General features: G+C 41.6%; 4 protein-coding genes across 5 annotated transcripts in view; 1 reads left to right on the forward strand and 3 right to left on the reverse strand.

Moving 5' to 3' along the window:
• The first annotated feature begins 8,892 nt into the window (after positions 1–8,892).
• On the forward strand, positions 8,893–18,065 carry znf276 (zinc finger protein 276). Its single transcript, XM_085360144.1, has 12 exons — positions 8,893–8,991; positions 10,959–11,255; positions 11,543–11,858; positions 11,954–12,000; positions 12,089–12,511; positions 13,930–14,011; positions 14,097–14,177; positions 14,733–14,852; positions 14,970–15,045; positions 15,498–15,615; positions 15,926–16,025; positions 16,727–18,065. Exons 2-12 carry the CDS (start codon positions 11,000–11,002, stop codon positions 16,995–16,997), a joined length of 1,890 nt encoding a protein of 629 aa, XP_085216270.1. The 5' UTR covers positions 8,893–8,991; positions 10,959–10,999; the 3' UTR covers positions 16,998–18,065.
• fanca (FA complementation group A) lies at positions 17,669–47,268 on the reverse strand. 2 transcript variants are annotated; one of them, XM_085360143.1, is made up of 42 exons: positions 47,085–47,268; positions 46,744–46,856; positions 46,378–46,474; positions 45,303–45,457; positions 44,718–44,813; positions 41,898–41,971; positions 41,625–41,734; positions 41,233–41,343; positions 40,970–41,033; positions 40,468–40,580; positions 39,646–39,722; positions 38,848–38,989; positions 38,502–38,635; positions 38,244–38,354; positions 36,486–36,581; positions 36,279–36,338; positions 35,933–36,021; positions 35,462–35,522; positions 35,310–35,359; positions 35,097–35,167; positions 33,330–33,428; positions 32,431–32,564; positions 32,272–32,342; positions 25,990–26,089; positions 25,684–25,871; positions 25,349–25,439; positions 23,875–24,072; positions 23,648–23,721; positions 23,081–23,209; positions 22,778–22,856; positions 21,760–21,929; positions 21,497–21,602; positions 21,324–21,383; positions 21,131–21,235; positions 20,829–20,944; positions 20,310–20,466; positions 19,665–19,727; positions 19,078–19,171; positions 18,898–18,973; positions 18,516–18,672; positions 18,330–18,428; positions 17,669–18,216 (listed from the first exon to the last, which is right to left on the reverse strand). In XM_085360143.1, the coding sequence occupies exons 1-42, from the start codon at positions 47,143–47,145 to the stop codon at positions 18,124–18,126; spliced, it is 4,344 nt and encodes a 1,447-aa protein (XP_085216269.1). In that variant the 5' UTR covers positions 47,146–47,268; the 3' UTR covers positions 17,669–18,123. The 2 variants fall into 2 exon arrangements, with proteins under 2 accessions (XP_085216269.1, XP_085216267.1); XM_085360141.1 differs by having other exon boundaries at positions 22,778–22,859.
• Positions 47,269–56,062: 8,794 nt separating this feature from the next.
• On the reverse strand, positions 56,063–58,205 carry slc10a3 (solute carrier family 10 member 3). Its single transcript, XM_085358726.1, has one exon. It carries the CDS (start codon positions 57,794–57,796, stop codon positions 56,381–56,383), a length of 1,416 nt encoding a protein of 471 aa, XP_085214852.1. The 5' UTR covers positions 57,797–58,205; the 3' UTR covers positions 56,063–56,380.
• Positions 58,206–65,930: 7,725 nt separating this feature from the next.
• chmp1a (charged multivesicular body protein 1A) overlaps positions 65,931–71,680 on the reverse strand; it is an 8,648-nt gene continuing 2,898 nt past the window's right edge. Inside the window, exons 4-7 of the mRNA XM_085358727.1 lie at positions 70,175–70,321; positions 69,900–70,028; positions 69,552–69,745; positions 65,931–67,408 (exon numbers count right to left, since the gene is read on the reverse strand). Of these exons, the coding sequence (XP_085214853.1) occupies positions 67,387–67,408; positions 69,552–69,745; positions 69,900–70,028; positions 70,175–70,321 (492 nt within the window). The 3' untranslated portion in view covers positions 65,931–67,386. The remainder of the gene's footprint in view (positions 67,409–69,551; positions 69,746–69,899; positions 70,029–70,174; positions 70,322–71,680) is intronic.

A 71,680-nucleotide genomic window follows, 5' to 3' on the forward strand; every position in this document is an offset into this window, starting at 1 on the left:
CTTTGCCCCCTCAGTGCAGCTCTGACTTGCTCAGTGTCTCTAAACCAATTAGTCCAATTATTTCGGGCTCATGTGCAGTCCTGTGCCCTGATCGTACAGTGTCGATATAAACTGCATGAACTATGTGCCCTTTGCAAGCTGACTCAGAGCTGCATGTTCTCACATGAGAATCTGTTTTTAGAGACAATGTGCTGTAGTTCTGTGAAATTAGCAGTGATTCTGTGGTTTCAGCTGACATTTATCAGTCAACAGTTGCACAGTCTATGCATGGTGATAACGTTTAATGTCATGTTTGCCAGATTCAGGAACTTTTTGGTTCCAGCATCAAGTCCACCGAGCGTCTCAACAGGAAGCGCTGCACTTTCTCACCTCACAAAATTTGCCTGACAACATTTCTTCATTTTGTTTATAAATAGTTTTGCACTCCAAACATGGTGACGAAGCTGACCCCGAGGCCGACCCCGATGCGCCCATCAGAGTGTGTAAATGTGTGTTTGAAAAAGAGCCTGAGTGACTGAAGCCTATAGTAAGAAATCACTATTAATGCTTAAATACAGCTAATACCAAGCACTTAATGAACATGAAACAAGACTGCAATGATTCATTTTAGGTTTTTTAGTAGTTGCAATATGACACATGAAAAAAAATCACTATTTTTTAAATTTTCTATGAATTATTTTTAACACATTCTTAATGGTTGTAAAGACATGTCACAAAGAAAAGCAGCTTTTGTTTCTGGATAACTATGAGAGCATTTTTTCTGATTTGTAAATGTTTAGTAATGTTTAGCAAATTAATCTGTAAAAAAATATTAGTAAAATATTAGTAGCAGCTTTTTGTTCTATTTTGTCTCATCATTTGATTCATGTTTCCATGTGAACCCCAAATGAATCAGAAATATTGAATTACAAGATGTTTTTACGTGCCAACTGTTTCTCACTCAGCGGTGGAACTCCAGCAGATTTGATGCACTGATCATGTTTAAAATTGGTCATGTGACACTTGGTTCAATTCAGGTTTACAGAAAATAGCATCGGTTCACCTCAAGGTGCTTTTTATTGATTTGAATAAAGATTTTCTAGTATTAGTCAGAGAACCTCAACAATCAGATAACATGCTTGAATCTGTTCCAGTGAAAGTTTCCAGCAGAACATTGATGATACAGTAACACTGTGCTGTGATGGTTGGGAACATGCCATTAGATGGAAATGTCTGCAACATAGACTGTAAGTAAAAGTTAGTCTCTAGGTTTTTTTCTAATGATCAGCAGGAGGCAAGTTGGTGTCTGGAAGCTGATGAGGAAATGACTCAGAAAAAACTTTCCTGATGAGCTGATGTCATCAGTCAACAAATTTCAGTCTTTAATAAAGTGTGTTTGTAAATTATGGCTCTTTTTTAATGTAAAAAAAAAGAAATAACAAGCTTTAGGGTGTAACTACCCTTTGATTGATAAGTGGCTAGCCTGGGTCATGATTGACTCAAGCTGAAATATGATGCCAGCATGGAAGTGGCAAAAGTTACAGTTACTTTCAGCAACACATGAGGCGGCTTCCAAAAAGGGAGCTAATCCCCACAGACTCATTACTTTACAGCATTAAAAAGCTTATTTATAGCTTGGTATATAACACAGTTTGGGCCTCTGTGGGTAGTTTCCCCCTCATAACAAGCCTGAATGGCTTGTTCTGACAGGCAGCTGGAGCCAATCGGTGGTCTCATCTCTGCACAATACTGGACCTCTTCACTGTATGTCATTAACATATTCATAAAATACAGTCCAGAATCAGAGGATGATGTACAGTTCATCCTCTGATTGTTCCCTGTTGTGTGAAGTCTCGTTTTGAAGCCTTGAAGTCTGTGTTTCCAAAGTCGTCATCTTGGTTTTCTGAAACCAAACGACTTAAGAAAAGGTGGAGCTGACTGCATGCTCACTGAGCATACCCTGGGTAATTCTTCTTTGGACTTAGAAAGAAAAAAAGAAATAGAAAATACTTTTAATGTTTTATTCAGCATGTCCCAAAAAAGAGATTGAGCCCATAAACTCATCAGGAAAGTGATTATTTAGGTCAGGTTGGGGGACTGGTGGAGTTTCAAACATCCAGATGTTTGACAATGATGGATATGTAAAAAAATAGAAATCACTGTGCATGATGACTGCCTTAAAGTCTTTTATTTAAACAGATGGAATACAGATATGTTTACTAGTTACCTCAGACTTTTGTACTTTCTGACCATTAGGAAGAACTCGGCTGTGTTTAAATGTGTGTTATAAGAAAATAAAAACATATTAGGCAGGAGAAAAAGTCACATCATACACAAAAGAACTAGACATAAACCCCTCAGTGTAAGGAGTCTCCTTTAGTGAAAATAGGTCCAATGAAACGTAAATGTCCCGTGCTCATAACCAATAACTGACAACAAACAAATCTTCACACCTTTGAGATTCTAAAACCAGACAGCAGCTTATCAAATTATTATGTAGTAAAAGAGCTTTAAAACAAAGACTGATATAAACGTTATTAACCTCCTAGGACCTGGCGTCCACATATGTGGACATCACATTTTGGGTTATTTAGATCAAAATACTCAATTTTGCTCTACAAGGGCCTGATATCCACCTACGAGGACATTATACTGCTACTGTTCTATCAAATTTTTAAACGAATATCCTCATATGTAGCTCTTATTTTTCTTAAAGACAAAAATAAGGTAAAAAAAAAAAGATCTGGTAATTCTTTGTATTTACGTTCATCGGGCCCCAATATGCCCAACTATCAAAGAGAAATTAAAAATGCATGCCGTGGAAGAGTTTGGGTCTTAGGAGGTTAATACCACATTGGGGAAATTTGCTTGTTACAGCAGCACAAGGGTCAGGAAGAAAAGGCAAGTTAGATGTACACAATAATATATTTTATAACAATTATGTACTAATAGTATATTAAGTTGTTATGGGTTAAAAGACATGTATCTTCATGGTGGCTAGCAGCTGCCTTCAGTTTTGTAGCGCTGATAGAGCTCCTGAGCCCACGGGAAAGTTTGTTTGCAGCAGATCTTTTCCTGTGTGGACTCTGATAAACATGCAGATGGAAAAAATAAAAAGTACAAATCTGTTTACTCCCTTCTTTCTTTAGTTTTCTGTGGGTCATAAATTATTCATCTTTCATTTTGTCATCGGTTTCATTTAAAAAGTATCTAAAGAATGACGTACAAACTTACATGGTGCTGTGCATCTTGATGACTCTTGCAACCTTTTCTTTTAATTAGGAGCTTAATTCCTCAGAAAAGAGCTCATTCAGGTCGCAGAGGTAGTCCACTGGAATGTTTACTATGTCTCCCACCACTGTCAAAGAAGGAGAGCCAGACACGGCTGTAGAAGGGCATCAACCCAAGAGGCGTGAGCCTCCTTGTGAGAGGAAGAAACAACAGGAATGCTGCTACAGCAGGTTACTTGTGTGTATGTTTCTGACCAGTGTGACCATGTGTTAGTGATGATCTGGGGAAGCAGATACTTGGAGGTTCACACAGATAAAAATAATGCAACACTGCAACAACAAATTACACGCAGCCCGAGGACCTTAACCATGTTCTTTGCTCATTTTAACACTGGCACTAGACACACGGCTCAGTTGGAGCCGGATCACCTGGAGCTGAGACCGAACAGAAGGAAAGCAAGGAGTGCACTGCGTGGAGTCAGAAACTGGAAAGCATCAGGGCCTGACGGTGTCCCAGAACGTGTACTTGAGGCATGTGCAGACCAGCTAGCTGAGGTATTCAGGGAAATCTTCAACCTCAGCCTGACCGAAGCAATCATGCCTTCCTGCCTCAAATCCAAAACCACTGAGCCCATACCTGAGCAGAAACATGTGAGTACCGGTAGTCTAAATGACCACAGGCCAGTTTCACTCACTTTGGCCATAGTGAAAGGATGACTCTGGTCCACATGAAATGTCCCCTGAGTGTCATGTTTGCACCCTGTCACCCTGAACCTTGGCATTCCCCATGGATGTATGCTGTTCCCTCGCCTGTATGCTGTCTTCAACCACGAAACCGTCCATGTGAAAAACTCCATTAGATGGAGATGACACAACAGTCGTGGACTGATTACTAACAATGATGAGGAACACAGTCTACAGGAACACAGCATCTTACAAAAAGCACGTCTATCTTTCTACATACAGTTTACACTGTTTATAGAACTCTATATAGTCGTTCATACATTTTTGCTGATTTCCACAACTGAATATTTTCTTTTCATTTCAGCCTCATGTGTAGTTTTCAGTAGTGTTCCTCACATTTGGATGTTCACATTCTAGTCAGTTTGACTGTTCGCTAAAGGAATAGTTTTGACTGTATGTGTTGTTTATTCTTTATATTATTGTAAAAACTTGTATTCAAAGCTAAAGATAAGATAAAGAGGTGCTTTAGACTGCATAATGACTATTGCATTATAAATGCACAAACAAAACCACTAAAACATGTTTGTCATGAGTCATTCCCCCATTTTAATGAAAATGTATGTGTGGTGAAGTGAAGTAATCGTAACTTCATGCACACAAGATCTTATCTGTGTTCAGTGGTGTAAAGGAGCAAGTGTGCATCTAAATCACTTCCGTGCTTGCATCTGCAACCTTTTCTTCACGATCATTCTGTCACCTTGATTTAGTTTTTATTTAGTTTTGTGTGTGTGTGTGTGTGTGTGTGTGTGTGTGTGTGTGTGATAATAGATAAAAACACATGAAAAAAACATGTTCTATGTTAAAAAAAACAAAAGAAAAATTATTTCCTCAAGTTCTTTTTTCACACTTGCTAAGGCCTATTTATTTTCTCAGAAGCTACCCACTTCTTATAATGTGACCAAATCACTCAAAAAAATGAAATTGGGTGGTTGCTACATGCACAAGATCCAAACTTGTAATTTGAGCTAAATAATTCAATGTTTCTATGGTGAACGGAATTAAATCATGTAGCATCTGCATGAAATTCAGCAACTTAATTTGTTCTTGTTGAGATGACATGATACAATCTAGTAAGAGTGGCTGGATCCAGGCAACTAACCGCTCTTACTAGATTGTATCATGTCATCTCAACAAGATGACATGATACAGGCTGACAGATGCTACATGATAGAAACATGGAATTATTTAGCTCAAATTACAAGTTTGGATCTTGTGCATGTAGCAACCACTCAATTTCATTTTTTTGAGTTGACTCACGAAATTCTAAAGAATGACGTACAAACTTACATGGTGCTGTGCATCTTGATGACTCTTGCAACCTTTTCTTTTAATTCCCCAGAAAAGAGCTCATTCAGGTCACAGAGGTAGTCCACTGGAATGTTTACTATGTGTCCCACCACTGTCAAAGAAGGAGAGCCAGACACGGCTGTAGAAGGGCATCAAGCCAAGAGGCGTGAGCCTCCTTGTGAGATATTATGTTATTAATATTAATATGTATTAATATTATGTTAAACCTACAAACATATATCGTGTTGAAACAACACAATCAAGATAGATTAACATAACATGATTTGTTTAGATGGAATATACGTGGCTAGATAAAATGAATTATTTCTTTGAGTGCAAGACTAAACTAAACATTAATTCTTTTACACTTTGAACACGAACTACATTCACCTCTGAGTCTCATGGCTACACCGCACAATCACATCAAAACAATTTTATCAGTGCTGAGAACCGCATGTTATCAGATTGCACTCATAAAACGTCAGGATAATACCAGAGCTCAGCACTGGTTACAAAAACAGAGTCGGGACATGTAAATCAAGCCTTTCCAGCTTCACGTGGCGTGTTGTCATCTCCAAAAATGTGCAGGAAAATCAGAAATCAATGTATAAAAACATCAATGTACACTACCTTCAGAGATATATTTACATATACACAAAGTCTATGTCTCATACTGCAGTTTGCTTATGAAAAAGGGCAGCTTCACACGTTTTCTCGTCCTGTGTGTTCAGCATTTTTTTTTTTTTTTTTGTATTGCTAAAACACAAACTCTGGTTCTCCAAAACTAACTCCCTGAATCAATCACTCTTTTGGCAAAACCTTAAATTGTTGTCATCTAGTTAGACACAATTTTCAATTCTTATTTAAATTCTTTTCAAAAAGCTCGAAACAAATTCTCACTCAATGGTAACAACAGGAAACACAACACGACTACAGCTCTGTTGTCATTCCGTGAACGCGACAACTCAAAATCGTTCACACTGATTGCTAATAAAGCGACCGGCGAGTTCCAGTGAGCTGAAGGTTTGATACCAAGAACGGGAGGAAACAATCAGAGAGGAGGCAGATGAGGAGGAGTGAGATCTACCACAATAAATCACTTCTAATAATCATGATGAAATTTGATTCTCTGTGATAAAACTGTAACAACCCAAATGAAAGAAAGTAGAACACCATAATTTTACTTATAAAAGTAATCTACATAATTCATTGTTTACTATAATGTTTCCTTGACTTATGCGTCTCAAAACCAAGCAGGATGAGAGAATGTGAAACTGTCCACATTCATTAGTCTAAGACTGGAGCCATATACAGCACGTATCACCTGTAAATGAGGGAAGTACAATGCTACCATAATCTTGAATCTTTACACTATACTCGTGTTTTGGTACATCACTTGCTGCGGTGTGAAATGGATGCTCAGTAGAGTTATTATCTTGACTGGTTGTGTATGTGATCTGAAGACACTGTGTGGTTTTTATTGCTGATAAAACTGTTCCCATGCAATCATGAGGTTTTGTCTGACGAGTCAGAGGTTTTGAGAAAGTAGTTTGAAAAGAGAAAGTCAGAGATAAGTATTAACAAATAATTAAATGCAGAGTGGTGTATAAACACACAGTGCATCATGGGAATCCCCCAGCAGCCTACACCTATTGCAGCACAACTAAGGAAGGATTCAGGGTCACCTGATGCAGCCCTAACTATATGTGTTGTCAAAAAGGAAACTTTTAAGCTTAATCTTAAAGGTAGAGATAGTGTGTGTCTCCTGAATCCAAACTGGGAGCTGCTTCCACAGAAGAGGGGCCTGAAAGCTGGAAAAAAAAAGCTAAAAAAAAAGTTAAAAACCCTAGGGACCACAACTAACCCCGCAGTCTGTGACCAAAGTGTTCTGCTGGAGTGATAAGGTCCTCTGAGGTCTGTGACATAAGATGAGCTTATTATTCAAGCTTATATGTGAGAAAGACTTTAAATTTGATTCTGGATTTAACAGGGAGCAAATGAAGAGAAATAACCAGAGTTGGCAAAAGTGCAGACATCCTGTACTTAAGTAGAAGTACAAATGCTATTAGTAAAACGTACTTCAGTAAAAGCTGAAGTACTGATTCAACGTCTTTACTCAAGTAAAAGCAAAAACGTACAGGCTCTCAAATGTACTAAAAGTAAGAAAGTAAAAAGTTGCTCTTTGGAGGATTGGCTGAACTTTGTGCTTTATTAACATAATGATAAAATAAAATAGATTAGGATAGATAGATAAAATAGATGGGAATACAAACTTTAGGCTATTTTTAATTCTACTTATCCTCAGCTTGAACCAAAAGAAAAAAAATCTTTGTTTTCTGTTTCCTACAGAGCCAATGTCTGATTTAAAAACATAAAGACTTTAAATTACCAGTTTATTAAACCCCATTAAGCAGTCCTTACCTTGAAAGCTAAGCTTTCCTCTTTCTCTCTTATCCTGTCTTCCTTATCTTTCTCCATCTCTGAGTGAATTTAGCTCTTTTTTTCTCTCCCTGTTAAACAGAGCAGCTGGACCTTTAGCCAGCAACACACTGTGAGACAAACGCCACACAAACAGTTTGTATGTTGCTGTCACTGATAGAAAAGTTCATTTGAAAGACCTAATGCTTAAAAAATTCACTGTCTTTATTTATGCTCGCTCCTGTTCAGTAGGGCTAAGTGTTGTGGCAATAACAACAACAACAACAACAAAAAGCACCTTCACACTTTTAACCCCTGAGTTTGGTACACACGTCATCTGTTTTTATGCCACATCCTCTGGTGATTAATAAATGAACAGGACCGCCTTTTATGTGTTTCTGTTCAGGCTCAAATCGGTTTAAAGTTTGGATGTTCGCAGTGAGGAAATAGTGCCTCCCCCCAAATAATAATAATAATAATGGATTGGATTTAAATCAAACGTTTACGTGCCTGTTTTGAAAATGCAAGGAGCAGAAAGTACAGATATTTGTTTAAAAATGCAGGGAGTACAAGTAAAAAGTAGTAAAAAAAATACTCAAGTAAAGAACAGATATCTGAAAATTGTACTTAAGTACAGTACCAAAATATTTGTGCTTTGTTACTTACCACCTCTGGAAACAATGCAATTATATACAATAGACTATCAGGATGAGGCTCCTTGCCACTTTAAAATATGTGATTGCAGACAGCCTGGGCAGCTTTAAAGCGGACCTAATGTCTATTGCAGTCACTGACTGCAGTTCTTGTTTCCAAGGGTGACACAAGCAGTTATTAGGTTCAGGGGTCAGTTACAGTTTTACTCTGACGTGGAAGTCCTGTAAACGGTATAACAGCCGTGTGTACTGATGTGTGGAAGGAGTCAGTTTTGAAAAAGGAGAACATGTTTTGAGTGCTGTTTTTCATTTTGGCAGTGAGTCTGTGTGTGGAGGTTTGTGTGTGGAGTTTTGACAAAGCAGTTTTTGTTTTGAGAAACTGAGCCACACTTTCTGGAAAAATTTTTTTACTTTTGAGGCGAAAAAAGAAACAGACAAAATATTTTTTTTTCTTAAAAAAAAAGATGTAGAATTCTACCTCCGGACTCTTCTCTGTGGACGGCAGGTGGCGCTCTCGGGTATCGCCACTCTGTGTTTTGTTCCGGTAGCGCTTCCGGGTTCTAATGTTTACATCTGGGAGCAGCTACAAAGCACACAGTTTGTTTTCCAGGCTAATGAAAACCTTCTTGCACGTTAAGAACAGCATGTTTTCCAAGTGCTAGGACCTGTGCACAGTCACGGTAGGCCCTCCATGACGAGTGCTGTAATTATTATGTCACGTGTGTTGTGTTTTAACACGTCAGCTAACAAATGTAGCAGGCTCATTCATGCTAACCAGCTAACGCTAGTTGAATTAATCTGTAAACAAAATCATGTTGGAGTGTAAAAACTATCCGGGACCATTGTCACGGTTTTTGTTTTATCGGGGGCTTAAATCAAAGGTGCTACGGCTTGATTGGCATTAGTGTCCTGTTAACTTTATCCATGGATGGAGTTCCTGTGTCATCAATGTTAAAGATTTCTTAGAAAAAAAGATTAAACGTATCCCAGAAGATGTACAGATGGACTGATTATGTTCTTTAAAGTAAGACGAAGGTTTCAGAGAATATTAAATGAGGTTAAAAAAATGTTGTATTTATTATACAGCTGTTTTTTTATGAGGGAAAAAACCTCATTCTGCCCCATGGACTCACCGACCACTTCATTAGGTATAGCTGGTCGTTGACAGATATCTAATCAGCCAATCGCGTGGCAGCAACATAGTACATTTAGGCATGTAGACATAGCCAAGAGGACGTTCAAACTGAGCATCAGTGACATGGCTGTTGGCGGCAGATCTGCTGGTCTGAGTATTTCAGAAATTGTTGGATTTTTCCACAGAACCATTGCTAAAGTTTACAGAGAATAGTTCAAAAAAGTGAAAATATTAAGTGAACAGCAGTTCTCCAGGTGAAAACACCTTATTGATGTCAGATGTCAGAAGAATTTGGCCAGACTGCTTCAGGCAGATAGTAAGACGATGGCAACTCAAACACCCACTCGCTACAGCCAAGGTATGCAGAAAAGCATCTCTGAACGTTGAAGCAGATGGGCTATAGCAGCAGAAGACCGCACGGATTGTCACTCCTGTCAGCAAAGAACAGGAAAATGAGGCTACAATTTGCACAGGCTCACTAGAACTGGACAATAGAGGAGTGAAAAACATTTCCTGGTCTGAATTTGACATAAAAAAAAACCATGAAAATCATGGCTCTGTCCTACTTTGTATCAAAAGTTCCGGCTGCTGGTGATGGAGTAAAGGTGTAGGAGATATTTTCTTGGCACACTTTGTGCCCCTTAATAGCAGCTGAATATCACTGAAATACCACAGCCTACCTGAGTATTTCTGCTGACCATGTCCATTTCTTTATGACCATAGTGAATGCATCTTCTGATGCCTGCTTCTAATAGGATAATGCACCATGTCACAAAGCTCAAACGATCTCAAACTAGTTTCTTGAACTGGACTAAAATTACATCCACAGTCACAGAGTACTTTTGGGGTGTGGTGGAACAGTAGATTCACATGATGGGTATGTAGCCAACAGTCTGCAGCAACTGTGTGATGGTTTCATGTCAGTATGAACCAAAATCTCTGAGTAAAGTTTCCAGCACCTTGTTGAATCTATAGCAAGAAGAATTATGGCAACTAAAGGACAAAGAGGTCCAACCTGCTACTAACATGGTGTACTTAATAATAATAAAAAAATAAAGTGCTTGGTGAGTGTATGTACACGTTGATCCACGCTTCCTGCCTCCTTCCTCCTTGTTTGAATGATGACAACATTTCATAAGTTTTTACATTTTACAACTGGTTCTGGTTCTAAATGAAACTTTGGAGCAACATAATAAACAGGATTGATCAATTTGTAGTTAAAGTAAATAGTCTGCGGTACCTTGCTTGACAGAACATATAAATTTTTCTGTTGTTGGCCATAACAAAATGTAATTTAATCTTTAGTAAATGAAATCTCATTAAAAATAGGAAATGGGTTAAATATTTCTATATTTCCTGATGATTTAGCTTTTTTAGAAAGCCAAAACTCTTTGGTGAGCACAAAATATGCACAAAAAACCCTGATATGTACCTGTGGTTGTGTTTAAATGGAACTAAAACTCAGAAATGCTAAATATTTTAAATATTTTATTGTTTATTACACTGACACAGGCAGCCTTCACGAAATCAGCTGCTGACAAAAATAACAGTAAATGATGAAGAAGAAAAGTAGACATACAAGGTCTTCTGAGACGCCGCAAAAGCTCAGCAGGACGCCGATGCCAGTGGATGTCACCAGTGAGAAGAGGTCACCTGGAAACAGAGGGCGACCTCGGAAGACTGCCGCTGTAACCACAGACAGTTTCTACCTGAATGACTGTGCAACAGAAAAGACCACCGATGCAGACTTCAATGTGACGACAGTCGAAGACGCCCAGAAACATCCAGAGACTAAGTCCAGATCTTCAGGTTAGTGGCTCACTACGCCCGTTTTAAACACAGAAAGTTGATGTTAGTGTAAGCTATTGTGGGATATTTGTCATGTGATTCTCAAACTATTTAACTTGGCAAAGCCAGTGCTGACATCGAGTGCAGAAAAAACAATGTTACGGGCCTCTAGTCAGAGGTAGATCCTGTGTGTTTGGCACAAACCAAGTAAAATAGAGTATACTGTATATTTCTCTGTTAATGTGGACACTAGTAAATTGTATTATTGGAGCACTGTAAGATGAAATCAAGTTGTGATGCCCCCTCAGGTAGACTCTCTGCTGCTGTCTGCCGGCTTTGTCACGGGAAGTTTTCTCCGCGCAGCTTGCGGCACGCCTTCAACAAATGGCCTCGGGATTCCCTCAGTATTGTAGACGAGGAGTCAGACGCCGTGGCCCAGTCACCGCTTCTGTTCCACACAGACTTCCAAAGGCTGGTCGGGGTCCAGGTGGACCGTGACCCTCGGCTTTCGGAATTTATTTGCAAGAAATGCCATGCAAAGTTTTATAAGTGCCAAAGCATCCTGATCCGGTTTCTGCAGAGAGTCAATCTCCCGCCTGTGGGGAAGGAGAACCTGAAAAATCAGTGAGTCAATAAAAAAACAAATATATCTACCTGAGGGTGACTGTAAAGTGTTTTTACTGCAGAAAAACATGGGGAAGTGTTTGTGTCTGTTTCAGGAAGAATGCAAAGGGTCCAGAGTCCTCTGTAAACCATTGCTCATCAAGTAAGTAAAACATTACTTCCTTCCTCACTCCATCTTGCTGAAGTTCCATAAGTTGAACTGTTTTAACAGGCTCTTCTGTTTTCTTCAGCTCCCTCATCCTTTACCTCAGACACAAAGTGCCTCCACAGTCTGGTGTCCTGGGCTCATCACCATGGAGAGGCCTGCCGCTCCTGCCCCGACCTGAAGGAGGTGCTGGAGGGCCAGTGCCTGGGCGCCATTAAGGCTGTTTGGGGTTGCGTCAATGGTCACAGATACATCATGGACACTCACCGCAGCACTACCTCCAACCAGTGCTCCAGCAACAGAGCATTAGGGAGTGGGAGGGGTGATGGAGCAATGTCAGAGGAGGAGGAACAAGAACAAGACGGCGAGGAAGATGAAGAGGAGCAATCTGGCGGGAACGGAATGACCTCATCGAGAAGTACTAGTACTGTGGTTCAGCGCAGTCCACCTGCAGCAACGGCTCAGACGCAGAGCTCAGCGCCTGATGACTGGACGGGCGACAACGAAGGTGGGAATGCTTACAGTCGTTCAGACTAACACTGAGACTACCGGTGTATCAGCCCTCTTCAGTTCTTTCAAGATGTTTTATGTTGTACAATAAAAGACTCGCACAAGATCAGAGATAAAACCCCAACAATCAGATAATCACTGTGCTCAGTGATGGGCAGCCACCTCCTTTCGATGTGTAGGAGCAGCAGCTTTACTCTGAGCACCTCCCGGGTGGCTGAACTTCTCACCCTGTCTCTAAGGGAGAGGCCAGTCTCCCTTCAGGGGAAGCTCATTTCTGCTGCTTGTATCCGCGATCTCATTCTTTCGGTCACTACCCACAGCTCGTGACCATAGGTGAGGGTGGGAGGTAGATCGACCGATAATTGAGAGCTTCGTTTTTACATTCAGCTCTCTCTTCACCACAAGGCTGAAGAGGCTGAGGAGTATGATCCCCCTATAGTTGGAACACGACCTCCGGTCCCCCTTCTTAAAACTGGGACCAGGAGTCCCAGTTTTAAGAGGAGTTTTTTTTTTTTTAACTCCCTCAGTGACCTCGCCCCCGGAGATAGGTGAGTCGTCCCCCTTGTCCCAAGACTCTGCTTCCTCCATGGATTAAGGAGGTCCTAGAAGTATTCCTTCCAGCACTCGACAATCTTCTCAGTCAAAGTCAGCAGCGCTCCACCAGCACTATACACAGCGCAGGTAGAGCACCGCTTTCCCCTCCTGAGTCGCCTGACTGTTCACCACAATCTCTTCGAGGCAGTCCAGAAGTCTTTTTCCATGGCCTCGCTGAACTCCTTCCACACTCAGATTTTTCCTTTATCCACTGCTCGAGCTGTGTTCCGCTTGGCCTGTCGGTACATATCCCACAGGCTAACCAAGCCTGATAGGACTCCTTCTTCAGCCTCATGGCTCCCTTCACCTCTGGTGTCCACCATTTGGTTGGGGGATTACCACCACAACAGGCACCAACCACCTTGCAGCCGCAGCTGAGTGCAACGGCTTCGGCAATAGACGTGCTGAACATGGTTCATTCAATTCAATTTTATTTTATTCATATAGCACCAAATCATACCAACAGTTGCCTCGAGGCGCATTTGGACTCAGTGTCCCCAGTCTCCCTCGGGATGCTGTTGAAGATCTTGCAGACCATCTGCACTTAAATGTTCATATTTTTTATTTTCATCAAATAAAAATATATGATTGACTCACATCAGCGTGTCTGAATATCAGTTCATTTTGAAGAAATGAGAATGAGTGTTTCCAGGAAGATAAAATATTAAAGATGTGTATTCATTTTTGGAGACTCGAGACTGATGTGCACAGACATTCCAGCTGAAATATAGAAAATACTTTTTCTTCTTCTGCACATACTGAAACCCATGTTAAGACCTCATCATTGCTCATATTAACATTTTCTCCTCCTCTCTCCTTCAGATTACACAGGTCACGAGGAGGCCTTGTCTCCTGCTCCGGGTCAGCTGGAGGACAGAACTGCTGGCAGTGATCTTTCTGACAGGTTGGTCCCACAGTTCATATTTACTGGTGGTTTGGCAATTATTAGAAATTGAAATTTTTCTAATTTTGTGTTTGTGTGTGTCCAGGGTCATCTCTGAAGATGAGTTTGATGAGGGTAGAAAAGGAGGGCTGTCTGATGAGGAGTTTGAGCCATACTCGGAGAAGAGGTGGGTGCAAATAGAAAAGATGGGCCTGCTATGGTGAAGTAAAGGGAGTGGAAACACCGCCTTATCTCACTATCTGTTATCACCGGTCTACGGGGCCTTTAGTGTAGATCAGCCTGTGAATGTAACACGATAACGGCCGATGTAGATTTGATTAGTTTAGTGTTAAGTCTTGCCAGTCAGCAGCTGTGCAGGCTGTTATTATGAAGCCTCTAAGTTTGGGTCTCCATTGATATACAAGCAGCATGTAAAGAATCACAAGTCTTTAAAAGGTTTGCTGACTGGCCACAGTCACAGTTACACTCTGACAATAAAGGGTAAAAGAAAGAAAAAACCTTTACTACAGTAAAAATGAGAAGCCTGTGCCTGCTACCACACAGCTGCTCTATAATGAACCTCAGCTGTGCACATACATCAGGGCAACAGGCTCATGTTTCCTGGTTGAGCTGTTAATTTGCTCTTTGGATGGGACAGTGACCACCTTTGCAGTTACAGAATATGTTCCATGTCTTTCTCTCATAAGCTCTCACTGAATTTATTTTCCCCTTATCCTTCTAGAGCCCACAGGGTCAACGTCCCAAACAAGAGAAGAAAAAGCTCAAAGGCCCCAGAGGAGCCCAAAATCAGAAAGAAGCCTGGACCCAAGCCAGGCTGGAAGAATAAGTTCAAACCTAAGGGGTACGTGATGCAGCTTCCATTAAGGTCATTTTCAGCTTGGGTGTAGTTTATTCTTTGCTTCAGTTTTTTTTTTTAGAAGAAATGCAGATTAACAATCTGTGTGTTTCTTTTTCAAAGGGAGGAGCTCCCCAACATCTACAAGTGTCCATATCAGGGTTGTACGGCTGTCTACAGAGCTCCCGATGGTCTCAAGGTCAGAATTCACTGCTCACTGTTAAATGAAGCCACCTTCAGTTGTGCATGTCTCCGTGCACTAGTTTTGATCTCCTGTATGAATAATCTTGGCTTGCTTTTCTTTAAAAATTTGGGATAGCGGTCTCATGTGACTGGAGAAATGCTTCTTTATTAAATATTGTTTAACTGTTTTCAGCAAGGTGAAACAATTCCTGAGCATAGCGCTGTCAGAGGTCTGTTTACTGCTAACTATAAAGTGAAATGAATTAAATATGTATGAATGAAATAAAAACAGATGAGATTGATTGTTGCAGATTGGTAATAGTATCAGAGATTAAAGATTAATAATGAGTTATTTCCATTTAAAATGAATTGTCCTTGACTGAAGGCAGTTAAAATGAATGAGAGCAAACGTGCTCTGCCTTCATCTGTATATACGACTGATTGTGTTCCTGTTTGCTGACTTTTTAGAAACACATCAAGGAACATCACGAGGAGGTGAGGGAGCGACCGTGCCCTCACCCTGGCTGCAACAAGGTTTTCATGATCGACCGCTACCTGCAGCGGCATGTCAAGCTCATCCACACAGGTGAGATGTCAGGTTTGACTGACTTTCTGGCTTTCCAGCTTTAGTCATCCAGCTTTGAGTGAGAAATAATTCGTTATAGCTGTTTTTATGCATGCTTTTCACATTTAGGCTGTTTCTGAAGAATGATACACGAATCTAAAAGCTTCCTCAGACACGTGGAACGCAGTACTGATGTTACTAAATCAATCATTTCCATTTCTAAGCATTTATTGTTAGCATTGCATAAATTAATGTTTATAAAGATGTTTTTTTTACCTTACTTTAATGTCTGAATTTGTGGCTCATGCTCGTCGTGTCTGTGTGCTTCCAGAGGAGAGGAATTACATTTGTGACCAGTGCGGTCAAACCTTCAAACAAAGAAAACACCTATCAGTTCACCAGATGAGGCATTCGGGGGCCAAGCCACTACAGTAAGTCCTTTAACATTTTTGTAGCTCATGAGCCGTCAAGCTCTTTTGGTGGCTTCAGATTGATTTTACAAACCTTTAATTGCTTCCTGTTTTCATCACAGAACCACAGAATATGCTTTCAACTGAACAAGTCATATATACCATCAAATGTATGCACATAGATTTATGTATCTCCAAGTTGGGAGATCATCTTGCTCTGGTGCATCCTGCTGACAGACGGTCATACTGGGATCAAGAGTTTGATAGCCAAGTCAAAGTTTCAGCCTATTTATCTCTCCCCCTCAAATTCAGGGATTTGGAAAACATTGATAGAACAACGAGATCAGTAAATGCCCTTTTTGACTGATATCAGAAAACGGGCCTCATCATCGTTTTTCTGGAACTGTTTTTACAGTATTTCAAATGTTTAGTCACTACAATTTTATATGGAAAGTGATGAGCTCGGAGCCTAGAGACCAAAGTCGTCTTCTGTTATTGGAAATAAATCTTTGAAACGAGACTTTCAAAAGTCAAAATAAAATAGAGAAAAATAGTGGCACAAGAACTGAGCCCTGAGGAATTCCATAAGTGAACTGATAAGAGGACAAACAGAAATTCACTTTTTTGAGAGAGCGAGAGGAATGAAACCCATGTTTCCCAGTTTAAAAGCCAGAACCCCATCAGGAGAAATGATAAATGCTTTTGTTTTTTCCTCCTATCAGATGTGAGGTTTGTGGCTTCCAGTGTCGCCAGCGAGCATCACTGAAATACCACATGACCAAACACAAAGCCGAGGCCGACCTGGAGTTTGAGTGCTTGATGTGCAGCAAGCGTTTCGAGAAGGCCCACAACCTGAACGTGCACATGTCCATGGTGCACCCGCTGACACAGGCTGAGGCTCAGAGGGGCAGCGGGCAGCAGCAGCAGACATACCCGGACCTACACACCATCACGCTGACCGGGGAGGTGGTTCAGCAAGAGCAAGACAGATGACAGAAGGAAGTCTTGATTCAAGGCAGAGATACTTGAACTGTGGCACAGGACCCAGAAACAAAACAGCAATGTAGCACGGAGTTTCATTTTAGCATCAGCAGTTGAGTTTTCATCCAGTGTTCCTTCACACTGACGCTCATGACCTTCTTAAGACTTTTCAGCCGATTTGTTGACGACACAGCAGAAAAGACATTAGGTAAGAGTTCAGTGTCAAAGCAATGTTTCTTTACATTGTGCAATTAATATAACGATTCATGAGTTATATCAATTACCTGATATTCAAATCATCCATCTTCTGCAACAAACACATTGCTTCCTGTAACTGTTTCCAGAATAAAACGGATTGTTTATTTGCTTTTATTGTGAAAGAGCAGCAGTAGGAAATGTGAGGCTGGCAGTCAGGATGAGTATATGGAGTGGTTCACCATATATCATATTAAAAGCTAGTACAATTATGACTCTGTGAAATCTGAGGATAATAACTTGAAAAGAGAACAGTACGGTGGCCCTGAGACCTCAACGCACTCATCACGCTGACTCTTGAAAGATAAAACAACCAAAAATTCCAAATACTGAAAAAGATGCTGCCAAGTAGACCAGACAGAAATATTAGAATATGAACTAAAATAAAATTTTACAGTAAGTTAAATCAGATGTTTTACACTGCTGCTCACAGTCTGACAATAACTGATTTCGTAGGCTTTGTGAGTAATCAGCTGTTAAGACCACCGTGTTGTTAATCTTGAATACCTTCATTTAATATCTGACATTCACATTACTGACTGTGTAACCGGCTTAAATGCAGCTGTAATACTGAGACCTTCTCTTTGCCTGATCCAAGTAAAGCGTCTGTATGTGCTGCAATTCCAGGAAGTTTTCTTATCGGCTCACTGCTTTTATTAAGTTATTACAAATCAAAGTCTTCTTTTGAATTGTAGCATTGAAAGGGCTTCAGATGTACATGTGTGTAAGAAAGCGTGTAATGTGTAAAAAAAGAAGAAAAAAAACCCCCAGTGTGAATAAAACAGGTTTTCTTTTTACAAAGCTGAGTCTGAACAGTGCAGTGTTTCCACGTGTTTCTGTTGGAGGGAGGGTTGGAATATTAGCGTGGAGAGATCTCGGTCGATTAGAGGAAGTCCATCTCTGGGCTGGAAGGCTCGAGCTGCACAGACAGCGCCGCTGCCAGCTCCGGGTCCAGTTCTGCACTCAAGGATTCCAGCTGGACCGAGAAAACCACAAGCAGATAGGCGGGACAGGAAGGAGATATGAAGGTGTGAGACAGGTGTGAAAGGGGCAACGGGTAATATACATGCTGATGCACCTTCTGCTCACCTGTCGGAGCTGCCCCGAAGAGAGTAAAGTCAGAGGCGTTTGCGAGATGGCTCTCAGAAGAAACTGCTTGGTGCGGCCAAGGATGTGGGAAGGCTCCGCCTACCAAAACAGATGATGAACGTGAGTCCAGAGCAGTGTGCCAACTCCAATACTGCCATATGACCAGTTAGAAGTTAGAGTACAAACCACCAGCTGCTTCTTAGAGGATTCAGTGTCCAGTGATTGAGTGTTTCCTTCCAGGAAGAGCTGCAGCATGCTCAGGTAGCAGACGATGGCAGTATGGAGGAACCCTGGACAACGCACAGCTCTCTGTAGGAGCTCGGCGCTTTGCAGGAGCAGCAAACTGATCGGCCACGAACACAAGGAAATTTAGAAGGTACAACAGGTACAAATAAGAGGTGAGGTTGGAACTTCCATCTTGTCACGTTTGTGTGTTTTGGCCTGTTGTCGTTCCTAATGCGATGGTGTGTCAGCTTTAGTGCAGAGCAGCATTTAATTTATGTGGCATTCATGAATCAACCTAGCTGTTTGCAAGGCCCCACCTCCACTAAGCAGCTGCAACACTCACCTGCAGAAAGCCCACGGCATTAGTTTTGTAAAGTCATCTGACGTCACCATGGTAACCGACTGATAAATGCTTTGCTCTAGAATTGAGTGAAAAATAAAAACGCAGCACATCAGTTCAACCACATCAAATTCAAATCAGATTTAAAAGATGACCGGAGCACCGAGCTGCTGTTCACTTTACCGCTGGACTTAAAGATGAGCAGCCAATCAGGAGAGTCCATCAACACAGCCAGGAGCTCTGTGCATAAAGCCCGGCCTTCTTCATAGCTCCTCTCCTAGAGGAAAAAAAACCATGCACGTTATAAAACACAGACAGAAATAACAATACAGTCTTGTCTTTTCCTCTTCAATTTATTTTCCATTCATATCCGTTTCCCTCCTATCCCAGCTCTCATTGGTTGACGGGCAGGTGCTCACATGGACACAAATCCATAAAAAGGACTTTTATACACGCAGAATATCAAAAGCAGCACCAGGGTCCAGAGGTTGGGGTCAAGACCATACTGCTAATAAAATATTGTTATCCTACAAATTGAAATAAAATAAGCAATTATCATATTTAAATTGCTAATGTTATGTTCATATAAGTTGTGCATGTCTTCACAGTCAGTTCCTGTGTTCCTGGACTGTTTCTGTGTAGGATTCGTGGAACAAAAACAGACTAGACAAATGCATTGGAAAGACCTGTTTCCACTCTGAGAACTTGTTTATGAGTGTGAATGTTGCACAGTTCTAAATTCCAGCATTGTTGTTTAGGTGGTCAGTTACCTGAGGATATAGCAGTGTTGTCAGGTGGTCGTTAACGCACAGGAAAAGAAGGAAAACGAGCACCTGGAAGCAGAAACACAACAGCATTTTTGAAAAAGTGACTGAAAGCTTTGGAGACCAAATAAGCAGGATGGAGATGGGCTCAGTCAGACAGTGAACCTCTCAGTGTGATACTTTTGTTCTACTCTTCCCTTAATCAGAAGTTTAGATTTATATAACTTTCATCCACATTACCGTATTAGACTTTTTACCTTTACCCACTGTAAAACTGGTTCTATTATGTTGTAATCAAACTGCCTGTATGTGAATTGTATATAATAAATTTAAATATAGCAGCCGAATTAACAGCTGCTGAGAATGACTTCATAAAACCACCCAACGTCAGAAAAGGGCAGCAGCTGCAAGTCTTTTGTTGCTGTTGATTGGCTAACTTTGGATGCTCTGTTCAAAAGAGCACAGTGGATTTGTCTTATTAAACAAACCCTTTCAGCTCCTCTCACTTCTTTTAAGCCAGCTTTCGTCTGAGTGGCTGGTGGTGGGTGGGGCTTCTGAAGAATTCACAGTCTTTTGCCCATTAGATAGAATTAGATGGTGCACTAACTGTGAAAAAATGGACAGCATGCAGAATTCGTTTTATGCTCTTACCTGTCTGTATTTGGAGTCTCTGTCTGGTTGCAGGAAATTCAAAGCAGCTTTGAAGCTCGGCTTGTTTGCCTCACAGCCTCGCCAGACACGATGAAGGCTGGCCGCCAGCAGCAGAGCTGCAGCTGGAGGCATCTGCAGCAGCTGGCCTTTCTCCAAACTGCAGAGCAGATAGAAAGAAGAACTTTAACATGGGGTTTCTGTAGGGTTCACCAAGATAATTAGACACTTTTGAGAACTATTATAACCAAAGGAGGATTCATTTAATATGTTTCACCATAAGTGAAAAGCAACAAGCATTTATGTCTGCATCACATTTAAAGGACTACTCTGCACTAATGCAGCCACAACAAACCCCATGAAGCTCATGAAGGTGGCTGATACGAAGAAAAGTGTGCAAAGCTGTTACAGACATCAAGGCAGTCTAAGATGTGAACATATTTCATGTGACTTGTTCAGGTGTGAGCAGCTGTGAGGAGGTGTACATAATTTGCTGACAGTGGTTCATGAAGGAGGCGTTACCTGCAGGCCCAGTGCTGACATTCCGTGAGGAGCTGCAGCTGCTCCGGCAGCGTCTGTTCATCACACAGACGACGCCACAGTGACAACAGGACCGGACGGAGACGCTGCCACCAGTGCTGCACACGGACACACAACAAAGACGCTATATTCCTGTCATGTCTCTACACAACATCGCAGGCTTCACACAGGCTCTAATAGATCACTGATCTGTGATTCCAGTGATAAAAGATTTTAGGACTTTCTAAATATTGAAGGTGCCAAATGTGTTCAAAGGCATTTTAGTCAGAATGAACAGACAGTACCACTGTGGAGATCAACAAAACAGGACATTGCACGCTGATCTGAGACCAGGCTTTGTTGACTTCATATGTTGGTTGTCCACAACGTACACTGGCACCTAACAGACCCTGGAGAGGAAGCACACCTCTCAATAATCTCACAAGCTCACCTAAAGGTACAACCTGTATGAACTTTAGATTTCAGAAAGATTCTTACTCTCAGGAAGTGTGCAGTTATCTTGCAGGACAGCACGCCTGCTGGAGAACACGCTTTCCTCTAGTGCATGAACAGAGGGGAGTGCAGGTGAAGAAAGAGGTGAGCATAAAAAGTACTTTTTCCAGCCAAACATTTAAATCAGATTAATAAGAGACATTAAATGAGCTGCTCACCTGATGCTGGTTGATGTGTTCTATTAGCCTGTTGCAGCTCAGTGTTGTTCCCCCTCCATCAGTGTTTACTTTAATCAACAACACAGCTGGAAGAGCCAGGAGCACTCTGACACACACACAAACAGTAATTCAGTGGATTAACAATCGCAATGAGCCGACACGTATCGCAGAACGAGTGTGCCAACAATACCCCATCAGCCTTATACAGCCCCCCCTTTGGCCACGCCCCTGCAATGCCTCCCTTCTCATATTTAACAGCGTACCTGTTCCATGTATGCAGCAAGCGCTGCAGGCTGACGTCAGTGCTGATGCTCTGTGAGGTCACTGTAGAGGAGCATCTCTGAAACAACACCTCAAACAGGAAGTCACCCACACCAGCTCTGCTGCCATGGCTGCCAGACCGCTCCATCATGTCCATCTCATAGACAAGCTCCTGCACATACACAAGCACGTAAGTGTTATTCACTAGTTTAACTGAAGTCACACAGACTGTACACTAATGAGTAAAACACAACATGGAAGCTGATGACGCTCCAGAAGCTGCTGTGCAACTTCTGTGTACGAGGGCTTTTATTTTTTCTGTTTTTACGTCTAAAAAAAGACAAACTTTACTACTACTGATATTTCTGCTTGTTCTGCAGAGTGAAGTGTGACACTTAAGGAATTTTTACCCATTCTGTAGCCATTTTTCACAAATCCACGCTCTTTAATTTTCAGGGCTTTTATTTTTTATTCATTGAGCATTCAGAATTTTTGTTGCATGTTTTTTAAATCAAATAAAAGGCTAAGATTATATTATTTTATTATAAGAATATATATGTAAGAAGATCACTTCACTAAAATATTTTTCTTGATCACAAAATGTTTTGTGTGAAGTTGCTAGCTTTAATACAATATACCTCAATATAAACATTATTTTTACCACACTTTATTAACTATAATGTCTACACAGCCCATCCATATGCTATTGCTGCAGAAATGGGGGGGAAAGGAACTTTTCAAAGTTACGTATCATTTTTTATAGTCATGAATACTTTTTTAAAATTTTACTACCTGTTTCACCAATTGATAAAACTGCAGAAACAGTGATAAACATTAGCATATAAAAGTCCAGATGGTGTTACTGATACACAGCAGTTTGACTGTTATACAGAAACAAAGCAAAACCGCCTTCTTTTTTTCCATATGTAATAATTTCTTAAATATTACATTAGATTCTTTGTTTTTACCAGGTTTATAATAAACAAGCTTTTCCGAGTGGTGCAGTTAGTGTACACGCACCTGGAGTCGGGACAGGATGTCTGGTAAGCAGGTTCCTCTTCCTGGCACTCTGTGCTGTTGTGCTTCCAGGCTCTGCCAACTGCTGACATCAAACATGCACACATGGACACAAATCCATAAACACTGTTTGTCAGGTTAACTGAACTTTTCCAAGCTCTAAAAGAGGTTTTTAAGTTACCACAAGCACTTTGCCTCTCCCACCGTGCCCTTCCTGACTTGAAGAAACATTTTTATTTGGGTTCTTGTCAAATATCTGACAGGTTCATTTTAAGGACTTCGCACATTAATGTTAACTACTAGTACCTTAACTGCTGGTCCATGATGGCATTAAGCAAATGAGAACAGAGGTTTTTCATGTCTCCTCCGCAGCCTCCCTGCTTCTCTGGACGAGTCAGATAAAGCTCCATGCAGGCCCACTGCTGATACTCCTGACTGCAGAGAGGAACAAATAAATAAAAGCAGGAACCCAAACAACTTTTTTTTCCTTTAGAGGTGCAGGGGAAGAAATTTCATCACAGAAAGAAGTATTTCAGATTTTAAGTTGACCAATCTCTCCTTCAAAGTCCTCTTCTGCACCTCTAGACCACCACAGCTTCAGTATTTTTGCTTGAAAGTCCTCTGCACAAGTTTGAGGTCTGCGGTGAAACAGCTGATTTGCAACAGGATCATAAAATTAGCAGCACCGCTTCAACCGATCTGTACGTGCATAAGGATTCATCCTGGAAGTGGAGGCTGGGCCAGTAGGGCATGTTTTTTTGCCTTTTGTTTCATTTTAAGTGCAGAGTTTCTAAACTTTAGATTAAACTTCCTATTGCTTTTTATGGCATAGATTTTATTTTCTAAACTCACACGGTGTGTTTGCCGTCTTACCGTTCAGCATCAGGCAGGGCGTCCTCACTCCTCAGTACTCTCAGCTCATTAGCTAACCATTCTGAGAACAATAACTAGACAGACATAAGGAGACTTCATGATTATTACATCAATACAGCTACTCCATGAATCATTTTCTACATGCACTCAAACACCTGTGCTCATTAATGCAAACAATGTTTGCACAGGTGTGTGTTTAATGGAGAAACAGGGGACCCAGCACAGACCTGATACTGTGGTATCTGTCTGAGCTGCTGGAAGGCAGCGTTCCTCCACAGATGCCAGGCCGTCTTCCTCCAGGTGTTGTTGGAGTCAGTGATGCTGCTCCACAGCCCGGTCTGTTTCTCCTCCAGTTGTTCACTTAGCCCAGCATCAGCTACAGTTCCTCTGGCTTCAGGTAACAGTCGTGGGATGAGGTACAGAAGCTAAACACAAACACAGAATAGTATAAGTAGGTTTAAGTAATGAAAGGAGGGAAGGCCCAGAAAGCTGGTTAAGACTGACGATACACAGAATGATGTAATAAAGGCAGGAGGTGTTTTTAATGAGTTTTAAGACTTTATTCTATATCGCACTTTGTTTATTCGGGCTGTTTGTTTGGCTTTATTGATTAAATAAAAGGTACAAATGCAAGCACTGAGCAAAGAAGTGGTTTGCACTGTGACTGTGCAGCGTCTGTCATGATATTTGCATTTGTTCCGCTTCTTTTTACACAATAAAATCAAAACTTTGCACCGCCCTCATTTCATAGCCAAGGCCAAGCAAGTGTGGAGGAAACATAAGCTCATTATAAACTATTTGATCACATGCTTTTATTTCAGCTTCTCAAAGGCAGGGTGCGAGGTAGTTCTGCGTTTCTGTTTTATTTTATTGCAAGTCTCAGTTTTGGACACATCTGTTTTCTAGATTTAGCCCTCAAATTTAACCCTGTGCTTAAAGGTGACCCATTATGCTCATTACCAGCTCCATGTTTTTATTCCTGTGCTGCACTAGAATTGCTTTGTGTTGGTTACAGTTAAAAGAAAAATTCCTTATTTGTCTCTTTTCTGTGACTTTGTGCAGCCCCTTAGGTCACACTCTGCCAGAAACCAGCTGCTTTACATCCATTAAGGCCACCTTTGACTCTTTACCCAGTGACAGCCTATAATGAATTATCATCAAAGCTCTTTTTCTGAAAAGAGTGATTTCTGTCATATTTCATACCTGCTTATAGAACAAAATGTTCGGGTTTGCATCAGAAATTAGAGCGAGTACTTTATTCTAATAGCCCTCAAACCACATCTTTGTTGATATATACTGAGGTGTCAAAACTTGTCATTAAGGCTACTGGGCAAAGTCATCAAATGTCATCTTTATGGGGGAAAGAGTTAAGACAGCTTTCGTCTGATTGGCTCAGTGGGTGGGGCTTCTGTGCTCACAGTCAGAGCTGTGAGTCTAAAATGGGCAAATTAGGGATATCTAATATTTAACAGTAAAAGTTCACATAGATTACTTTACATACACAGAAATCTTTAATTAAAAGTTTCCAAGAATATGAGCATCCATATTTGTCGCAGTATGTATATGACAGGAAATAAGAAAAAGCATAAGACAAACAAACGGCCACCAAGAAATTATTCTGGAAAGGTTTGCATAAATTCTGGAAAGAAAAGCAATAAGCAAACCTCATTACTTAATCACATGTCAAATAAAAAAGGTTACCTTCTTATAGAGACTATGGGGGATACAGTCCTGCTGTTGAGGCAGTGAGTCCTCTCTGCAGATCCCATAACAGACAGCTGCTACACACAACCTGGACATCCACAATGAGCCAAATCACTATTACTGAACATATATTGTAGATGTAAAGATGTGGATTGTATGCATGGCCAATCCTTGTTAGTTACAGGTGCAGGACATTATCATTAACAAAGGAATTAAATATGATATCCACATACATTAACCAGTCAACTTTCTCTGCTGTAGGCACATAAAGAGAGCATGCAATCATTAAAACGCTCCATTAAAAGTCAACATCCATGCATGGAAAGCCTCACCTGGCACAGAACAGCATGTTGGCGTGTGTGCTGCAGGACAGCGCCAAGCTCAGAGCCTCTTCAGCCGGCACTGGCTCAAGCCGAATGGGCAGCACCAACTGAACCAGAGGACCACGAGACACCAAGGAATACAGGTGGACCAGGAATGCTGCCAGGCCGAGTATATGGGCAGCATTCAGCGACAGCCACTTCACATAGAAGAATAAAAAAACTTTTTTTTTCTTAAGCATGAGAATAAAATTAAAAGTCCACGACACAAAGTGAAAGTCAGATATAAATAGAGGGAATAAATGTGGGTTTATGCACCTGGTTGTGAAGCAGGTCCCAGAGTCTGTGTATGAGGCTGGAGAGGAGCTGTGTGTTACCAAGCAGAGCGCTCACAAACCTCGAGGCCCATGGGCTTTGTCTAAAGATGCAAACAATTAGAGCAGCAGCAATTAGTCGACTGAAAGGAAACTGGTTAGGATGTAATTTGACGACCAAATATAACTTTAATTTATTGTTTTCTATAGCTCTTTATTAGGGGTGCAACGATACTCGTATCGATATTGAACTGTTCGATACAGTGCTTTCGGTTCGGAACGCATATGTATCGAACAATACAAAAGTTGTAATTTATTTTATCAACTTTCCTTCTGACGATGCTGTCTGTGTTGAGCGCTCAGTGAATCTGCGTTCGACTACTCCGCCTAGGCTGCACTGTCGAGCGCAGATCCACTGAGCGTTCAACACAGACAGCATCATCAGAAGGAAGAGCACAGGGCAAGCTAGCGAGACAGAAGTTAAGCTCTCCTTGCAACATGGCAAATTGAACCTACCCCACCCTCATTCAGATCTGGCGTTTGGAATTATTTTGGTTTTCATGTGACATATGACCCTGAAGGTAAGCGCGTCATGGACTAAAGTAAAACAGTATGTTGGGTGTACCACGCAATGCTCAATTACATGGGTGGGAACTAGTGTGTTAGCGCAGTTAGCTCGTTAACGTGTTGGCCGTCTAGCCCCACGCAGGGGTAGCTCGTTAACGGAGATTTGCCGTGTTGTGGCGTTAACATCATTTCAACGAGATTAACGCTGACAGCACTAGTGGGAACACAACGAATATGACTGCACATTTACGCCGACATCATCCTAGTACAAAGACAAGTGGAAGCAGACAAAAACAACAAGCGTGCATGCTACAAACTTTACCCGAGTCATTTAGACAGCCGTTAGCACATGATTCTCCTTATGGGGACCTGCTATGTTTAATATTGTGGCGAGCTCAGACAAGGAGGAGACGGAGGTATCGTTTGGTCTTGCTTCCCGTGAGCCAGCCAGGAAGCACAGCCGTTTATTGACATCTGCAGAAGAACACTGCCGCTAGCTAACTGCTCAGCGCGGCAACCGCACAGCAGCAACAACAACAACACCACACAGGGCGCCCTCTGACCCCGGAAGGACACACCGTCGCAGCGAGAAGGCGTCACCCGTCACTATGGCAACATAAACAAAACATAACTGTACAAACAGAACCCCGAACAGCCCTGACCCGCTACATAGCCCCCACCTAAGGGGTCAGTCGTCCCCGACGACCCCATTACCCCACACAAAGTCCTGCAAATGTCCAGGTGCCTTCTTTTGGCGCACCGGCCGGACACGACTGGCGGGGGAAAAGTCACTCGGGTCAGAACATGGGGTGCCACCATCATCCCACTTCTGACACCAATGTGGCGAGCTCAGACAACGAGGAGACGGAGGTGTCGTTTGGTCTTGCTTCCCGTTAGCTAGCCAGGGAGCACAGCCGTTTATTGACATCTGCAGAAGAACACTGCCGCTAGCTAACTGCTCAGCGCGGCAACCGCACAGCAACAACAACAACAACACACAGGGCGCCCTCTGACCCCGGAAGGACACACCGTCGCAGCGAGAAGGCGTCACCCGTCACTATGGCAACATAAACAAAACATAACTGTACAAACAGAACCCCGAACAGCCCTGACCCGCTACAATATGCTGCTGAGAATATAGCCCAGAAGAAGCGGATAGTATAGCTTTTATTTCGGAAAGAGCCATTTCTCTGTAATAAACTCTCTTTTCCAAAGATGAGTGATTCCTCAATCAGATACAGGTGTTACCGCGCCAGATCCGCGGCCCCGAACCGTAGTAAGGAAACCTCTGGCAGTTACTTACAGGTCAACTCCGCTAGCAAAAAGATCGAAGGAGGCGTAGGAAACTGCTTCACCGAACTTTATTTCTTCTCTAAGGCACGAACACCGCGTACAGTGGGCTGAAACAGTTTACTCACAGCGAGCATCGCCGACACAACTCTGGCTGTCGAGGGAGTTATTATATTCCTTTTATTTATTTTCTTTTCGTCTCTTCTGTAGCTAACCGTTACTTTTTCCCCTTCTCCGCTCTCTCTCTTCACACACACACCAGGCAGTCCCGCTACACACATCCCGAATACATTTCCCATCAGGCTTCATCCTTAAAGGGCCATGCCTGTAACGGCAGGGCTTGCAAAATCGCTAGCCCGACGTCCCGGGGCTAGCGATTTTTCCAGTCGGGCTACCAAAATCTATCTCTGCCCTGCCCGTTGGGCTATTGTAGGAAGGAAAAATATATGTCAATGCTTTTGCATTCTTTCGGAAATGTAGCTGGGTAATTATGTCATTGGCATCGGTGAGCCACTGTCAATATGTGACATATTGAAATCGCGTTTGAATTTGCGCTTGTTCTTTGCTTTCACTTTGCAAATGTCCAGGTGCCTTCTTTTGGCGCACCGGCCAGTCACGACTGGCGGGGGAAAAGTCACTCGGGTCAGAACATGGGGTGCCACCATCATCCCACTTCTGACACCAATGTGGCGAGCTCAGACAACGAGGAGACGGAGGTGTCGTTTGGTCTTGTGTTCTTGTGCAGTTTGCCACAAACGAAATCATAGACCCCCTATACTTGCTTCCCGTTAGCTAGCCAGGGAGCACAGCCGTTTATTGACATCTGCAGAAGAACACTGCCGCTAGCTAACTGCTTAGCGCGGCAACCGCACAGCAACAACAACAACAACACACAGGGCGCCCTCTGACCCCGGAAGGACACACCGTCGCAGCGAGAAGGCGTCACCCGTCACTATGGCAACATAAACAAAACATAACTGTACAAACAGAACCCCGAACAGCCCTGACCCGCTACAATATGCTGCTGAGAATATAGCCCAGAAGAAGCTTATAGTATAGCTTTTATTTTGGAAAGAGCCATTTCTCTGTAATAAACTCTCTTTTCCAAAGATGAGTGATTCCTCAATCAGATACAGGGCTCACGAAATCGCTAGCCCGACGTCCCGGGGCTAGCGATTTTTCCAGTCGGGCTACAAAAATCTATCTCTGCCCTGCCCGTCGGGCTATTGTAGGAAGGAAAAATATATGTCAATGCTTTTGCATTCTTTCGGAAATGTAGCTGGGTAATTATGTCATTGGCATCGGTGAGCCACTGTCAATATGTGACATATTGAAATCGCGTTTGAATTTGCGCTTGTTTTTTGCTTTCACTTTGCAATCACGCGAACTGTGTATGTCACACAGTGGAAATTTGTATTTATCTTGTATATTGTTTTTATTCTGATTTTTAGTGTTTATTTATGAGTGTTTTATTTGCATGGTTTTATTCTGTTTCTATTGCATGGTTTTTAGTGTTTTATGTGACATGGTTTTTATCCACTGTGGACTGGCTGGCATGGGACAAATTAGCTGATAGGGACCACCTGCTGAGGCAGGGGTGTGTCCAGAGGTGGCCTATCAGCTGTGTAAAGACCTTTTAAAAACAGGCTAGCTGAGCACTGAAGAGAGAGGCTGGAAGGTTAATGCGAGATGGCCAGTGTGATGCGGCGACCAAGTCCTGACCTCATGGAATGGCAACAGTAAGAGACAACGCGTGTGATTGGCAGCAGGGCAGAGGTTTACCTCTGCCTGCATTTGTGAGTAGGGTCTCTACTGTTGTTTACTGGGTGCAGCTGGATTGGGAGAGGGTCACCATGGCCATGAGCCAGGGCCGCTTCTGGGACCATTGTTCTGGCCCCTATTTGTTATGTTGCAGGACACCGACGCAAGGGGAGCTGTGGCGGTGGTCACATTATGGATTCGGGTGCAGAACGCAAGCCGGGCTGGGAAGTGATGGGCCAGCGGAAGGACAAGAAGATGGGTGGCTCTTTCTTGTCTGCTGAAGACGGGGCTGGCGTGGACTCTGCTCTAAAGGAGGAATTCCTGGCCTGCTGATGGACCCATAATGAACATGTGGCCTAATTATAGCAAGGGGGGTTTTAGTGAATGTAGAAAATGGTAGTTTTACGGGTTTTAGAATTGTTTTTAGTAGAGAGCAAACATTTTATTACATACATTTTAAGGGTGTTTTTATTTGTGCTCCCTGGCCTAGTAATAAACTGTTTCTGATCAGACCTGCTTCCTCTCTGTGCCCGTGGTATCTGACTCGCTTGCTCCCCCTTGTATTTTAAAGAATCTTTCTTTTTAGCGTGACATTCTGGCGCGACCGCTTTAGTGTTCGCCACGCGCTACATGTATAGAGAGCGAAAGCACTGATTGGTGAGTGATGATAATTTGCGCACCAATTCCTCTGACATAGTCTTATCAATCGTTAGCTTACTATGCAAACATGACAAGTGAAATCTCCCGCAGCAAGCTTAAACATATGAGAGGTTGATCGCGCAGAGAATCGCTGACCGTTATGTGTGTGTGTAAAAGTATTTCAGTTCTGCTGAGCCAAATAAGACAGGTCAGGGTGAAGAAGTGACAGCCAAAGAAAAGCTTACCACAAAACGGAAAAGTTATGACAAATCAGACTATAAGGCAAAAAGAAAGTGCAGCTTTATGGTTTCATGGACAAAAGAATTTCTGTGGCTGCAATATGACGAGCTATATAACCGGGGCTGCACATAAGTGGTCCGCAGGTGCGCATTCGCTGTCCAAAAAAAAAAAAAAAAAAAAAACACTCACAAGATATGAAGTTGCAACGCGTGTTTGCATACATAAGATTTTCTGGAGGAGGACAGACATTTGTTTAGAACTCTTGAAGATGTCGAAGAAGCTCCTTTAAGCAATTACTTTGGTGTTCCTCCACCTCCAAACAAATGTCAGAAGGAGTCCGAACCACAAAAGAAGCGCGTATTCTCGGAAAAGTGGTTGCAGGAGGTGAGCTGGCTTCAAACAAATGATGAACGCACAGAGATGTGGTGCGGAATGTGCCGTGAAAATCCCACTCTAGCGGACAAAAACAGTGCTTTTTATATGGACGCAAACGTGCGTTGCAACTTCTTATCTGGTGCGCGTCTTTTATTTTGACAGCGAATGCGCACATGCGACCACTTATGTGCACCCGTGTAAATAACATAATGTTCTGCCAGGTGTGTTGTTGGTTTTCTCTCGATTTCTGAGTCGACAAGCGCCTTTGTTACTGGGACCAGTCATTTTAAGAAAGGCCCCCATTAGAACCCATGAGAAATGCAAGAAATGCATTATTGCTCAGTCTGCAATATCTTTCCCAGAACAAACACCAATTGCAAATAACATACTAAAAATAAACCTGAAAAATCTGTTTAGAACAGCGTACTATGTTGCAAAGAGTGAACTACCACTGGCAAAATTTAGCAGTCTTTGCAAACTTCAAAAAGCAAATGGCCTCGATCTTGGTTCCACTTGTCTCTTGACTTCAGCGGAAATTTCAAATTCAGGATCTGACACAGACTGATTCATGTCCTACACAGTTCTTACAAGTTCATAGAAGTTTCTGTTCAATTATAGCCAAGTATTTGAGTTGATGATTGTAATTTTTATACAATGTTGTAATTTGTTTTTCAACAATTTTTTGATTAATGTTTTGTTTCCTTTACAATATTATACATTAAAGTATAATATTGTAAAGGAAACAAAACAGGAAACAAAACATCAATCAAAAAATTGCTCTCTTTTTTATTCGGGCTACTTATATTTATTTTGGGCTACCAAAAACTGAAGAGTCCCTGCCCGAAGGGCTACCAGGGATTTTGAAATTTTGAGAGCCCTGAGATAGATTTATTTTTTTAATTACTTTTGTTTCAGCAACATTAAATTTAAAAACTGTACTTTTGAGTTAAAATATATATTTATAATTTTAATAAATGACAAATTAAAAAGGCATGAACATTTTTTTTGTATCGAAAAAATATCGAACCGTGACACCAAAGTATCGAACCGAACCGAACCGTGAATTTTGTGTATCGTTGCACCCCTACTCTTTATATAAGAAGACTCTGAAGGTACCCTGGACAAGGTTTTATTTACATCTTGCAGAGGTCAACTTTCATTTTACAGGCACTAGTTAATATTTTGGCCTTTTAATTGGACAACACAAAGGAGACACATGTTGGTTTTATCACACCTTCAAATCAGTCAGAATCAGGATTCCAGATTCGGTGTTAATGATTAGAACCTATTTAGAAACTTGCTATCTGTTATTGCAAAGCTCTATTAAAGGCTTTGAGTCTGGCAAGGCATTTAAAAAGAGCTCAGGATTATTTAAATATACGATTTGCAACTTTTCCTGAAAGTTCCTACTCACTTATTCGGAGGGTTTGATTTGGAAGAATTTAGCAAGCACTGGCAGAAGTTTCTTAGGATCATATTGACAACCTGAGAGAGAGTCAATAAAAATGCATACTAGTTAGCACACACATACAGCAAGAGGGCTGCTGATTTATAGACTTTCATCAGTGCGTACTTTGACATGGAGCTCGGAGGATGGAGGAGCGTCAGTGTGAAGACTGATGACCTTTTGTCCAATCGGATCGTCGGGACGACCAGGGAAGATGACACTGAGCGTGTGTGAGATCCTGGACAGCTGGGCCGACATGTCTGAGGACACGTGAGTGTTGAACAAACTGTGGAGGAACCTGAAGGCCTAACACAGGCTAAGCCTTCATCAAAACTATTTTGTATACTTTTTCAAACGTACACATCATTCAGTAGCTGAGCCTTTATAACAGACACTCACTTCCTGAGGGTCTTTGATTCACATACTGTAGCGCCATCTTGTGGTTCACAACACAACAAGCCAAAAGCAGCAAACAAAACAAAAAAACTCTTTATTAGAGTGAAAAAGGTGGAATAACGTGGGGTATGCTTTAGGACAGGCTTTAGGACAGGCCTGCCTTCTGACTGACAAGTCGGGGCCCTTTGCACGGTGAGGCATCTGGAGGCTTCACAGTGGGACATTATTAACCAGTGGGCAACATTATTTTGGCTATGCCCATTTCTTATGTACAGAATGTGTACTTGTTGTTTAGCCCTCTTCTTTTTGTAAATCCGAAGTATTATATATGAGGAACCCTATAATTAGGCTCAAATTAGTTTAATTTGATGTTTAGCAACTACATCAAGGAGTTTAAACTATCAGCTAAAATATTACTAACCAAATGAAAGTACAGACCTGAAAGTGAGGTTTGTACGCATGTTGCTTAAGTTTAAATGCCACAAATGAAAAGTATATATAAATAAATAGAGATAAGATCAGAAAGACCTAAGAAACTGGTCTCTGTGTGAATCTCTATTATACACTGGTGAAGGGTTTTCCTTGACAGAATATAAAACGTGTGAGTGAGCGCATGAACACCTTCCCACCTCCATCATTTCCATCAACGACAAGTTCTGCAAACTCCTGCAGCTGAACCTTCAGGACCTCCAGGGGGTCATCATTGCCGTCTGAACACGTAGCATTCACTGAAAACAGGAGATGAGGATCAGTTTCTGACTATGAGATTGTTGTATTATATGAAATAAGTGCAAAGCTGAGGCTGCACAGGTCAGCTGCTTATTATTTATATGTACAGGGCTCTCAGGGCTGAGAGTGTGGAGACAATTAAATATAATCAGCAATCAGTCTAACCTGTCACTCTCAAGCACAGCAGCTCAACTAACAGAGTCTCTGCAAAATTATACCCACGCGTAGACTGAAAAACACAAATCTGTCAAAAGGTGACAGAATTTATCGCACCGGTTTTCACTCATCATAGAGTGAAACCTCATCTTACATCTAATCTGACTTTCCCCACATAAACTCATCACACTGAGACATCAGTGAGTCAGTGTGATGAGTGCAGTGCTGAATGATCATGTGTGATGACACGCCTCTCTGATGCAGCACTTCTCAGATCATGAGTGCTTTGCTTCCTTCAGGAGGCTGCAGGGATAAAATCGACTCAACACAGAGGTGTACATGCACACCCAAACCCTTCAGGGTCTGGAGACGAAAGCTGATGAAGCAGCGTTTAAAACGTGCATTCTCCGAATGCCCAGCAGAGGGAGACTACACTTGCTGTCATGAAAGTATGTTTTCATTGATGTTATTGATTTTTTTATTATATTGTAGTCAAATAAAAGATAAGTCACCATATCTTGTAACTTATGCTTGACCATTCGTTACAGGTTGGGGATTATTTTTTTAAAGTCAGAGGCAACAAAGTTTCCACAAGACTAGCCCAGCTGTTTGTCTTCATGCTTAAATTGGGAAATGAAGAAAGTCTCCAGCGTCTGTCTCTGGTTTGGACGTGCAGATCAGCAACCCTGCCGTTCTGTCTGAGCCAGCACACCAATAGCAAGTAGAGCTATAGCAGGCAGAATGCACTGCATTAATCCAATTTACCTGTAGTTGTTGCTGATATATCTCCACTTATAAACTCTAATCACTGATCACTTCCCTTGAAAGACATTACCAGTCATTCTGTGCTCTCTTACTTTCTACTAAGAAGTACATCTGTTGAATGTCTCTCTGTCTGCTAAACCAAATAGAATTCCAAATTATATCTATTATGCACTATTTTTATCTTACAGAGGTGCTTTGCTGCTTCAGGGACAGGGTGACCTGTCGGAGAAACTTGGATTCTGGCTTCTGACAGAAATCCCAAAAGGAGAACATCAAGTTATCGGATTGTCAAATAGAGTTGGAAATCTAGTGCCAGAACAAGGATAAATCCATGTCTGAATGACTTTAAAGGAAACATTTTAGACTGTCAAAGAGCTCAGACATGCATCCCAGTGAGATGCTGAGGCAGGACCTCCAACGTACAAGTATTTCAAAGATCACTGGGTCAAACTTCCACCACAGCAATGTGTGAAGATGTTTGACCTCTCATCTTTCAAACTGTTGCAGCATGTATGTATGCTGTATGATCTGAGCACTCAAGACCACCATGACCTGACAATATGAACTTTGTTGTGTTTAATCAGGGTTTGTTTTAACTTTCAATTTTGAGATGCACACAGAACAGAAGAAATCAGGAGGCCTTGAATACTTTTTCACTGCACTGTGCTAATAATCAAACAAATAATGTCCATCTTTAAAATAAATAATAATAAATAATGTCAGCGGTCCTTTAAAAGAATACCCACTATTCTGTTGTCTCTGCTTCTGGCAGGACTCCATGTAGGATGAATACTGTGCAGCAGGGATCTTATCAGCTCTAAACACACACAAAAAGTAACAAATAATCATATTGTGGTGATGATGATCAATGTTATCACTTAAAACAACTAGAAACTTAATTAAAGAAGAAACTCTGGGAACAACCTGCTGACATTTTCATCTCTCTGATAGAAACTCACTTTTTCAACGCTTCGATGAAACTCATTCGAGCATCGACTTTCACAGGAAGCTGCAAATAAATGACAGTTCATGCATGTCATGCAACAAAAACACAACCTCACACATGAGAATGCACAGAAGAATATCGGGAGGGATAACAGGAAGCGCTTACCACTCTCGGAGTGAGCAGCGCGGGAAGGAACCGAGTCAGGAAATACGGCCTCCGGAAAATACTGTGAGAAGACCAGAGAGGACTTTCAAATAACATGTATTTTATATTTAAAACAGATTATGAGAAAAGGGCCTCCTGAGCACTGACAGGCTGACTGGTTGGTTGCTTCATGTATATTAAAAATACATGTAAAATTGAGTTATACCATTCAGATCTTCTCAAGAAAATATCACAAAGTAATCCAGATCATTCTGTGAAGTCTGTTCTCATACTTTTGTATTTTCTATCCCTTTAATGTCTTGTGTCACTTTCAGACCATTAAAGTCTCTTCGTGGTTGTCCTGCTTTCGAATAACACCTTTCTGTAGCTGCTAAATTCTTTTAAAGAAAACACCTTAAAGCTCTCTTAAGCCGAGGGTTGGGGGCCCTGGCTCCTCAGCCCTGTGTCTGGTATAAATGTGCTGTAGTTTACCTGGCCTCCATGACTGTGGCAGAGATTCTGCCTGTGCTCTCAAACAGAGACACAGCTTTGTCCACATCCTGGGCAGCCTGACACTGAGGCTGCAGACACACAAACATTGGACTATTAGTCTTATGTCAACCCAGGACTCAGCGATCCCTAATTACACCCGTGTCCACACAAAGTTTTGTGTTGCTTGTTACTTAAGACGTAGAAGATAGTTTGGGTTCTGATGCCAGTTTGCGGGTTGCAGAATAGAATAACAGAGCATAGAAAACAGAAGGAGGGCACAGCATGGAATAGAATATGTATCAAAAATTAAAATTATAATAGAATATCCACTGTGTGTCACTGTTACCTGCACCGATGTACCTGCAGCCGAAACATCCTCATATAAACCCATGTCCTCCACTGACTCCTGCACACACACACACACCATGATATTTAATTCATGTGTGCTACACTATTAACCACAATCCACTCACAGTGTTGTTTTTATTGTATTATATGGAAAAATCAAAGTAACACGGTGATAACGACCTTCTTCTTTCCCTTTTCTTCTTACCTTGAGGTCAGCCAGTCTGGTCTTAGCCAGTGAGACGTACTCCATCAGCAGGCTGCGGTGTTTCACAGGCACATATGGAGGGTGGAGGATGTGAACCTAGCAGGGGAAAATGACAGTGAGGTGTCAGAGCTGGGCTATTCCTCTCAGTTTCTAGCGTTTTCTTATAGTGTACGCTCTCCAGGAAATGCCATAATTCTGCTAGCATTTGTTCCCAGCAGACATGTAGTTATGAATATATAAAAGTATTCATGGGCGATATGTTACAAAAAGTAGAAAATAGCAGCTGAAAATGATCATTAACAAGCAAAACAAGCAAGCAGCATGAGAGTTCAGGAGAGCGGCTGTTGACAGCAACGAGCAGGCAACACAGAAAACCTCCTGGAGCGATTAGCATCCCCAGAACCAGAGGGGACTTTCACGTGGAAATGGAAATGCTTTGTCGAGAGGTTTAAATAAGTAAAACTTAAGACTTTTTTAATATTTAAGATATTTAAGTGGTTATTGTTAGATTTGTATTGTTGATTGTCATTTATGCTTAGAAATATTTACTTATATATGCTTAGAGTTTTGTAATTAGTTGTAGATTGGTAGAGGTTTTGATCCTTGATAGTCTGCAAACTTTGTGTGTATTAGACAGCACTTTGGGAGCATGAGAGGTCATACCGTGTCTTATTATTTTATGGTAGGATTAACGTAGTTGCGTCTGTTCTAGTCTAAGTGCTCTTTGTTTAGATGAACTGCAGGACTTCCTCACCGTGTTATCTAGGATGAACCATCTAGGGTGAGGGGGAGGCTACCCTCTTCCTGACCAAGGATGTTTGACCCTTTGATCAGCAGTCCCCACACACACACACACACACACACACACACACACACACACACACACACACACACACACACACACACACACACACACACACACACACACACACACACAGGCAAGGTACTCTTTGTTTGTATGTAGACGTCGTATGTTAATGAACCTATGCATATTCATGTAACCTCAATAAAAGGACAGTGTATGGGAGAACGGACGAGACCAACTGGAGTCAAGCGGTTGTCCGGTTCTCTCCCGTGCACGAGTAACATGAAGAACTTTGCCTATTTGTGTCTTGCTTAGCAGTGTAATTATATTGTCTTAACGTTCCAGCGAATAGGTTTATGCTACAAACCTAACAGTTATTCTTTAGTAGTCATAAATATTCTATAAATGTTTTGACATATTGTTTTTTAATCGGATTTTTTAAACTAGTGTATTTCTACAAATGGCAAATAAAAGCTTTTATCTTCTGTACATGAAGTTTTCATATCACCGTGTCCATTGAATTTAATGTTTTAACTTCAATAATTCCTCAAAATATGTGGTCGGACCTGCTTCTGCTTAACCTTGAGTAGAATTGAAGTCTTAAATCTAAGAATTAATACATTTGCCGTGTGTAAACAAATGATGAATAATCTTATTTTCCATAAGCAAAACATTGCTGCATTAATGCACTCCGATAAGCATTAAGATTTCAGTGCAACAGCGACTGAAGTAGCTTCAGGTTTAACAAACACTGCAGCTACAGCGCTCAGGATTCAGACAAGTCAAGTGAGTTGAAAAGACTGAGAAGATGCACTCACAGTAACAAAACCAGCAACATTAGTGCTACTGCAAATCAAAGCAGTCTGCACTAGCAAAACAAATAAGGGAATATAAGCATATTAATACCCTGTGCATTCCTACTAAGTGTAAACTCAGAGACGCGTGGATGTCACCTTGAGGTACTGTGGAGGTTCAAAAGGCACGAGGTCAGAGAGGAACTTCAGCAGGAACACCAGCGACTTCTTACTGCTTGCATGATAGCTACTGCCACCACCGAACGACATCTGGAAAGGTAGAAAAAGATTCTGCTGGTATTAAAAATATTCAAATAAAAGGTATAAAGCTCTCAGTGTTTCAGTCTATGGCAGAAAAGGTAATTCCCAAAACTATTAATAAACTAGAAACTATTAATGGATGTTAAAAGGCGAAACCTTGAACCAGTCGCTGTACGAGGGGAAGATGCCGGGTCCTTCCAGTCCACCCTGTCGAGCCAATAAGAAGGCGGTTATGAGGTTCTCAAGGTCATAACCTTCGAATGCAGAGTTCAGCAGTCTGGACAGCAGCTCTATCGGAGACACAGAACAGGACAGATATCACTGTGCTCCTCTCTCTCTGAAATACTAGTTTACTGCTACAGAAACTCGAGTTTATTTCAATATCACTACGCTGGTTTGGAATAAAGGTTGTGCATGATTTTTCTTTAAATTTGGTTTTTCTTTTTCCTTTCACACATAAGACTTCCACCTGTCTGTGCTGATAGACCATCAGCACGCCTACCTTTGAGGCTGGGCTGGGCACATTGGTAGTACACCAGCAGGGTAGAGAGGAAGCACAGGACATGTTTCCAGTTGACTTCATGGGTTTCCAAAACCTGCTGCAGGTGACGCAGCAGCTGCTCCACGCTGAAGACCACAGCCAGCTGTTAGAGGAACAAAACAGCACAGAACAGTTACTCAGCAGTCCCTGCTGACCACTGATTTGTAAACTGTGGGTCTTTTCAGCTTTTTAGTGAAAGCGTTAATCCTGAAGAGGAAACCACTGATGTTGGTAGATAAGCGCTTGTGAGCTGGCAAAATGTGAAAGAGACAATATCATACAAATGAAGGTCTCAAAGTTAAAAGCAACTTAATACCTAAAAGTCATAGTGAAACCAGCATCCTGCCGCACCTTTATAATTGATCATATTGCAGTGCAAAGCTTTGTTTTAACTTGTGATGAGGAGATCGATCTGAAGAAAGTGCGCTTAAAGAGAGAAGGAAAGGAGCTAAAACTTGACTTCTAACAATCAAATCAGTAGTTTCTTTACTCCGCCTCCTCACTTAAAAACCAAATGTGGCTGATCGTTCTCGGTTGTTCCCCCAACCTCGGGAATAGTTTACAGTCTCACATAAAGTTGACAAAAAGTTCAAAAGTATTTCCACCTATTTTTAGTTAAGAAATTAATAATAAGAAATTCACATTTAGCTTCAATTCAGACACAGAAAGAAAACAGATATAATACAGAACATGTTTTCTTCTTCTTAATCTTAATTACATGTGACAAACTGACAAACCCAGTTACAGTTACACATTTACCTGACGGAAGAGAGAAGTCAGCAAGCGGCTGGCTTTTGCAAAGGTCCACTCATTCTGCAGGGTGATTGCATCTGACACTGAGAACATATCAGTTATGTCATTTCTGCAGCATAAAAATGACTTTTAAAGATTTATTTACACCACATCAAATATCGCTGGACCTACAAGTGATTTGAGTTACTTAGACCTTAATTTGATGCTTTTTGTGATGTTTCCTAAAAGAGTTTTTATTAAACTTATTGTGCAATATTTATACCACATGGAGAGTTAAATAATTCTTGCAAAGACAGATGTGTTATAGATGTTTGCAGATCTGTCATGTCTGAAGCAGCCAGGGATTGAACCATCAATCTTCCAGTGAGTAGATGACCTGCTCCAGGTAACCAGGCTTGATCCTGCTTAGCTTCCAAAATCAGACGAGATCGGGCGCGCTCAGGGTGGTGTGACCTTTAAATAGTCATTGATCATTTATAGCTAAATAATATAAACTGGTAGCTAAATGGGTATTGATTAACCCATTAAAGTTTTGGAAACTTGATGATTTAATCACCTTCCTTAGTACTATTGATGACAGTTTAAACGTCACCTGCACAAAAGGCATCAACAGACAAAAACACAGATTTTTACATTGTGATCAAATCTCAGTAACGATTTTTTTTACTGCGTACTGTAGATCAAGAAAATCTTTCTGAAACTGAACTCTCAGTTCCCTCTTAAAGGTCTTGCCAGATGAATAGAGGTGGATAGGTTCCAGCTAATCTTCAACATTAAAAAAAAACTAAAGCCTCAGTCTGTTTGAAAGGGCCTGTGACAAGTCTTTACCTTTCAGTCGGGGCTTGTAGGTGAGAGTCTGCGTGAGGGAGTGTTTGAAGAAACGCTGAAGGCAGTCGGCTGACACTGAAACTCCACACAGTGAGGCATCAAAAATCTGAATCCTGCAGAAGACACCGAGCGAGAAATTACACACTGCATGTAACAGCAAGACTAAAACTGGTGTCAGGCACCGTGGTTTCAATAAAGTTTATATAAATCAAGCTCAGCATTTGACATCCAGAAGATCACCATTTCTCCTGCATATAAAAAAATGAGCCGAAACCTAGAGGTTATGTTAGTGTGACTATTTGTAGGTAAGTATAAATCCCTTTGCCCGCTCTCCTGCCTTTGATTCCTGAGTTTTGTAGGAAAATCTAAAATTTAGTTTTCTTCTCTGATCTTGCAGTGACATATATATAAACGCAGGTCTCCTTTCTCAGACAGAGACCTCAACAGTGCTGTCTGATTGCAGGAAAGGTAAATAAGAAATAAAATTTTAAAAACCCAGAACCAAAGCTCAGCTCCTGCTTCAGCAGACTCCAGCATCAGACTCTCGTCCACAATATCGAGAACCCCTGAAAGACGACAGAAAGCAATAAAAAGTGTGGCTAAAAATAAAGAAAAGAAAGTACTACCTTTACACCAAGACAACAATTAACAATCGAAGAAGTCAAAAAAGATGTTTTCCGCATGCAGAAGTGTGAATCAAAGTGCTTTAGTTAATATTTTATCGACACAGGACAGGCTAAGTGGGACAAGGACACGCAGACTCACAGAAGAGCAGGTCGTCTAGAATCGAGCAGCAGAGCAGGGAGAGCCTTCTGTCTGCAGCCGCCGGATCGCGCCTCAGCTCAAAGCCTGCTCCCACTAAGACGCCAACCACACCTGAAACAGGAGATGTCCCTAGTGCTCTCATTTCATGCATATAGCTCTGGCTGTGAGCAAAGAAGCCCCACCCACCTGCTGTTCAAACCTTTTGTTTATGAGGGGCTGCCAATCAGAACATTTTATTTCAGACAGTGGATGAACTGAGGGGCTGCACGAATGCCATGTAAGGAAAAGCTAATAACTGACAGGACCAAAGACCAAATCTCTAAAACCTGAAGCAGCATTAAGAACTGAACGATTTCTTGAGTGAAAGCTACAAACATATGAGCGTCTCCTACTTGACAACACTTTCTGCTGAAGCTGTTTGGTCTCCTCTTCTTCCTGTGGAGGCCTCCATCCACACAGGAGCCTCAACTGGGACACCAGCCATGATCTCACCTCTTCATCACTAAACAAAGGTAAAAAACAAAACAATGACTGTGTGTGAGGAGTGGGGGTATTTAATCTGTCAGAACAGCCCAGATCATAAATAATCAGACAGTTACACCCTGTTTTGATCTTCATCTCTGTGAGACTGCGCAGAAAGAAAATCATTAACTGATATTTCTTACCTCTCTAAAATGTACTTCAGATTGAGGATGTTGTAAGAGTGAAGATAGTAGACCATCTCCAGTTTGGGTAGCCTCTGAAAAACCCCAACAAATTCTTTATTTTAGCAACGTTCACCAAGTGAAAGACTTTTTTTTACAAAAAACAAGAGCACAGTTTCAATCTTTATTAAATATAATTCAGTCCTGAGTGTAGAAATATTAATGGAAACCAGGAAGGTTATCATGAACTACATCATCTCGCTTTTGCAGCTGTGTGCAACACCTAGAAGGTTACAGACAGAGCTTCTCCACAGAGGCCTCTCCACCAAGTTTCATGTAACTCTCCAACTTGTTTTTTAACTTTCTGATACAGAGATACAGCTAAATAAACTACTGTGGCTTGGACCCAGAAAGCAGAAAGGGATGGATCCAAATATTGATTCTTTTTTTGAGTCCAACAGAAAGTTGGTTAATATTCCACCAGCAACGCTGGGCAAAGTCTAGAAAAGCAAAATAAATTAAACATATGAGGACGGTTGTTCTGTGTCAAAGTCAAAGTTTCGTTTCTCTTTTCTCACTATCTCACTGCTTCATTCAAACTACACTCACCCGACTCTTTTTCAGGTTCACCTTGGTCGTATCGGGTTAGACCCCCTTTGTCTCTCAGAACTTCTTTAATTCTTTGTGCCACAAATTCAACAATGTGCTGGAAACATTTCTCAGACATTTTAATTTTATTCTCCCATTCCAACACATCCCAAAGGTGCTCTAATGGAGATCCGGTGACTCTGGAAGCGATTTGAGTACAGTGAAGTCATTGACATGTTTAAAAAACCAGTTTGAGATCATTTGAGCTTTGTGACATGGTGTGTTGTCCTGCTGGAAGCAGCCGTTAGAAGATGGGTACACCGTGGTTATAAAGGGATGGACAAGTTCAACTACAAGACACAGGTAAGCTGTGGTGTTTTTAAATGATGCCCAGTTGGTCCTAAGGGGTCCAAAGTGTGACTGACTGACTGACTGCATAGATGGCAGCAACTCTCCGCTCAAAAAGAAGTCATATGACTTTATCAAGCTGCAGAGTCCCTTGATCACACAACCTGTCCAGGGATTGTGAGTATGTGGTTTCAAAGAGCTACACCTATCTTCTCAATGGGTGATACAGCTGCTTATTTAGTCAAAGGAGCTTGCAAAGAAAAGCGTCTGGACTTCTTTAAGTTGCTTTGATGTAGTCTCTCTCTTCACTTGCATACCCACCACGGAGGCCGTGGAGACTGTCAGAAAACGACTACAAGAAGACAGCTCCTTGGAGGACAGGACCAACTTCACACCCGATCAGATCTGCACACTGTTAGACCTCTGCCTCACCACTACATATTTCAAGTACAACGAAGGCTTTTACAGACAAAAGCATGGCTGTGCCATGGGCTCCCCCGTGTCACCTATTGTAGCCAACCTTTACATGGAGGAAGTGGAAAGGAAGGCTCTTGGCTCTTTCAAAGGAAGAGTACCCAGCCACTGGTACAGATATGTGGACGACACCTGGGTCAAAATCAAGACACAAGAAGTGGAATCCTTCACTGCGCACATTAACGCCGTGGATAAAAACATCAAGTTCACCAGGGAAGACACAAAGGACAACTGTTTGCCTTTCCTGGACTGCGCTGTGCACATTGAAGAGAACGGCAACCTCAACATCGAAGTTTACCGGAAGCCCACACACACGGACCAGTACCTCCTCTTTGACTCCCATCACCCTTTGGAACACAAACTTGGAGTACTTAGGACCCTACACCACCGGGCAGAACATGTTCCCTCTAAGCCTGAAGGAAAAAAGAAGGAACACACACATGTAAAGGAAGCACTCAAAACGTGCGGCTATCCTAAATGGGCGTTTTTAAAGTCAGCAAAGAGGCACAGAAAAGAAGATCAGACACCAGCGAGGGAGGATAAGAAGGACAGACGCAACAACATTGTCATCCCCTATGTAGCCGGTGTATCAGAGAAACTCAGGAGAGTTTTCTCCAAGCATGACATCCCGGTGTATTTCAGACCCAGCAACACGCTCAGACAAAAACTGGTTCACCCGAAAGACAAAACGCCAAAACACAAACTTAACAATGTGGTGTATGCTGTACAGTGCAGCGAGGAATGCCCAGACCTCTACATTGGAGAGACCAAACAGCCACTTCACAAGCGCATGGCACAACACAGAAGAGCCACCTCCACAGGACAAGACTCAGCAGTCCATCTGCATCTTAAGGATAAAGGACACTCTTTCGAGGATGCCAATGTTCACATTTTGGACAGAGAGGACAGATGGTTTGAAAGAGGAGTGAAAGAAGCCATCTATGTCCACTGTGAGCGACCATCTTTGAACAGAGGCGGTGGTTTACGACACCAACTCTCTGCCATCTATATTCCAGTTTTGAGATCCCTTCCCAGACGCCTTAACGCCCACTCACATCCTGGGCCATCTGACCTCAGGAATTCGCATGATAAGGTGGGCCCAGGTTTCACAATGAGCTCACCCGAAACTCTGGCTGATTGGGACCCACGCCCAGTTTTCCACCTTGGCTCAGGCGATTAGAGGATCATCAGGGGGTCCTTTTGTCCCTCTGTGGGGGGTCACTCCCACTAGGTTTATATCTGGGACTCTCCACCATTTGACCTTAGAACTGAAGAAGCTTCTCGGATGAGAGGTGAAACGTCTTCAAGCAACTTAAAGAAGTCCAGACGCTTTTCTTTGCAAGCTCCTTTGACTACGATGACCTGGATGACTGAGAACCTTCACAGACAGCTGCTTATTTATAGTATACAAGCTCCTGTGTGTACACACACCTGATCTCTCATGTACTCCTGCCAAAGCAGTTTGGGGCAGATGGCTCCTTGTGACAGCAATTCTCTGCTGGATTCCAACAGAACACACAGCTGGACCTGGAAGGAGGACCGGAACGGACTTAATTTGGGGAAAAAGGGATAGCTGGACTGGGCGTGATAAAGAGAAATTTCAAAATTTAAAACAAGAAGGAACAGACTGTTGCTTCTTTAGCCAGAAAGTTCCAGACATCATATACAACAATATTTGTCTTTTTTGTTGCTTGTTTTTGAGCAAACCGTGGAGATCACCATGTAGATATGAAAGTTTGGCAGCTATTAACAGATGAATCCACCACTGCAACAGATGCTTCCCCACCATAATCACATTAGATCAGGGGTGTCAAACTCCATTCCTTGAGGGCCAGCCTCGTGCTTGTTTTTGAGATATCCCTGCCCTACCTGCTGCTGATTACCTGGATCAGGTGTGCTTTGCCAATAAGAAGCTACAAGGGCAGGTTAGTTGGAAAACAAGCAGGACAGCGGCCCTCAAGGCCTGGAGTTCGACACCTGTGCATTAGATGGTCAGATGCTCTGGCAGTTACTCACTCTCTGAGAGGAAGTGAGCATCTCTCTCTTTGTCTCCTCTTCCTCCCTTTCGCTGGTTTCCTCTGTGATCTCCTTCAGTCTCTCCAACACCGTCTTCACCGACAGCACTGCCACTGGGACACCCAGCTGCACAGCTTGACGCCTCAGCTCACTCGCTATCCACACAGTGGAACACAAAACATTAACTTTATGCCACAATTACGTTGGTTTTAGGTGGCACTCAAATTCCACAAGTCACATTAAGGGATATGAAAGCACAAAACAAAAAAGAGACATCTGAAGAAGACAACAACATTTCTGATATTTTTTCACACAACTGAAGGACCACAGATTCCATTCATAATAATCACTTTCATGCAAAAGCATTTTGGCATTTTTGCCCTTCCGTGGAATAGAGGTATAGAATAGCCCTTTATAGTCATTGTACATGTACAAAGAAATTTTGGGTGCGTCACATCACTTCATGTGTTTGCGCAAATGTTTCAAGACAGATTCACTGGTAACTGCAGCAATGAGCTTATTTCAGCCATTGAATCCCATCATTGATGAGAGCTGTGCACTACAGTACAGTATAATCAAGAAAAATTCAGATGTTTTGCTTTCAGCAGACACAAACATAACTGATTAAAGTGACAATAGTTGTATTAGAGCAATAAAAACACTTTACCTAGTAAGGTGTCACGAGGGGTCACCCCAGCAGGAAAATGCATGTTTGATTTGTCAGTTTTTTACACTGAACTGACGCAACCCCAGAGGGGATTTATGCCTCCAGCTGGAATCAAACCAGCATCCTTCAGCTTGCCAAGACAATATATTAAGCACTACAACCTGGGATCACCTGTAATACCTGGAGTCAGTGAATAAGACCTCTTCATTATGTTTATGCTGTTGGTGCTCACCGGAGAACTTTTAAATGAATTATCTGACTGGTATTATGGCTTATTGTCGTGTACAGGCCATCCAAAAAGGTTAGTGCTTCAGTTTTGGAGAGTGAAATTGTAGAAAGCAGCAGCTTTCCACACATTTAACAAAAGCGGCGTACAGCTCAGAGAGCATTTCAGAGTGCTCGTCTCACCCAGCAGTGACCCAGTGATGGTGGATAAGAGACCTTCGGACGCCACTTGATTCTTCTCTCCATCCTGATGAGAGGACAGGTTGCATGTCTCAGATTGCTACAAAAAGTGTGAAAAAACATATATGTGATATTTGCGAAATAGTGCAGAGTGATACTGCTTCTTTTTTTTTATCTCTAAAAGCATTTCATGCACTTCCTGCAATCATTCTGTGCTTGTGTTTCCAAGTTGAAGGTTATCGTTTCTCTTTTAAACTCCTGACAGTCGTGACATTGTGCGTTGTTACATGTTCAGTCTACAGAATGGCCTAAATAAAATCTTAATGAAATGACTCAGTGTAGGCGCTTAGCTTCTCTCCCCTCACTCACCCCGACCTCTCTGAACAGGCTGCAGATGTTCTGCTGCTGCTCCAACAGCTGGATCGCTGCCTCCTGCAGCCTCTGGGCATCTGTCAGCTTAGGCCTCTTCAGCTCACGACCAGCTAGGAAGACAACAATAAAAAAAATAATAATAATAATACTGCACGAAAGGCTTGTTTCAAAACGTTTCAGGCAAGTTTTGTTTTTTTTGTTTTGTGTATTTTATGTTCAATATAGGTATTTGTTGTGCCTGAAAATGAATAAATAAATGAAATGAATGAATGAAATGAATGAACGTTTTTATTATCTTCGTGTTCAGTGTTGACGGTGGGTGCAGCTGTCAAACTCACCGAGGAGGCTCGACAGAGTCCTTTTCTGAGACACCGACTCACACGTAGCACTCAGAGACATTTCACTCTCACTGTCCGCTCACAAAACGCCTTCACAGAACCTTCACTCAGTAATAGCGGGCAAAATAAATCGTCTTAAATCGCATTTTTTAGCTTTTACAGTAGGCAAAATCTCTGTTTTGGTTCAAGCTTTCCTCCATGTTTCACGCGCCTGCCGCTCTTCTCTCTCATTGGCCCGGACTGCAGCCAATCAGATCCCTCCAACTGTGGGCCAAACAGAAAATATGCCGGAGTGAGTTCATAAAGGTTTGCTTTATTTCTTTAGTCTTTTCGTTTATTTTAATGGTTTTGTTTCGTTATTTTATTTATCATTATTATTTTTTAAAGATATAAATAATATGAAAACCAAAAGGTTGAACTGTGTACATATTACTGTGTCTTTTTCTTTCAGTTGCTTCCTATAGGTGTCTCCACTGAGGAGCAGTGTCTCCTCAATTTCACCCTCCTGTATGTCCTCGTTCACAACATCCATGAACTGGTGCTGTGCAATACCACAAATTATTGTATAGATCTGATACGAAGTAAATACAGGGCCAGTATTACAAATACCATTATCAATACTTTTGACCTCTAGAGGCGGGGGTGCAAACCTGGAATGATAATGTTCTTGTCTCTAAAGCACTTTGGGTCTGCTTCTGTTGTTTAAATGTTCTATAGGCTGTGAATAAAAAAGAAATGACAGTCAGTACAAAAGAGTCACTCATTTCATAAAGAACGTTTGAGGTATATTTTTTCATTACAAAAAATATTAATTAATATTTACCACCCTCCCTCCTCTGCACATTCCCAAACCATCCAAACCTTGCCTCTCCATATGGCTCACCCTGAGTTGTCCCTCTGATATTTTCATCTGTTGGAAATTAAACAAAACCTAAATTTTAAACAAAAAGGGTTTTTAAAGGTCTTTTAAAGGTAGCAGGCAGGTCTCTTGAAACCTGCCTGCTACCATGTATCATGACCACAAACATTCAAATAGCCATGCAACCTTCTTTTCCATTTAAGTTTTCAATCAGAGACAGCACAGCAGTACTGCCATTTACTATTATCACTATTTGCCCAAAGCTTTCAACGGAGAACTCTAAGCAAGGAACTTTTCTTGCCATTTAGGAGAGCTGTTAGTGGTGGGATAAGAATACAATAAATAATTGACACAGAGCGCAGGTCATTGCTCTCGCTTCTTGGCCTCGTGATGTTTACCATGCAGGAGTGGCTCCAATTTATCATAGCGCTCTGTATTATTAACCCCGATTCTTTTGTCCCCATGATAGAACAGAGAAAACCGACTCATAGTGTGTTAAAACATCTATATTTCTTTTTATTCAATCATCTTCCGGAAGAGAGAGACCCCTGCACAGCTCAAACGCCAGTTGCAAGAGCTCTAACATTTTTAGCTCAACATGTGTCTTATATGGTGTTATTTCTGTACTTCAGACGTCACACACGTCACACACAGTTTCAAACATTGCTTATATGGAAAGTTCCTCTTTTCTGTGTCTTATCTATTAATATGCCTGTGCACTAAAACTTCCTGTTTTTTAGTCTGGCTGAGCACTTAGTTTGTGAGTCAAAAGTGGCCTTGCTCTACAAGCCTTCATTATTAAAGTACATAAAACAATATAATAAGAAAATAAGGATACTAAGGATATTGATTTCATGACAGTATCTGTATTATTATTCTGTAATAGTCAGAATAATGTATTGTTATTCTGTACTCTTTATGAATGCTATTTTTAAATTTTATGGGTTCTTCTGCATAAATGTTAACAAGTTTTCATCAGGCTATTAACGCTTGGCATATACTAGAGCGGTTTAAAATAATCCTTCCACTGGTCCTTGGTTCAGTCCTTGAGCTTTTTTCTCTGTCTGAAATAGGCTGTTATAGCTTCTCTTTCCATAAGGCCACCTCCCGCCTTCTTGTCTATTACTGTTTGTTTTGTAAAGCGGCGCTACGTCTTCAATAAAAATTGTGTTTAAAAAACTGCCACAGACTTTACATTTTCAGGCATCATTTATTCTGGGTGATCTCAGGAGCCCCCCTGGAAGCACTGAGCGTTCTTGAGTATTTAGATGCTATCTAGCTTCTTCTGTGGGATATCTGCTATCTCTGACATGACAGAGCCACAAGTTTTTTAAAAAGCTGTCTAAATCCAGCCAATCTGAGGCTATACTATCACTTACACATAAACGGACCTCATTATTTGAAGCTTTACCCAGGTTTAATATGAACATACATTGCTGGAACTGTATATATGGTAGAAAATAAGGGAAATGCTTAATCTTATTATGATGCTATTTTCCAATAACTTCTGACTGTGCATTGTAAATCTCACTTCACCTGCACCTTCTAATGATATGGTTACAAACTCTGTATTTTTTTTCCAATGAGTTTAATCCACTCGTGCACAAAGCAGCAGAAGTGAAGTGAATACAACATGTCACAAAGCATTGACTTTTCCTCCATTTCCTCTTTGCCAGATTTCAGCTGCGAAGTTCAGTACTTGAAGAAATGTTCAAAGGCTGTACTTGAGTAAAAGTACTCCACATTTAAAGTATACATATACACATTTTAATTGTATTTGTAGAATGAAAATAAAGGGCTATTCCATTCTATTCTATTCTGATCTGTCAGGTGTTACATTTTTCTTCTTCACAGAGAACTTTAAAACAGAAAATTCTCCAGAATAAAACAATTATTCTATTTCAGGATGATGAATTAAAGAGGTAAAAAAAAACAAAAAAAAAAAAACTGAAAGTATTTCATTTATTGAAAGCATAAAAATGTGACTTAAGTAAAGAAAACTCTTTTTGCATGTTTATGCTTGATGAAGCTCTACAGTTATACTATTACCAGACTGGTATTTACAGTAATCAGGGCACACAGCGTAAAAGGAGAGGCGTTACTGTAATGTAAGTATCTTTGTTTTCATACAGCATTTTTGTCAGTGTACTGTGAGAGTTACATGTTCAATATTTCCCAAGGTACTGCAATACCGTTCAATATAAGCTTAGCAGTTATTTCTTTGTTGTACTGACCTTATGGTGTTGGAAAGCCTGTTTATTTCCCCGTCAGTGGTGCCACATTAATAAGAAAAATGCATTTGTGGGTTGAGAAGCAGAGTTGAGAAGCAGAGTTGAGAAGCAGAGTTGAGTATGCAGGTTGCGCCCATGAAAAACTCTGCCAAAACTTCTCTACCAGTCCCAAACACCTTATTCTGCTATTGATCTTTATTTGTTATTGTTTATTGATTTGGATGATTAAAGTCTGAACAAACAATACATACAGGTCATTTAACAAGTTCTTAATTTAACAGACAAGGACCACAGAGGCATGTGGAAGAACCATACACTGCTAGAACAGCCTGCTGGTCACCTGCTTGTTCACACACTGCCGTTGGGTGCATCCCATTTTTTCAACCAGCATTTTTCTCAAGTCAACCAATGCGGTTGTGTTGGTCACTCTACCACAAAGAGCATGTTCAAGCTGATCCCACAAGTGTTCAGTGGGATCCTAGTAGCCCTGTAAGGCTGGAGACTGGCTGCATGCAGTCCTTTCCGGATTGTCTGGGTGTAGAGCGGTCAGCCATATCGTTCTGCAAACCTCGATTGTAAATATGTCGAAGAAGCCTACAGGTCCTAAGTGCTGACAGGGCGAAGAAACTGTCTTCTTGTGGTGTTGCCTTCTTGAGAGGCCTGTCAGGGATCCCCCTTTATAAAGAACTTGGCATTTACTCTGGAGATGGTACCATGGCTCACTCCAAATAATGCTGCAACCTGCTTTTGGGCAACACCAGCTAGATGTAGGGACTGATCGGTCCCTGTCCAGATCAGTCAAAGGTGGCATGCTTCTCCAATGTGTATGTTTCCTGGTTTCTCTCATAGGCTGTATATAAAAAAATTGATTTACTGCCAAGGTCTAAAAATGGGAAGCCAGTGCTTAAGTTTTTGTAATGGCCAGCAGGGGGCAACTCTTGTTCCTTTAAAATGAGCTCTAATTATTTGGAAGTGTATCAGGGAATGACCCTTGATCTGTGACCTCAGTATTTACTTACCCAATGACTCTATGGTCTCAATCCTGTAATCGAGTGTCACTTTAAAACTGACAGGTTGACCTGTACCCCACAGCAGGCCATGTCATAACTTCATTATAACGTTTTAACTTTGTAAACACAGCTGAGAGGTCCAGTTCATTCTCAACACAGTTTTATTCTGGAACATTTTTCACACTATGGTCTAAAAACAGATACCATAAACCATAAACATGACATCAGTTACATTTTTGAATACACAGAACACAATTTAGTTCAAAGGGGGGGGGGGGGGGGGGGGGGGGGGGGGCACGAGAGGGAAGGGGAAGATTAAAATGGCAGAGACTCCACAGGGTTAATAGTTGAACAAATATGATTTTCACTCACATCAGGAGTGGCCTGCTGAGTGCCACACCTTACCAAATCGCGCTGTAACAATGACTGTACAGCAGCAGGCTCCATCTAGTCTTCGGTTTAGATCTACCTCACTTCCTTTCCCCTCAGCCACTCATGTGTTTTCTGGATTTCCCAGTTTTATTGCTGCAGAGCAGGCAGCAGGAAAACCATCCCATGGGAGCCGGTGAAAGGAACTCATGAAAACTTAATGCAGTGGTTCCTCATGAATTTTTAAGAGCCCTCTCTTCCCATTGTGGCGCTAATGTGCAGGATAGGAATATAAACAGTAGTGCTGATGTTCAGAGAGGAGTTTATCTGCAACAGCAGCAGCAAGGCAGCAAGACTGAGCGTCATCACCTGTCAGCCTCCTTAAGAACAGCCCCAACTGATACCTCAGGGCACAAACACACACGCAGCACTAGGCCTGTCAGTCACAGCTAAATCCTAACCTGAACCTAAAGCTTTCCTGACCCGAAGCTGACCTTAATATACCACACACCTAAAGCTCACCTTAGAATCAACCTATTCTGATTTTTATTATTTTCTGTCGATATTAGATACCCATGTTAAGCATGCTCAAAGTTTCAGCATATGTATCAATATCCCTGTGAGCTAAAACTTCCTACCTATGATCTGTATCAAGAATAGATATCCCTAAAATTGCCATTTCAGGCAAAGAGATCCAGCTCTGAGCACAGAAGCTCTATTTGCTGCTCCTACTTATCAGAGTGATCACTTACCTCATCAGCTGCCCTCATGACCTCGTGTGGGGTCCTACCGGGCTCAGTCTTTTGACCTGTTTTATGCACATTACAAGCGTCCTGATATTGTTATGTTAATTATTGCCAGCTGCATTTTTTTTAGAAAAACACAAATCCAGATTCCCTTTAGATACCCAACACAAATGAGTTAGCTAGAAATCTGAGCATTATTTCCTATCACCATCTCAGTTTCAACCAGCATGTCAGATCTCGTGCAGTCCTGCTTTATACAGATTAGAAATACTACCAGTGTACGATCAATGCTTCAGAATAATACAACTGAACACGTATCCACACCCTCATTTGCTCCTCATTAGATTATTGCAATTCATTGTGTACAGGCCTGAATGACGCAGCCGTTTCCTGTCCACACTCAGCGCAGGAAATGCATCACTCCAGCCCATTTGCTACAGAATCCAGTTAAACATTATACTCATTATTTTCAGATCACTTCATGCTATAGTTCCACTTTATATTTCAAATTCCTAATCAAATGTCCTAACACCTTATGCTGCCCAGTCCCCTCAGCTCTGAGAATCAGTTACTCTTATCAATTTGAAACAAAGGTGACAACACACCACAAAAACACCACATCTGTCACAGATGATTGTGACATACATATTTGATGCTATCTCTCTCTGAATACTGTGGAGGTGTGGTCACCTGCTGCACCTGTGATCTCGTTAAATACCTGTCTAACATCATTCCAGCTCTCCTGCAGTGCAGAAACGTGTTTTTTCTTCTTCACTTTTGTCAGTTTATTTCACCTGTTTGTGGTAACTTCATGCTCTTGGAAAAACATTTGTTGCTTTAACCTGCACTTACTTACTGCCAGTACTTTTGTATATTTACCTGCCTGCATCAGAGTAAAAGTGTTACATATACAAACTTGGTAAACTGCTGAAATCACTCTATTTGTAAATAAATCTGTTGACCTGATCCACTTGGTTTTGTTATCATCTTAGTAACATGACGCTGTGTGTTCCCGTGTCAGGATTACCTGCATTTTAATGTACTTACATTGTATTTTTTCCCGGTTTTGCTTTTTGGCTCACATGTTAAGCTAAGTGAGAAGTAAATTAACACTTTTTGGCATACTTGTACTTTACTGAAGTAATCCAGTACTATAACACCTTTACACTAAAACATTTCAGGAAACAATACTTTACTTTTTACTAGATTTATTTGCAGTTCTATTACGTATTTAGTATTTGCTTTTTGTCTCAAAATGCAGTTGTGCACGCAACTACAGTTAAGATAATCAGTCCTTTAGAGCTGACAAATTATATTAATTAATTATAAGGTATGAATTATTATTCAGTTCAGTAATAATTAAATTAAACTGTTCTTGAAATGAGATTTAATTTATTAATTTTAATAAAATGAAATTATCCTTGTGCTACTATACATGCAGCAATTTTTGCTAATTGTTCTACAGAAATAAAATTTACTATTACCGGTATTAATCAGGTAGCCTATTTTTAAAAAACTAATTCTTCTCCTACGTATTATTATTAGTCGTAGTAGTGGTAAAAGTTTTATTGATGTTACTCAAAAGCAATACAAAAGTAAAAATATAAATCAATTAAATAATAAAAATAAATAAAAACACATTAAATATTTAATTATATTAATAATTATTATTTCCTTATATACTTTTAATTTAATATTTTTCAAAACAAATATTACTTTTAAAAAAGAATTTATGAATGTTTACAAATCAGTTAAAGGCAAACCCCCCTCTCCATTCTCTGAATGCGTAACAGTCAAAGAGGCTTATATTGTGACAAAGGTTCATTTTCATTGACCGCATTATTGCATTTACACTTATCTGGGTCACATTTGGCCTCTGCTGGCTAAACGACACATGTTTTAATATTAGAGGGAAGAAAAAAGCAGTCGTGACTCAGACATCCCATGTTTCTCTTCTTCTTCTTTTGGTGGTTGTTCTGTAAGAAACGTGGATCTCTTGGCCTCGTGCTCCTCTGCAAGTTGAAGCAGAGGTCTGGCAGTTTTACAGCTGCACCTCCCTCCTGAGAGCTCTCTGAAATCTGCAGCAGGCCAGGCCTTTGTTTTTCCACCACAAATCACTCCCAGAGAGTTTCCTAATGAAGGCACATAAAAGCCTGGTGCTGTAAACAGGAAATGCACATCTAAACTTGCATGTTTTGCAAAAGAGCTGCAGGAAGGGGAGTTTCTGTGGTGCTGTGCAAACTCTGAATTTCGAGCTTGCATTCAATACTTCAGTCAGCCAGAGTGAGTTTTTTGAGGTTTCGGGAAGTCACACACAAAAAAATCCAAGCTCACCTGTAACACTACGACAGTTCAGAAAACTGGTTTTGTTTCCTTTTTTTACACTTTTATCATCAGCCCAAGTGAGGCGTGTTGTGCTTCAAGCACTAAAAAAACACAACAATCATTTGGAAAACCTCCCAGCAGCACGTTTTTCAGAGACAGCCACCCGTAGGGTAAACACTAAAGCTTTTTATATGATGTTGCAATTGTGTCAAAATTATGTACAGACGTGGCAAACGCGTGTCGTCTTTTCAGCTTCGGTTCGCTTCAGCTGTGACAAAGAAAGCCTGGCTATGTGGAACTTCACTGGACAAACAACACGGGGAAATTAGAGGAAGTGTAACATGATGGATTGACACACACATACGACGGTATATTTGTCGAAGCCGTTTCATCAAAGGTGAAATACAGACAAATGTTTGGTCGCTTATGCAGTCGACATGGAGTGAATGTGAATTTTGGCACAGCTGGGACCTCATAAACTTAAAACTTGATGTTTTTAGATAATGTAACACGGTCACCGATTCCTCGATTTGATCAATCTCTTATTATAGTAGATGATTAAATTGTCTTAACACTAAAAGCAAGTCAAACTAAACCCTGTTGACCCCACTGTAGCAATCAAACTGAATATAAGTAAACACTGTTTGCAAAAGTAAAAATCTTACTGTCACAGTTGCACTTATATGAAGAATATCACTCATATGTGCTTGAAGGTGAGTTACAGTGCCTGTGAAATCCTGGTGCACTAACACCAAGGTGCTACTGGAGCCATCTGGTGAACTGTTCAGTGGTTTCAAATATATTTGCTTCCTCTAAGCACATCGATGTACCACACTTTGTCCTAATTACATATGAATGGCTTAGCCCAAAGAAAGCCCCTCACTAACTGTGTGGTTGATTACACAATTTGAAAGAGGCAAAAACGAAAGTTTCAGTATTAAAACACTCAACAGTCAGTTTCACCATCTTCACGTCAAAGCGAAACCAAACATTTATAAAGGTCGTGACTGTGTGAAAGCAGCCTGGCTTCCGTTAACTTCAACAAACAGCCTGTTGGGCCTCAGAGGGCACTGACCTGTTTGGTAGGTTTTCTCTGGCACATGCTCACATGCATGCATACACACACACACTCAACAAGCCAAGTTCTGCTTTAACAAGAATTTTTTTTTTATTGACTTTTTCTGAATTTCTCCTTGCAAATATTCAAGTACATGGATTTAAAGATCCCGGACACACAATCAGAGGCAAATACTTTCAAAATAATTTCACCATGTTCCTGTTTGAGTCACAAAAGTTTCCACTTTAACCCCACCCCACAAAACGTCCCCCTCCACAGGCTAAGACACATGGACCGCTTGTAAACATGATACAAATATCAGTCTTTGCTTTTTGATCACAAAAAAAAAAAAAAAAAAAAAAAAAAAGTAATCTGGTAGAAAAATATCTTTTCTTTTAATAGGGATTTGTCTTCTTAAGAATATTTACATTTACCTCACAGTATAATCTTATCTGAAAAAGTACGTACTGGAAAATAAACACAAAAAGGGGTAAAAGGCCTTTGGTTTTCATGAAAAAAATACCAAAACGACAACAAAAGTCCCATAAAAAGTCCATTCACTGTCCTGTGTACAACAACAGTGATGTTGGGTTGGTGATTGTTGGGCGTCTTGAGGCTGAGACAGAGGGACACCAGCTTTCCACAGGATTCAAACGGTTCATTCTTCAAAAAACGTTAAGAGCAAAACTGCAGCTACAATCAGGCGTCGCTCCTGGGGACGGCCGAGCCGCACAGCCTCCGCTGGGTGACGTATCCCAGCACGATGAGCAGCATCTCCGAGGTGCTGCTGAGGGCCACGATGAAGGGCGCCTGCGACGCAAAGTCTGCCTCCAGTCGCCGGAAAGACAGCTGCATGACCGCGAGAGCCAGCAGGCTGTTCTGGACGCCCACCTCGATGCTGACCGTCTTCCTCTGTGGCGGAGAAAGGCCCGCCAGCTTGGCCAGGACAGCCCCGACCACCAGGCCCAGCAAAGGCACCGTAATCCCAACGACCACGATTTGGGGCTGGACGTTAGCCAGGATGGACGCTCCCATTTGGTAGGCCATGAAGATGCCGCCCACAATGAGCACGAAGCTGAAGGGTTGGATGAGCGCCAGCAGGACGCGAGTGAGGGCAGGCAGCCGCAGCTTCACCAGCATGCCCAGTGAGATGGGGATAGCGATGAACAGCAAGGTGCCCAAGATCTTCACAAAGGGCACGTGCAGGGCAGCATGGACACCCAGAAGCCAACCGTACAGGGCTGACGACAAAGGCATGGCTGCCGCCGCCACCACTGTGGAGACCAGCGTCATGGAGATGGCTAGGGTGACGTCGCCTCCGAGCAGCAGGCTGTACAGGTATCCTCCCCCTCCACCTGGGGCAGAACAGGTGATGACCAACCCCAGAGCGAGTGCCTTGGGCAGTGAGGCCAACTGGGACACACAGTAGGCATATAAAGGCATCACCAGGAACTGACCCAGTGCGCCTAGGAGCAACGGCATGGGGCTCTTCAGCAGGCCCCGCAGCACCTCCACCTCCACCTTGCACCCAAAGGCACACTTGTTGACAAAGATGAGGGGCAGCAAGGCAAAAAGAACGGGGTTCTCAGAGAAATGGGACAGACCACCCGACTGGATGAGCCGGGTGGCCGGGTCATCCTCACTGGGCTCCACTTTGATGCAGTAATCTGTCCTCTCCTCAATCAGAACCGGCACCGAGCCCTGGTCCAGGTCCAGCAGCTGGATCTGCAGCTGAGCCCTGCCCGGCAGCCCAGAGCGGATGTTGATGATGTAGCTCTGAGCCTGTCCTCCGTGGCCGCCGTCCGTCACGTTGATTATCGAGAGCACCTCTGGTTCCAAGGAGTGAACTCTCACAGTCTGCTTTAAGCTCTGGCGGCCGGTCCTGGCGGCCGCGGCGCTCCGGTATCGGCTGGAGATTACAATCACGCCGTTGGTGTATTCAGGGAACTCGAACTCCTGCAATGACCCGTCCCCGATTGTGATATACCTGCTGCTGCTGTCGGCCGTCGCGTTGGTCCTGTTGCTGCCATCGACAGTGAGGTTTCCGGTGGCCCACGCCCGGTCCGATCCGCCGGTAATAAGGAAAAGACAGCAGAATGTAAAGATCGTCCTCATGGTACTGGCGGATGAGGGGCGGAGGGACGCGGCAGCGACACGCTTCTCCCCCGCCAGTGGCCTCCCCAGACGGTTATACCGCCGCCCTTTCACACCCGGGCGACCAACTTCTCATTCTAGTCTCCGAGATAAGAGCACAGCGCGGGCTGCCGGCTTCACATCTCGTCTGGTTCCCATTTTGTCGCTGCCTTTATACCGGAACCTAAACATCACCCCGCCCAGCCTTGTCGAGGCACAGCTCTCCGGCGGCAGCCCCGGGAAGAAAACACTCGCACAGGTCTCCTTTTGGCTACTCGCTGCTAAGATGTCGGTCACGCTGAGGCACACCCGCACCGTTTTCTTCCGTCCTTTTTGTCTCTCCGGTTGGTGAAAACAGAAAACATCGTAGCTTCGCAGCCGTTTGTTTGCTGCTCGATGATGTTTTGGTGAAGCGAACGTGCACGAACAGGGTGTACTTCCGGGCAAGGGACGTCAAAATAAAAGCTAAAAAAGAAAACTTCACTTTCACCCTTAGTAAACATAAAGCAAAAAATTTGGAATTAAAATCCATCTGAATTATATCTAATAAACACACTACTGTTTAAGTTGGGGTGTATTAGGGATCTGTTCTGACCCCCTTTTTGTTTATAATGTTAACGACAGACTGACAGAGGAGGCCAGGCAGACATTTCTGCTGACTATGATGTTCGCAGATGACATTGTTCTTCATAGTGGGAGTAGGGAGCAGGTGGAAGAGAGCCAGGAGAAATGGAGGTAGATGAATGCAAGACAGAATACAGGTGTGTAGCAGTGAAGCTGCAAGGAGCAGAGGCAGTGAACATAGTTGAGTATCAACCATCCAAAGCAGTGCACAGTCCACACGAGACGTGAAGAAGAAAGTGTAGGCAGGTGGAGACAAGTATCAGGGGGGATTTGTGACAGAAGGATGGCAGCAAGAGTGAAAAGGAAGGTTTACGAGATGACGGTCAAACCTGCTATGATGTATGGTGGGACGAACAGATAAAAATGATAAGATTTCCATTAGGAGCGACCAGGATGGATAGGGTTAGAAATGAGTACAGTACATCAGTGGCACAGCTCAGGTTGAGCAGTTTGATTTTGGGTGAAAGACTTGCTGAGAAATTTTCCTACTGAAAAACAGAATTTTGTGTGCCTGTTAAATTGCTTTATGTTACATGTTTAAAATTCTTTGTCATCTGAAAATATTAGTTAATCAGCAACTTAAAAAATGAAAAATGAATAATTAACAATGATAACACAACAACATAAAACATACTCACCAAATTCTGCCAGTTCACAGGTGTGTTATAATATAAAGCACCTTGAGGTGACTGTTGTTGTGATTTTGCGCTATATAAATAAAACTGAATTGAAAACTGAATTGAATTGTTGTTTGTAATAGGTGTTGCTGTAGTAATCGGCCCATTTAACACATGCATTTATTTTGTAAAGAAAAATCCCAGCACTTCCTGTTAGTGTTTGGGTGAGTGTGTTTACCTTAGCGCAGTCCTTCATTAAGCCAATCAGAGCGGTCTTCGGCTTCAGCTCTCCCTGCTCAGACAAACAGGGGCGGTCACATGGGAAAGAGAACATCGTGATTTGTATCCACAGGAGGGGCAGCCAGGGATTACCCACTAAACACAAGCAAAGGAGGCATTCAGACCAAAACAGCTGACCTGCTGGTATCTGTATTCAGGCAACCGGATCCTCCAGTCAAATCAAATTAAGAAAACATCTTGAAATCCAGGTATTAATATTAACAACTTATGATGGAAGCAATCATACAAATATACTATATTATTTAATTCACACATTACTGATGCATTTATTGAACTCAATCATGCTTTTCAGCAATCAAGGTAGTAAATATAATGAATTTTAGTACAAGCTTCTTTTATTATCGTCATATCATATCAAATTTATTTGTATAGCACATTTAAAGACCTAAGTACACCAAAGTGCTTTCCAGTAAAACCATGATACAGATAAAATCTGAATATAAAATCTAAATTACAGATATAAAATAATTACATAATATAAATGCAGAGCCAGATAAAAACCACACTAATTAGCCTTAAATGCCAGATTAAACAAGAACGTTTTTAAACGTGATTTAAAAGATTGGATAGAATCTGATGCGCGAATGTCAAGAGGAAGATTATTCCATAATTTGGGTGCGGCAGTGGCAAAGGCACGGTCTCCTCTGGTCTTCAGCCGAGCAGTTGACCCGATGATCTTAGAGCTCTCTTAGGGCTACACAGACAGAGGAGATCCGCTAAGTAATCGGGGGCCATATTATTTAGGATTTTATAAGTCAACAATAAGAAATTTAAAATCGATTCGATTATTAAGAAGAAACTTCTCCCATTCTGCATTTTAAGTAATTGGCTTGTGGCAAAAAAGGACTACAAAGAGTTGAAAAACAGAGTGCAGCAAAGTGACAAAAAAAATAGATGCGACGTATCTACAAATGCATGAAAAAGAAACAAAGAGACACAAAGCAACTCATGAGGTGCAAAATGTCTACAAAGAAAAGACAAAACACTCCCAAAAATATCCATGACACATAAAACAGCTTCAAAGCAATACAAAATGAAAATGGATACAAAAAAGGACTACAAAGGGATGCAAAATGACTAAATAGGCACAAAATAACTAGATAAATTTGCTAAACAATTATAAAATTACCAAAACTGGTCAAAAACAGCGGAATTATAATAAACAACCACAAAGGGATGCAAAATGACATACAAAACATTAAAGAAAGAGATACAAAAAGACTACTAAAGGCATTTAATTTGATTGCAAATATGCACAAAATGTATTAAAAAGATACAAACGGCAGATACAAATAATGAAGAAAATCTGCTATCTCTCTTTGAATTATGGTTCCTGGCGTAGGAAGTCTGCTGCTGAGGTCTGTGTCACAATCCCCCCTGTGTTGAGATGGGACAATGCTTTTGCATACTTTAATGCACTAAAATTAAAAAATTGTTGAAAAGTGGAATACATTCTGTTGTTTGCCATTCGAGCAGAAGGTTTAGTTGCTGCCCAGTTCACCATGAGGTTTGCTGGAAGAAAAAAAACTGACCAAAACAGTGACATTTCACACGTCAACGCCTCTCTCATTTTTTTCATAACAAGGGAGTCATGCTGAAGTGCCCCACTCCCCTGTAATGCTCTTAGTTTACTGTAAACCTTTGATCGGCTTGGGTCTAATCCAAACTAACAATAAAGGGCGATTCTTCTATTCTAAACTTTCACCCAGAGTTTCATTCAAGGCTGCCTCCTCACCTTTTATTCCAGGAGTATATTGTGACAGTGATCAATTATGCTCATTCAAACCTGCTGTCAAACAGGTTAGTGCTTATTTGTCCTACACATACGGCAGAAACCTGACACGGGCGCACATTGCAGGACTCTGGCATGAAAGAGGAAATCCCTGCTGTCGACATAACCCTGCCCGCATGTCTTTTTATAGTAACCGGCTTCTGCTGGGACTCACTCACATATTTAAAAGCCATTTTCAATTCATAACCTCCAGTTTTGCTTCCCTGTGGAAGGTGAGCAATGTCACCGCAGGCTCATCTCTCTCACCACAGGCTCATCTCTCTCACTGTGGTCAAGTCACTTCTGGGAGGGCTTGCTCATCATCTATTGTGTTTTCATGAGCTGTGCGTCCTCCTTCTGTCACCACGGCTAAGTCAAGGCTTCCAAAAAAAGAAAAGGCGGGGGAGTCCTCAGCAGAACACGCGGCGTACGCCCAGACAACCTGCTGGGGTGATCACCGTGGCCTACACTTTGACATTTCATGGAGTGACAGCCAGTTTGTTGTAGAGCTGCCAGGCACGCACATTTCCTGCCTGGCATTTGTGCCGCTCCCCCGAGCTGTCGAATTATTTATCCATGGTATGATCACTTACCTCATTACTTTATTTCACAAACACAGAGAAGGAGACAGCCAGGGAGAGTAGGAGGAAATAAAAGAAGAGGAATTGAAAAACGCCACCCATCTTTACTCTTCAGAGGGAAATTGCATTTTCTGTTCCTGATGTGGTTTCATCGGTTTACCCAGAGAGCACAGACGCCTGTATTTGCACAGTGTATGAATATTCATAAAGCCACTGTCGTGATCTGCCTTGTGCTGCAAATTAGATCACAAGCAGCCATGATGACTAATCGAAAAGCATTGTCCTGAAATGCCAAATTTGCACCAGGCAACACAACAGTAATCCTACTACGAGCAACGTACTGCCAGCAGAAGTTACAGCACTTTAATTTTGCTTTTCAAGCCTTTAATGCACAGAGGCCTAAATATTGGACATCAAGGTAACTGTATAAAAGTATAAAGCATAAAGTACACTCTCTTTCCTTTACATATCAGGACATTAAAAAAAATCATCTGGAAAAATGTGGATGTTCATTTTAGGTTTAAGGTTTTACTGTTTCCTCTTATATTTAAGGTATATAATAATAATTTTATACATTCTTATAACATTGAGCCTGTATTTGTCTTGCTTGGGCTATTGGTATTATAATAACACAGTACATTCTTCTTCTGTGACAAACACACACAAACACCAACCAACACTATGGCATGCAGTTTGACTTGCAGTGCCTACATGCCTGTCCTCTATTTACTGGCTTTACATTGTTTTATTGTCACCAGATAATTGTAATTGTCTTTCCATCGTTGTAGCTCAGTGTACAGAGTGTACAGTACAAAGTGTACAGTGCTTTACACTCCAACTGTTTGACTGAACCCATCCTTAAGGTACTCTCAGAGCACTTCATGTAGATGTACTTGATTGGATTTCACATTGCCCAGATTTGATAACCTCTGGTTGGTAAATGCCTGGGTAAGGCTGTCTGACTATAAACTCTCATTTAACCCAGTTAAAACAGCATCTTCGAGTGTTGAGGTTGCTGCAGAATTTACAGCCTGATATCATTTACATGTTATCATATCCGTTACAGGTGATGTTTTACTGTGCTGCTCTGTTACTTCATCTCTTTAACAATAACGCTTTTGTGTCAGTGGGTTTATCAACATCTGAAGCTGTCTGTCCCATTAACATCACGAACTTGTTCTTATGCTAGCAGAACAGTTCTCCTAAGGTAACCTCAATGCAAAAAGCATGTAAAGTGCGAAGAAATGATTGGATGCTGAGCATGAAGTACAAGTTACATTCAGTATTTTGACCTACGGCAGGCAGAGAGGTACAACAAAAATGAACTTTAACATGAGGTTTCCTGCAATAGTGATAGAAAGAGGTTTTCTCTGTATGTAAAATACCAGCACTTTGTCTAAGTGAAATGCAGCCATTATTCATTTTCCTAGCAGCAAGTAACCATTTGCTGTTATTACGGAGGGGTAATGCATCCTTAGCAGAGAATGAAGTCACCTTCCTCTGTGATGTTTTAGTCCCAGTTTTCTCTCCTTTTAGCTTCGGTGGACATTCTAAGTACCTCCCCACCGTTATGAACTAAGAGAGTCACCTCCTGCACTGTATATTCAGAACCCATAGAGGTCAGGTGGAGGTGAGCTATCAGATTTTCATCCAATGAAGTAGACGTGTCCTTTGGCTAATAAGTTTCAATCTGGCTTTTCTAAGGTGTCCTTTGGTGGTTAGGCTGCACACACACTGTCCTTTCAAACTCATCATTTTTCTCTGTGCAAGGTTACTTGATGGTTATCAAGTAGAGGACAACGGGATAAGGTGATCCACCACCAGTCTCTAGATAATCATACATGTTATTTGAACCTAATTTAATAGTTGTAGTATTTTGTAGTGCCTAAAAGTACTTTTTAATACCTAAAACTAATCAAGTTGTTTGTATTGCCTAAACAAATCCAAGCAGTTTTGGGTATCTAAAGCTAACCAATTACTTTTTAAAGTAAAGTGAAAATCAAGTAAAGACAGAAACAACTGGGAAAAAGCAGCCAGTATGTTGCAGGACAGCTGGTGCATAAAGCCAATGGTATCAAAGGAAACCGTGAGGGCAGAGGTGGGATACAAGAAAAATGGATACATCAAATCGAGGACTGAGATCCCACTCGAGTGCATCTTTGAACATCATGAATGGCGACTTCAAAAGAAGAAAGCCTCAGTGTGTCTGTGTAGGTTCTCAGTCATCCAGGTCATGGTAATCTAAGGAGCTTGCAAAGAAAAGCAGTGGAGACTGTCAGAAAACGACTACAGCAAAACAGCTGCTTGGAAAACAGAACCAGCTTTACTCCCGATCCCATTTGCACACTGTCGGACCTCTGCCTTAACACCATATATTTTAAGGGTCTTATACAGACAAAAACATGTATGTGCCACGGGCCTCCCGGTGTTGCATATTGTAGCCAACCTTTACATGGAGGAAATGGAAAGTAAGGCTCTTGAATCTTTCAAAGTGACAGCACCCAGCTACTGTCACAGATACATGAATGACACCTGGGTCAAAATCCAAACCCAAGAAGTAGAAACTTTAACCAGGGAGGATACAAAAGGTAATAGTTTGAAATTTCTGGACTGTGCTGTGTGCAGTGAGGAGAATGAAACCTCAACACTGAAGTTTATCAGGAGCCCACACACACAGCCCAGTACCTACTGTTTGACCGGGAAGAAAGTGTTCCCGAAAGAGAAAGAAAAGGAACACGCACATGTAAAGAAAGCTCTTAAAACACGTAGTTATCCTAACTGGGCTTTCATCACTGTACAGAAGATCAGACACCAACCAGGGAGAATCATAATGTGTTAATAGACCTCTCTGCATTTAATCATATCTGTTATTAACCTCTGTCTCTCTTCCACAGCATGTCTTTATCCTGTTTTCCTTCTCTCACCCCAACCGGTCACAGCAGATGGCCCCGCCCCTCCCTGAGCCTGGTTCTGCCAGAGGTTTCTTCCAGTTAAAAGGGAGTTTTTCCTTCCCACTGTCACCAAAGTGCTTGCTCATAGGGGGTCATATGATTGTTGGGTTTTTCTCTGTACCTATGAAGCGCCTTGAGGCGACTTTTGTTGTGATTTGGTGCTATATAAATAAAATTGAATTGAATTCAAACAAAACAACACTGTCATCCTTTATGTAGGTTTATCAGAGAAACTCAGGTGATTCTTCACCAAGCACAACATCCCAGTGTACTGCAGAGCCAACAACAGCTGTACATCTGCACCTAAAGGTCAAAGGTCACTCTTTCAAGGATGCCAATGCTCACATTTTGGACCAAGAAGACAAATGTTTGAAAGAGGAATGAAAGAAGCCATCTATGTACATTGTGAACGACCATCTTTGAACAGAGGGCGGGGCTTACAACATAAACGGTCTGCCATCTATAATCCCGTTTTAAGATCCCTTCCCAGAGGCCTTAACGCCCACTCACAACTTGCCTCAGTTGAGCTTTATAGGTCACAGGGTGAGGCAAAATCTCACAATGGTTTCACACGAAACCTCTGCTGCTAATGACCAACACCCCTTTTCACACCTTGGCTCACGATCAATAATAGGTCAACAACCCTCAAACGGGACAACTCCCACTTGTGTTTAAATACCTAGGATTGTATTTGATCAATTTGATCCTAGAACTTAAAAAGCTTCTCAGATGACAGGTGAAACGTCCTCCAGAAACTTAAACAAGTCCAGTCGCTTTTCTTTCCAAGCTCCTTAAATCCTCAGTGCCTTGTGAAAAGGTTTTCACACATCTCACTAGAAATTCAGTATTTTTGCTTCATTACAGACTAGGCATGCTCATGATTTTGGAATAATTTTCTTTAAGTTAAAAATAAATATATGAAAACATATCTTCTTTATTTTTTTAAACCGCAGACACCACATAAAAGAGGGACATAGCTGCCGTTTCACTGTTGGTTTTTACACGTCGGCACGCAGCAAACCTTTATCAGTGGCTGCGTTTGGAAGAGAAGACTTGAGTAATGCTGACGTCATGCCCTCATCACTACAGTTCCCAATTTTGCAGTTTGGTGCGCTGACACAGAATGATAAACATTTTCACAATCAACTTTGAGGTTCAAAGTATGTCCCTCGATAAGCAGGCAGATGAGTAAAGTTTGTGCAGTGGAAAGAAACCTCTGACCTTCATGCTAACGCATCACCACAAACCACAAACAACAAGCATGGGTCGGCGTAATAGGGTATGACTTTATTTTCACAAGATAAATATACAAAACAAAAGTGCTGCAGAGTATGAGGAACCAGAGTATAAATAAACCCTCCTGTTAAAATGGAGAAGAAACTGAAAACATTATACCGAGGGTGAAGCTTCTCTGTTATAGGTGGAGGTCTTGCTTCTTCCAGTTCGCCCGCGTGATGTCTACACTCAAAGAAGGAAACACCAAAACAAGCCAAAGCCCTCAACAAGTCAACGCTGAGCTACGAGCGTTCAAAACAAAAAATGGGAAGCAGTCTCCTGATATCTTGTTAACACATTCTGACGCTGTTGTACATTTTATTTTAAAACGGCTCCTAATCTAAACCCTCCTCCAGTTCATTTCCTGCGTAACCAAAAAGCAAATGTGTGGTTTGCAAGGCAAATTAGGAGTTCATCACATGCCTGCACATCTGATGTGACTACTCTCCTGAAACCATTCAGGGTGGAACGGAGACAGATGGGGGACGATCGTGTTATTTTGAAATACAGAAGCGTACGAAAATATCTCAATGCCACTAAAAATCAAAAGCTCAGCCTTAAAAACCACAAAAGAGATCTGGCTACAGAGACGCAGATAATAAATGTAAACCTGAGGCCCTGCTGTTCACAGACAGCGTAGAAGTTGGCTGGAACAGGACAAAAGAATCTCAGGCTCTGCTGGCAGGAAGAGCAACGGAAAATTCCTCTCTCGCCTTCTAAACAACAGACTGTCCATCAGGCACTGGCGGAGAAGCACCTATGCAAGCATCTGCATTCCAAATAAGGCGTTCAAAGCAAAAAAAGTCTGAATACAGGCATGAGAAACAATCCAAAATAAATCCTGAATAAAAATAAAATAGGAAAATATCACCCTGAAACAAAGATTGTCCTTTGTTGTTTGCAGTGTTACACAAATGAAGATTGGAAAATCTGACAAAGGAAGGAGTTCAGTGGGGTAGTGTTTCCAAAGTCTATTGTCAACTGATATTTCCTTTCCTATCACTTCCAAAGAATTTAAACCCTTTCTGACCCCCACCCAACCCCCATATAATCAATACAACTACTCTTTAAAACTCATCATTTTGTAAAAGGTGTTTTTGTTTTTTTTATAAATCTTCAACCTGAAAGCCCGTGATTCGACAAAGGGGATGAAAAGGGGAAGGAAGAAGGGTGAAGGTAAAATGAGATTCCAGCGGGGAATAACAGAGGAAGATGGATCGAAAAGGGAAGGTGAGCCAGAGAGAGACGCCCGTGCCTTCTCAGGTGCTGCTTCTTCTGCTGTGTGTTTGTGTGTACTTATTTATAGAGCAGACGGGGGAAGGTTGGTAAATCAATAGGCTCATTAAGTCCTCCCAGTAGGAACAGTTCAATAGAAACACACACAGCTCTCGTTGCCGCCATCTTTGAAGTTGTCTGTTTCCACGCAGCCCCGTCGCCTCTCCTGCAGCAGCTTTTAGTTCCGTAGAGCCGCCAACCTGGAAGAAAAATATGAGGAAAGTTAAAGGTCTTTGTAACATATAGAAGCCTTAAAAACATGTTTCCCTGTCAGTGTTTCAGCGCTCGCACCATTGACAGGGAAAAACCTACAGATATACTATAAGTAATGCTGGAATGCACAATTATTTTCATTGTGCATTGCAGGTCACTCATTATTTCACCGTAACACCTTTAAATATCATTTCTGCTTGGCAAACGTTTCCCAGCATACTTTTTATCATATCCAGTCAGAAAGTTCTGAGACTTCTGCTGTGAACAAACAGAGAGTGAAACAATTAGCTGCGTCCAACAGGTGCCTGCAGTAACTCGTGTAACCACCGCCAGGTGTGCTTTTATGATTTGCACAGTACAGCATGGAGGAAGGTTCTGGGTGTGAATTGACCCGTCAGTTGAGGCCTCTCTGTGTGGAGATGATGATGTTCAGGTCACAGGATCCTGAATATTAAAGTGAATGGCTGTGCGTGCAATGTGATGGGCTGGTGGGCAATGCAGAACTGGATAAGTGGTTAAAATAATGGTTGCATACAAAATAAATATTGACCAGGAATAAAACATGAGAAGTTACACACTTGTAAAGAAATGATAAAGATTGTGTTTTTATTATTACAGTTTCATCTTCTCATTGTTATGTTCGTGTGCGGTTCCTTGTTTATGAAGTGGTGTGACAAAGTTTTCTAACATCAGAAAACATTTTCTTTAAAATTGACCTTAAATTCTGGAAATTTATGATTTTTTCTTAGAAAATCAAACCTAACGTTGTGTTAAAGCTGATAAAATGAGCGTTAGCACTTGTAAAAGACTTAATTTTTTTTCCAGAAACAATTACTTGGATGATACCACAATCAAACATTAAATCAACTCTCACTAACAAGATGCACAAACAGTGTTTCATCCTGGCTGCACGTTTTCCTGCCAGAAACCTGTCGCTCACAGGACGACAGCAACACCTTTATATGTTTATAACACCTACTTAATGCCTGGCTGGTGTGTGAAACTATTCCTGTTGTGTCCTAATCATGCTGTCTCGGAATAACTTGATGTCAGATACAAGGACTGCCACAACAGCACGCAGAGAAATCATTTAAACTCAAGTCAACAAATTATTTTATGCAGCGTTTACTGGGCTGGGAGATACAGTTAACTCCTATACAAAAAGAAAAAGATGCAATCTAAAAGGTTGAAGCGATGTTGAATTGCTTGCTCTGTTCAACTACTGGTCACTTTTGGTTCATTTAATAGAAAAATCTGCTTGTTTTTTTACTTTTCAGCCCACATTATCGCCCATCTGCAGACCTACAGTAATGACTAAGTAACTAACTAGTACTAAAAACAAGGAGACAACAATTTTCTACACTTGGAAGCTTTAAAGCAGAATTCCATTTTCTTTCAAAAGCTGATTTGATTATTCTGATGAGTCATATCTGAACTGAACATACTGTGCCTTTCTTGTTCCCTCATGACTTTGCAACCGCAACAGCAGTGTTCAGTGTGGGGGCAGGGACTTGTGGAGTAATCTGATTTCCTGATCTCGTGCTCTGTTGTAAACACAGAAGCGCGGGATTGTGTGTAACTTATTAAGTTTTTGCCAGAGTATGAAAACCAGGTGAGGAGGGGGAGGATTCAGTGAGTAAGGGAAACGCGGAGGACACTTTGAAGTTTCTTCTTATCAGAAGTTATAACACAGCTGCAGGGGCTGAAATAAGACACATGTAATGTCTTTTTTTAATTTACGCCAGACTCAAACAGGTGTTGCACAGCTCCATACCCAGCTCCTGCACAAATATGGTTCTAATTTGTTGTATAATGCTACGATTTGTTCCAGACGCATCAGGTGTGTGGGTTAATGGGAGGATGCATGGGTTAGGAGAAACTGGCAGGCCAGCTACCTGTCTGCAGATGACTGACACCATTTTGTCACAGAATATAAAAAGAGCTAAAATGGTGCTATCACAGTGCAGAGGAAATACTGCAAAAAGATATTTGCACCGTGTGTGTTGTTTACATTTAATAAGCAGTCATTGCTGTGGTGTTTTTTGGTATTTAAACAGATAATTGTTTGAGGTTTGTACATAGAGCCATAGCTACTGGGGACATGTTTAACTTATAGAATCTGGTTCCTACCGTCGAGACAGCTGGTCCTCCTTATCCTGGCTCCGTGAGCTCTCTGCGCCCACTGAGGTAGCCCCGGCAGGCAGCTGGTTGAGCTGGTCCATCACCTCCAGGCCGTTCTGTTCTGCTATTTGGTGGATCAGGTCATCCACCTGCTCCTGAGGCGTGGTCAGCGTCATTGCTGAGCTCATGGAATCCTCCATGACCTGGTGCACAAAAAAAAGAGGTGAGGAGAGAACAAAGGGAATGTGAGGTCAGAGAGTGCAAAGCTGGGTTTGACTTATTACATCCTCTAGCGCTACTGTGGAATTTTAAAAAGCATGAAAAAGTGCTCTACAAACAAAGAGTGAAGGCACTCACTGAGGTGTGGACATCGAGGTTCTGGACTTGGCTTTCAAACTTATCCATGACTGCAGAGACCTTCTGGAGATCCATGGAGTTCAGAGCTTTGTCCAGCGCCTTGGTGACCTGACCCATGCTTTTGGTCACCTGTTGGAAAGTAAAGAAAAGGCATTTGTAACATACGTCTCATACACACTTTGTGATATGAAAATAGTTGATTTAGAATCTTTCATTTCAACATAGAAAAATATGTCTTTGATTCAAACTGCTGAGCTGACTGAACACTAACTTACGCCTTTCATGGTAACAGCGGTCTGGACTTTAGAGGCCACGGCATCGACTCGAGACGCCATGCGCAGCCAGTTAAGGCCTTCGTTCTTTTTCCTGATGGCATTCTCCGCGTAAACTCTGGCACATTCCACATTTTTCTGTTGCAAAGCCTGTTGATGAGACAAAGATGCTGTTAACACTTTTCAGCTTCAGAATAATCCTTTGTTTATGTGCACAGACAGGGTGGATACATCCTAGGACTGATACACAGAACATCACTAGGTAAATTTTACTGTAGACACTCCACATACAAGCGACAAATGAACTAGAACAATTACAGGAATTACAGCCATAAATGTAACTAAACAATTGTTTACTAAAAATATACTTAGCTTTGCAAGTTTGGCTCAGTGTTAGCACAGCATAGATGCTGCAGGTTCAATAATATCAAAGACATAATCAGCAATAACCTTGCATCTTTACTGTGTATTCCTGTGTTCTTCCTCATACACCATAACTAACAACTCAATAAATTAGCATTTGTTTTTCTTTGGAATGTGCTCAATTCACACCAATGTCTGTTAAAAGTCCAAATGTTTATGATGTTACTGTGATCCTGGTTGTATAATTATGAAATGTATAATAAACAGCAACCATCTCTGTTGTGATTAGAGTGACCCAACCTTACACGTGATCCACCTCATTTAAAACACAAATAATTTACAGCAGAACAGATTGCATGAAGTTGGCAATAATCATATTTCTTTCAGCAGTGGTAACAGGAAACAGCAGCAGCATCAAAGAGCAAACTTCCATCTTTCCTCATTTCAAATGCATGTCAGCTTTTCAACAAAGCAAAGCAGGAGGGAAACCTGTCATGACTGAACAGTGAAATATTTCTGACGTTTCAGATAATAAAAGCTTTGTCATGTCAGAACCCCGTTGCTCGAGAATGCGTTTGAATAGCACTTCTGTATTCTCTACGGCAAACATACATTCTAATTGGGACAGACCTGCCCAATACCTAAAACTAGCTGAGCTAGTGTTGTACTGCCACCTGCTGGTTCATGTGTGCCACTCCACGTGTCAGCAGACTGGTAAAATGATCAGCATAACTACACCACGATCACTGAATTGTAAGATTGTGTTTCTGTTTTTTCCAGTTTCAGTTTAATTTCACTGAGTTTTCTTGACTGAGTCGGAGGTTTCTTTTTGTTGGATTGTTATTAGATTAGGGGTGTTGTTAGGGAGTAAAAAGTACTCATTAGGTCAGGTAGTTAGTAGTAGTTAGTAAGTGTTGAATGTTATTTTATTCAGTTCAATATCATTTGTATTTATATTTATTAACTGCATGTATTTACATTGACTAATAATCAGAAGAACCTACAATATGTTTACTTTTTATTTTTTTCCCTTGAGTCTTGTCTTTAGGTCTATAGTTAAACTCACTTCACATTTTCAGTTATTGCTTTAATAATAATGGCCTCAATACTGAGTCACAAAATAAAATTACTAATAAATATTTCAAA

Source organism: Diplotaxodon limnothrissa, linkage group LG7, assembly GCF_057381915.1.
Source record: "Diplotaxodon limnothrissa isolate DT_005_m linkage group LG7, D_limnothrissa_male_GT1.1, whole genome shotgun sequence".
NCBI lineage: Eukaryota > Metazoa > Chordata > Actinopteri > Cichliformes > Cichlidae > Diplotaxodon > Diplotaxodon limnothrissa.

Coding starts and splice junctions, on each gene's coding strand:
- znf276 (XM_085360144.1), top strand. CDS start 11,000: ATGATGAAGAAGAAAAGTAGACATACAAGGTCTTCTGAGACGCCGCAA. Junction 12,001..12,088: donor TGTAAACCATTGCTCATCAA/GTAAGTAAAACA, acceptor TGTTTTCTTCAG/CTCCCTCATCCTTTACCTCA. Junction 16,026..16,726: donor TCGGGGGCCAAGCCACTACA/GTAAGTCCTTTA, acceptor TCCTCCTATCAG/ATGTGAGGTTTGTGGCTTCC.
- fanca (XM_085360141.1), bottom strand. CDS start 47,145: ATGTCTCTGAGTGCTACGTGTGAGTCGGTGTCTCAGAAAAGGACTCTG. Junction 41,344..41,624: donor TCAGCAGAAAGTGTTGTCAA/GTAGGAGACGCT, acceptor CTCCTGTTTCAG/GTGTGGTTGGCGTCTTAGTG. Junction 33,429..35,096: donor GAAGCAGAGACAACAGAATA/GTGGGTATTCTT, acceptor TCCTGTTTTCAG/TGAATGCTACGTGTTCAGAC.
- slc10a3 (XM_085358726.1), bottom strand. CDS start 57,796: ATGAGGACGATCTTTACATTCTGCTGTCTTTTCCTTATTACCGGCGGA.